At 50.8% G+C, this 60,948-nt stretch overlaps 1 protein-coding gene across 1 annotated transcript; it reads right to left on the minus strand.

Moving 5' to 3' along the window:
* Window positions 1-9,748: 9,748 nt before the first annotated feature.
* LOC122365894 (kynurenine formamidase-like) lies at window positions 9,749-60,213 on the minus strand. The gene is made up of 4 exons (XM_043337508.1): window positions 59,998-60,213; window positions 20,907-21,168; window positions 11,769-11,888; window positions 9,749-10,899 (listed from the first exon to the last, which is right to left on the minus strand). Exons 2-4 carry the CDS (start codon window positions 21,156-21,158, stop codon window positions 10,393-10,395), a joined length of 879 nt encoding a protein of 292 aa, XP_043193443.1. The 5' UTR covers window positions 21,159-21,168; window positions 59,998-60,213; the 3' UTR covers window positions 9,749-10,392.
* Window positions 60,214-60,948: the final 735 nt, after the last annotated feature.

A 60,948-nucleotide genomic window follows, 5' to 3' on the forward strand; every position in this document is an offset into this window, starting at 1 on the left:
AGAGCAATAACGTCTATTACCTGACGCTGGGTCGTGGAAGCAATTCAACTACATAGCGATAAGCCAGCGCAGGCGAGTGTGGCGTATAAACCTACCTAATTAAGAGTCGAGTCACCGCATATCCATCAGGCTTGTAACTTTTCGTGTGTAAACAAGCGGTGTGCATCTATTCCAAGCGTAATTTAAAAATGAACACTAATCTGTGTACTGTGTAGCAAACCATGTCACAGCAATGCTTCTATTGACCCACTGGGTTATTACGGAGCGAGCGAAGCGAGCGGAGTCTTACGTAGAATAACGGAAATTTCTGAGTATGAGCGGCCGGCCGGCCGGCCGTGGTCACGATTCTGCGACGCTTATATCTCAGCAACCACTTGACCGATTTACATGCGGTAATTTTTGTAGGGTAGCTTCATTCCTTCTACCAAGTATTGGACTATTCCCGATGCATGTGGGTGACCCCTTATGCACGTGCCACGTGCAAAACGAAGAGGTGCCACTTTTGTAATTGTTGCAATATCTCGGTAACTCAATATCTCGGTAACTACTGGGCCGATTGCGCTGAAAGTTGGCATGTAGGTAGGCACCCACTAGGCAATGCATATCCATGTGCCAGAGTTGGGGTGCTGCTGCACGTGCGCACGTGCAGGAGTCGATTCCAGATCTCGAGAACGGCTGGACCGATTGCGTTCAAATTTGGTACACGGTTACGGAGCAGTTAGTAGGGTGCCGTGCACAAGTCAGTTGGGACCCATTTTGCACGTGCGCACGTGCAGGGTGCCGCTTCCAGATCTCGAGAACGGCTGAGCCGATTGTGCTCAAATTTGGCATATCGCTAGAGACCGGTTAGTAGGGTGCCGCGCACAAGTCAGTTGGAGGTACCTCCTCGCAATTTCGCACGTACAAGGCCCACCCTCTCGCTCGCTCCGTTAATCGCCCCATAAGGCGTTATACTGGTTCAATATTCATCGTCCAATGTCGAGCACTTTGACGTACTCGGTGCTTTCTGTGCAGAATAAAACGACTTCGGTGTTGTGTCGATGAATAATTGAACGGACTGGAACGGTGTACACAATTTTGTTCCGAAAGGTTTAGAATTTAGATACTAAAACGCGTTGCTCAACCGGGAAGGAATAATAGCGTCTAGGGTATGTGGCTCCGGCACCGCATCCGCTCGCGCACCGCCTAGTTCCTCAGTCAAACTAGCCATGCTGCGTGAGGTTGTACGGGGGGGGGGGCGTTTTTGGCAACAGTCGATTATCTAAAAAAAAACTTATTAAGATAAAAATGCCAAAAAATCGATTATAGCTCTCAACCAGCACTTCTAAAGAAATCCAGGTCATTGTTCGATCTTCTATCCTACCGAGATACAATTAAGGGAGGTCAATATATATGGAGGCCACTGAAGGTAATCAACGGTCGCATTTTTCTCTGCTTCGACATTTCGAGCATAGGTATCTGTGCACAACTCAAAGGTCTGTACGAAGAGCGTATCCGACAGTCATTTTAAAGTTGTTTGTGCTTCATCATTTCAACATGTAGGGGAGAGTGGGGAAAGACGCCCAGGGTTTTACTATGTCATATATTATTCGAAAATGACGATCGGAAAGCAAAAACTTGAAGTTTCAACGGAAGCCGACATCATTTTTCTCCAAAAATATCACACTTTCGTGCCTGAAAAATGATAACTTTTTTTGCTATTAAGTATTTTCCTGAAGAAGTGAAAGGGGGCATCTTACCCCACAGGGTGGGAAAGACGCCCCCTGGCGTTGGGGAAGATGCCCCCTGCACTAAAAGTGACATAAATGGGCACGTGAATCGCCTGAACGAATCAGTAGTCCCTTCGAGCCTGCAGTAGACACCAAACGTCATAGTAAGGGCCCTCAAAAGTAGTCGTAAGGGGCTTCAGAGGTCATCGTTAGGGTCATCATAGTCCAGCGCGGCCAAACAAGCCTCCGTGGTGGCGTTCGGAGACCACTGTGGGGCCCTTATAGGTCTTCATGATGCTTGAGGGCCCTCGAGCCCATCGTGGGGACCTCAGATGCCAGCGCGCCCCCTGGAGCCAACGTGGGGGCCCTCAAAGGATGTCGTGAGGGGCCCTGGAGCCAATAATGGGGCCCACAGAGGCCGTCGTGAGGGCTCTCAGAGTCAGATGCCGCCCAAAAAGTCGTTGTGTGGGCCGAGAGACCGGCATGGGGAGCACTCGATCGTACTGGACTCTCGAAATAGTCCCAGATCGGCTTTTGTCTCTCATCACAAGTATGTAATAAATGATTTGACGGGCTGCTTGAAGGAAAGCCTACGGATTTAGGGGGGCGTCTTACCCCATCAGGACAGGGGGCATCTTACATCTTATTACATGACTGTCGTGCGGACATAGAGGTCAGACTGCGAGACCAGGGGAGCAGTTCTCTGTACCGTGTTGTCCGCCCAGTCATCGCCGGAAAGCGGAGTGCCTCTCCCCGTCTCCCCTCTGCCACACCGGATGAAATGAACTCGTTTTTTGTTAACGTTGGACCTCGTGTGGCGGCCGGCCTGACGGACCTCGGGCCGCCGCCCGTTGTCCCGTGCCGGCTGCCGCGAGTGGGTGCGTGTGGGTACCGTGTGTCTGGCGTGACTCTGGCCGAGCTGCGGGAGGTGATGTTCTCCATGAAGCGTTCCGGTGCGTGCGGGTCTGATGGTATATGTGTCCGTATCCTTATCCTATCTTTTGACGTCATCGGTCCCATCCTTCTCCACATTATCAACACTTGCCTTACCTCCTGCGATATCCCCGCGGCCTGGAAACACTCCCTGGTGCATCCTATTTTCAAGTCTGGCGATCCTGCCCTTATTCCCAATTACCGTCCTATTTCCATCGTTCCTGTCATGGCCAAGATTGTCGAGCGTGTGGTGCAGCGGCAGCTGTTTGCCTACATGTCCGACAATCACCTCCTCTCCACTTCCCAACACGGCTTCCGTCCCAATCATTCCACCGAGACCGCCCTTCTCACTGTCACTAACCGCATCCTTCACAACATGGACCGCAGTCAGCTGTCACTCCTATGCCTTTTGGACCTCAGTAAGTGTTTTGACGTTATACCCCATCCTCTGCTCCTTACCAAACTTCAGCAGTACAACATTGATCCTACCTGGTTTTCCGCCTATCTCTCCGGCCATACCCAATCCGTCTCCATCGCTACCTCCTCCGGTGACAGGGTGGTCTCATCTCCCCTTCCTAACACCATGGGAGTCTTCCAAGGCTCATCCTTAGGTCCTCTCCTGTTCACCATCCTCTCCAACGACCTCAGCCTTCACGCGCCGGACGCTCATGTGACCCAGTACGCTGACGATACCCAAATCCTGATATCCGACTCCAAACGCAACCTTCCTTCCCTTATCCATCGCATGGAAACCACTCTCCAAGCCCTGTCATCATGGTTCCATGCCCATGGACTCAAGCTAAATGCATCCAAAACCGAAATCCTACTCCTTGGCACTCGTCAGAACACCCGCGGCCTATCCCCTGTCAGCGTACGGGTCGGTGGGGAGACCGTTCAGGAGAGCCCGTCCGTTAAAAACCTTGGCGTGCTTTTCGACCGTCACCTGACTTGGGACGACCACGTCAGTGCTGTTGTCCGTCAGTGTGTTGGCCTCCTGATCGGTCTCCGCCACCTGAGGCATCTCCTCCCGCGGCATGTGATGCGCACGGTGGTTGACGGCCTGGTCCTCTCGCGCGTGAGGTACTGTATTGCGATTTATGGCTGTGGCACTTCCAAGAATGACGCTAGACTGATGAGCGTGGTTAACTTCGCCACCAGAGTCGTCACTGGCCTGCGGAAGTATGACCATGTGTCTCGCGCGCGGGAGGAGCTCGGTTTTATCTCCCCTCGACTGATGTGTGACGTGTCCACCATGACTGTGGCTCAGAAGGCGATTGTGTGCGGGGAGCCCACGGACATCTCATCCCAGTTTGTGACATTTGTGGACTCACGTCAGCGCTGTGATCGTGGTACCCGGCAGGACCGGCGGCTGCGGCCTCCACTCATGCGTACAGCCGCCGGCCAGCGGTCTTTTACCTACCGTGCCGCATCACTCCTGAACGAACTGCCTGCGAGCACATTGGAGCTGAACCCGGCACGCTTTAAGCGAGCAGTCAAGTCGGTGGTGTGCAATAGGGGTGGGGAGGGTGGACGGGGTTAGCATTTTCTGACGTATGAGTGTTGTTTGACTGTGTGCCTGTTTTTACCCCTCAACCATATTTCCCGTTGATCGTTTTATCTTTTGACTTGTGACACAGAATAGCCACAATGAGTGATGTGGAGTTGTCAGCAATTGTCAATATATACAATATATATACCCCAAGGTATCGAAGAAACATTAAACCAGTACAATTTGTTAGCCATAAAACTACACCCTGAAATAAACTGTTCGGGACACAGTCCACGCATGTTAATGTATCACGACTATAGCAAGGGACGCAAAAATTATCTACCTTCTTTGATATTTACAATGTTTTGACATTAAAATATTTTTTGAAAGCAGCAAATAAAAAACATGCAATCACCAGCCAGCCGTTGCCCAACTGAGTTTCGCAAATTTTTGTGCAGTTAACAAGGCAGGCTTCCGCTTTACGCTAAGAACATTGATTTCCAGGTTCGATTCTTTGTTTCGCCGCTAGAGGGGGTGGGGCGTCTTTCCCACCCTGGGCATCTTACCCCACTCTCCCCTACATATACAAACTAGCTTCTACTTTCTAGTGACCATTCATGACCTAGTATTAAAGGTAGTGTGCCACCTTTGAAAGATTTCCCATTTTATTTTTCCTAGGATAAGAAGCTTCTGTTTTTACCTAATATCGCAAAAAAATCAAAAATGGGCCTGGAATAGTGCCTTTTTCGCCTAAAAGTTTTTCGGTTTTTAGATATGTATAACAACTGTAGTGGGCTCACTGGCGGATCCAGACTTGCGTTTTGGGGGGGGGCCAACTCGTGCAAGGAGCCAAACCTAGGGTACCCCCAAATCCTGTTTTCTCATCGGATTTAGGCCACTTATTTTTCGTCACAGCCCTGAAACGATAATTTTTTTAAACTAAAAAAAAAATAGAGAGAGAAATGGTAGCCCACTCAACCCGTGCCTTAATATTACTTTGAAAACACTTCAAATTGCTTTTGTCGACCGCCGCTCCGGGTCGGTGCTTGGCGCAGCCTTCGCGGGCTGGGAGGTGTCGGTTGAACCTCTCTGCCGTTCGGCCCCTGATCAAGCTAGAGCTCGCGGAAAAAACGAGTGTGTTGCCTGTCACTTGTCAGTGACGAGAGGAAGCCGATGATACCCGATTTTAAGGTCCTTGGTCATTGGTTGACCTTCCAGGGCGGTGTTTCACGGCGGTCGCGCTGCCAGCCGCTGCCAGCGCATTCCGCGAGCTAAGGTCAACCTTCGGTAGTGTTGTAGGTATAGGCTAGTTGATGTCTTCATGGAAACCAAAAGTGCCAACAGCGCTGGCAGCGTGCCGTGAAACACCGCCCAGGTCAGATCACAGACCCAAAAGACGGGAAAATCAGGGCCTGTCAGAACCTCCTAAAGTAAGGCTGTAATAGATTTTTGTGCTGATCACGAATTTCATGTTAGTTTGGATCATAGATGATGTCTTCATGCCTTTAGGCCATGTCGGGGCAGGCCAGGTCAGGTCAACCAGGTCAACCAGTACTTATGGGCGTCCGTGTAGCAGGTGTCCGACTACCACTGGCAGCTACGTAACATGATACGAAGGCATCAAAACTACTTCGTAAATGTTCAAATGGTTGCTAAATGCTAAATTCAAAATCAGCTAAACGAAACTATCCTAGAAACATGTTAAACTCGGAAAAGTGCACCGAGGTCATCAAAGGTCAATGACCTGACTTGACCCTAAGGTGACATTGGCACCTACCACAATGGTTGGGACCAACATCATTTCACATGTTTGAGCGTTTTAAACCACGAAAAGACCGCAAACGAGCGGATAATGTGAGCCGACATACGCGGAATCGCGATTCCGGCCAAACATGGCCTCAAACATGGCCAAACATATGGTGCGTTCGGAGAGGCACATTCCACGTGGAATCCGTGGAATACTCCATGCGCGCGGAACATTCCCGGAAATTGGCCGTTCAGAGAGATACGCCTCCGAACGCGGCACGGGGAATATTCCAGGGGACGGTGAATATTCCATGCTCTCCGAACGCACGGATAGTCTCGAGAAATAGGCCACAGGTCAAAGGTCACTTGGGTCAGGGTCATGAAATTTTCAGACTTTGTCAACATGAGGGTGCTAAAGTTTCGTCGCGATCGTATTCATGATAACTTACACGATAACTTCACGCGTCGATCGAGAGGTAAAGTATGCAATAAGAACTTCTTGGGTGAAGACGAGACCAACACTCAAGCTCACATATTTTTAATGATACGGTAGTTTCTACCTACTACGCTACTTTCTCACATTCATATTTCTTAAGTGTTTTTGGGGGCCAAAATACATGTTGCCCCCTTTCAGGCTTGGGGGCATGACCCCGTGGCCCCCCTGGATCCGCTAGGCCGAAACTAACTAGGCCGTTTTCAAACGGTCTGATATTTCAGGTCATGGTTTGCAAACGGCCGGTGTTTTCAGGCTGTTTCATATGCCCTGACTGGGCCAGGCCGTTTGCAAACGGACAATTTTCATACGGCCTGTAACATATATTCATATTTCACCATCTGTCGCAGCATCAAATGCTGATGTGGTGCACTCAAAAGCCGGAATTGGTCCTTGGATGCCGTAAGGACCCTTTTAAGAAATAAGTGACCCGACTGACCCCTTAGAGATTGGCCTGAGCTCTGACCGAAATAAGTCTTTTACCGTTTCACGGGAAGGGACAAAAAGGTCCCTGATATGCTTCTTGTACAATTACCAAACAAAACAAGCTTTTCAACGCCAACTCAGTGAGTGTTCCTAAAAAAAAAATTATTGCGCATATTCCGTGAATGAAAAATTGCCGGGTCATGTCAGGTCAGGCTGCCAGAGCAAGTTTGTTAACTTGACAGTTCAATCGATATGTATGCAATAAGACCTTCTCGGGTGACGACAAGACATGACGACACTTTATGAAGGAAGCTAGTAAACCCGGTGGTTTCTCCATAGGCACGGGAACCGGGGCAGTGGGGACAGCTTGCCCACCCCCCAACTATGGGGCCGTGGGGGCGGTGCCCCCACAACTTTCAGACGGAATACCCCATTTTTTGCAAATGTTTTCTTTTTTTGTTGAAAAAAGCCAAGGGATGAAAAATAAGTGGCCTAAAACCACCGGTGAGAAAACTATATTTGGGGAGACCCTAGGTTGATCTCTATTATGGTGTGCCCCCCCCCCGCCCCAGTCTGAAAGTAGTTCCCGCACCCCTGAGTTTCTCTACGCTATTGAATCACGCCGGTGATTCTAACTTTTAGGTATCTACTACGCAACCTTCTCACATTAATTTTTCTTCAAGCGTTTTGGGAGGGGGGCCAAAAGATATGTTGGCCCCCCTTTCAGGCTTTTGGGGGGCCATGGCCCCGGTGGCCCCCTCCCTGAATCCACCAGTGGGGCGCGGTGCCACCACAACTTTCAGACGGAATACCGCCCTTTTTGCAAATGTTTTCTTTTTTTGTTGAAAAAGCCAAGAGATGAAAAATAAGTGGCCTAAAACCGGTGAGAAACTAGATTTGGGGGGACCCTAGGTTGATCTCTATTATGGTGTGCCCCCCCCCCCCCCCAGTCTGAAAGTAGTTCCCGCACCCCTGACTTTCTCTACGCTATTGAATCACGCTGCTGATTCTAGTAGGTATCTACTACGCAACCATCTCACATTAATTTTTCTTCAAGCGTTTTGGGGGGGGGGCCAAAAGATATGTTGGCCCCCCCTTTCAGGCTTTTGGGGGGGGCCATGGCCCCGGTGGCCCCCCCCCCCTGGATCCGCCAGTGAGTGGGCTCACCTGCAAACAGGCGTCGGGCAACAATCGCGAATGCGGCGCACTTGTGACAATAAGCAAAGGTCATTATAGTGTTACGACCATACGACGTACGGGAATGAGTTATCAGCTGTCTAATCGTAGACAACACAATGTCGAGCCTTAACCCTATTAGTGGCAGGGGGGGGGGTTTATCCACCCCTCAGGTTTTTCGGGAATATCTCCGTAACCGCTGAAGCTACGATGCTGAAATTTTCTGACTTTTCCTAAAACTAAATTGGGCACATTCCCTGAAAATTTCAAGTTCATAACTTTACCAGGGGCGGCTCCAGAGCACTGGAAATTGGGGGGTCCTATTCGTGAAGCGAGTCATTTGGCGAAGATCACGATGCTGCACCAGTTTTACGAACAGTGAATGAAAGGTATCATGTGATAACATATACAAAGTTATTGTGCATCCTCTTTTGACACGTTTTTGCTATAATAGGCGGATCCAGGCGTCCAAAAAGGGGGGTTATTTTTTACCTCCCAACATAGGTGCCCTGACACCGCCTATGCATGACCAATACAATTTTAGTCGTTCTCTCATAAGAAAATTGTAACATAACAAGACCATTGCCACCCTTTTTAGAAACAGTACCAACAAAAACCTTAATTACTATACTTTTTGTGTACCCCCAATCTCAATGATCTGTATCCGCCTATGATTTTTGAAAATGCATATTTTCAGGATCCATGTGAATTCCTGGTTCATTCTCTATCGATCGGCAAAAGTTGCGTTAAGATTGGTTCAGAAACCTGGCCGTGATAAACAGTCTAAAATGTATCTGCAATTTGCCCGTTTTTACCCCCCTCTACCCCCCTATTGACATTTCTTAATTTTATTTTTTTTTAGAAATGTAGATCTCGTTGAGCCAAATCGAATGCCGTTTAAATTTTGAAAATCGGCCGGTTAGATCTCGAGATATCAAGGGGGGGTCGTAAACAGCCCCCCCCCCCTGCCACTAATATGGGGTAGCCAGGAGCCTGCCACTAATAGGGTTAAACTGTAAGCCCGTATTGGTATTGTTTCTTTTATTTGGCTGTCGAACATTATTTATGGTTTGAAATATGATTTTATGTAAAATAATTGATATGAAAAAGTCGTCTTATAAGTTATGACCCCATTTCACCACACGCAAGTGGCAGAAATGACAATGATCAGCTGACGCATTTTTCTTGGCCGAAGTCAGAGCGCGCGGCCCGACGCACCACGCGTATTTGGAAATTCCGACCTCGACGAGCATCAGAAGCCACCTAACAGGCGTGTTCGAAACCGCAGGAGATGATGATGAACGGGTTTATCGAAACTTGATTGGATGAGCATATCGGTAATAGCGATTTCAGTGTGTGCATTTATTGTTCATAGTGGTGTGAAATGTGGTTGGGGTACGACCGACAACCCGTCGGGGCGAATTTCGCACTGGGGTACTCAAAATTTGAAGAATTTAAGTCGTTTCCATGAGTTTTGAAGGTATGGATAAGTTCTAAAAATCCGGTTCTCCTTATCTGGGCCATTAACTCCATACGGTCCAAGAAAGCTGGCACACTACCTTTAACTTTCAGGTGGTTGCTGGCCATAAACTGCATCCTGCGCATTGCGTATGGACTATGGGTATCTGGATAGACTGTCATGATACCGAAAATACATGATACCGAAATGTAGCTTGCAGTTTCTTTGCTAACAGCAGGAGGTCTTTGTACTTGCCCCCTCCCTCCTTGCTGCACTAAATGAGTGTCAAAATTTTGAGCTGACTTAATATGACAAACAAAGCCGGCATTGTGTATTGTCGAACGTCTTCTGACTTCTCAGTTACATAACCACTAGAATGCGACATGCATTTGAGCGCTACAGGAGATATGCTAAGTACAGGTCTCGCGGGTTTTAGCGGTAGGTTTTGCACCTAGAAAATTTAGTGTACTTCAGGTTATATCTTCGTCGTCTTTAGCTTTCAAGTGTTGAAGATGCGATCGACTTATTGGTTCACAAGCCGGCCATGATTGTGTAAAATGGCTTCATCGTAGATCGATTAGTTTCTGAGATATAACCGGAAATGTAAAAGTGCAAAACCTATCGCTTAATCTCGCGAGAGCCGTATATCTTCGCAATGCGAATAGTGTATCTATAAAAAATAAGCCCCCTGGATATGTGTGGTTCAAAGTCTTTTAAGCTACGACACTACCACGACTATTCTACGGAGATACAATCAAGGGAGGGCTGGCTGACGAGTGCTCTGGAGGATTCCACCAGGTTACATGGACGTATTCATACATACCAACACCAACCGATGGTAAAAATGCTTCGATTATAATGGCAATGAGTGTAAAAAGGTGAGCATGTAAATTGTAAGAAATGAATAGAGCACCCGCTTATGGCAAGAACATGACCCACCAGGTATAGCCGGCCGTGGTCTTTAGTTTATCAGATCCTTCAGATTTTCCTTTACCAGCTTCATGACATCAGAGTCAGCATCTGCCAACGCTTCGCACATGTCAAAATGATCCCTTGTAGGTAGAATATGACAAGTCGCATCACACTTGGCATCTTTAAGCGCGGACGCATACTCTCTTGCCTGTCTGCGAAACTCTGGCGAGTCGTGCTCCCCGACCAGTACCAGATGCCGCGCCCGGGAAATCCGGGTCACGGCACCAACATGTCGCATCGGACTGTTGCGTTGTGCGCATGCGCCGTCCATTCCAACCTTCTCGTTGACGCTCGTGTGCAGAAGCGGCTCCAAGTCGAACACGCCCGAGATGTGTACGGCAGCTACGATTGGCGGGCGTTCGCTGTCGCTCAGGGTCGACCAATCGGCGAGCAGCATGGCGACTAGCTGCGCGCCAGCTGAGTGGCCGAACAGGAGCACGGCGCGACTGCGCAGATCCAGCGCCATCTGCAGGATGCGGCGGCCGACGGTACGCACCTGGCGATGCACCCGATCGGTCAGATGGGCGTCCTGATGTAGGATCCCGGTGAACTCAGTGGTGTACGATATGATGGTGATCCAGAGAAATGCAGGAACTGAAGACACGAGGGAAGACAGCAGCCGGGCCAATTTTGCAAGAGGTGCAGGATTTTTGTCGGATATACTGAACGAGAGTTCTTTGGAATGCGGAATCCACAGCGATGCCTCCTCCATAGGCGGTAATGCTTCGGTTGAAGATAATGACGAGGAGTTGGAATCTCGTGTGACTTGCAAAGTGGATTGGTAACGGGGAGCATCTAACCTACTATGCCGAAGGAGCCAGACAAGCTATTACCAAAACATAGAACAATTAAATCATGTAATATTTATACTCATCCAATCAGGTTCTTTTACAAGACTCGAGAACAGCCAGGAGAAATGATTGGCGTTGATGCGGGGGCGATGACACTTAGTTTTGACATATTTGTGAACACACCCAATTTACTGAGAAGAGATCCATGAAGGCCACAGAGTTCTCGCCAGCCTGTGCTGATTGTGCGATGCTTATTCAGGAAATGTGTTGAAACTTGCAACTCCACTCGTATTGCATATTATAGGCTATAGCGACTGGTATAACAATTGGATAATAGATTATGTGGCCACAATTGACGCTCCAGAACACAACACTTCCGAATCAATTGATCTCAAAATAAATTAATCGATTCCATTTCCAACCTACGGCGAAATTGAGCAAAACAGTAAAGCCTTATAATACAGCTACCTATAAGAACTGCCGGCTTACGTTGCTCCAGTGACACTGACCAGCCAGTGTCCTTTCTTTACCGAGGAGAATCCCAATAACCTCTGAGTGTACGGGGTCGACTCACCTGTGCCACAATCTCATCTAAGGTGACGGCCGGCGCCAGGTCGTAACCCACGGTGACCGTGCGCCATCCCAGTCGGTGAAAGCCGAGTGCCACGCCGTCAGACGAGGCCAGATCCATTTCCTGCCAACAGAACAACCGATACTGTTGGACACATTTTCTAGTTATTGGTCGGCGCAGAAAAGCTCAGGATATGTGTCGACAGCCGACAGGCTGGTGTTTTCGTTTAGGTTTCCACGTGATAATATAACGCGGCGTATGAACGTAAGCTGTAAACGCTGCCGACATGATAATTGAAAATGCGACATGGAAATGTTATTTGAATAATATCCATCAAACTTTGCCATTAGTGCACAGCATACTTCGGCTAGCACGTCACCATTTCACCCTTAATGAATGCGACACGGCTTCCTGCAGGCCTTCATTAAAAAAGGTGATATTATATACGAGTATATAGTGTAATGCATGTATAGTGCGGCCCGCTGCATTTTTTTTTTCACCGGGGAAGCAAGAACAGCAGTTCTCAAATGGCACACTGTAGTGATAACTGAGGTCAGTCAGTTTCCAATAACGCAATACATAGAAGCCATGCCAGTCACAACATACATTTAATACCGTCTGTCATATTGCTAGTATTTTACTTTATCGATAGATTTGCCATTTGCGCTGAGCAGGCGGTACCTAAGTGCATTAGTATCATTCGACACGCTACAAAGTGTGCGACCATTCAGGGTATAGCGCACCTGCATGGCTTGATAGATATTATCACGAGAAGAGTAACGTGACATTTTCTGCGCGCTTCATCTGCCCAGCTAATTCCCTTACTTGGCCACCCACAAGAGCCATCACCATTTCGACGTAAAACTGCAACGCTTCAGTCTGAGTTTATAAAAAAAAACCTTTGACTCGCATCATTCACGGCTAATACATGTGTAGTGTTCACCGCCGTCTCCGGATTCCGATGTATTCTCACAAACTCGCGGTGCAGAACACTACGGCACTGCCGTGCTGTGCGGCCGGGCGGAGCCTCTCGACTGCTGGCTCTGACTGGAGCCGAGCAGGGTGCGGCCGCCTCACACTCGTATTACCGGGGGCCCGATGCCGAGCCTCGGACACCCGATGCACTAGGTACTCGATACACTACACATTCCCCCCTCTCGCAAAAAAAAGGAACAGCATCACTGCGACACGTAGTAGTCCGGTCGTCTACAGGCACGGTCGCTTCGCCTGGGACGCTGCACGCTCACATCGGCGGCGTCCGGCGACGGCTCGCAAGCTGTCTCGGTCGACGGGCGAGAAGCAGCGGCGAGCGATGTCAGCGGGCCAGCGGCGTCGGCCTCGGAAGTCGTGGCGGTCGACGTGGTGTCGCCGGGCCCAGCGGGGGGAGATGCTGAGGGAGACGCCGGCGCGTATGGGAGACGGGCCAGATGGGCGGCGTTCCAGGTCCGGCCGTCAGCCAGACGGTACGTTGCGGGACCGACGCGCCCAGTGACTCGCACCGGAGACGTGAACCGACAGGACGTCTTCGAGCGGTGTCCCTGCCGTCTCACGCAGACGTAGTCGCCCTCAGTGATGCGCGGCGTCGTCACGCCACGGCGGCGGTCGTAGGACCTCTTGTTGGACTGCTGTCGGCGTCGAACTCGAGACGCCACACTGTCGGCTCCTGGTGTTGACGGCTGAATGACAGGCAGGTTCAGCCTCATCTGTCGTCCATGCAGGAGCTCTGACGGTGACTTCCCAGTTGTGGTGTGTGGGGTGGCTCGATACACCGCCAGGCTCTTGCGTACCTCGTCAATGAACGCTGCTGGTGGACAGTCTGTGATCCACGACTTGAACGTTTTGTTGAAGCGCTCTACGGCGGAGTTGCCTCTAGGCCAGTAGACGGACGATTTGGTGTGCTTCACCCCTCGGGCGGCCAGATACGCAGTGAACTCCCTGCTCGTGAACTGGGGCCCATTGTCCGTCACGATCTCGTCAGGATAGCCCTCTTTGGCCCACACAGTTGACAAGAACTTGATGACGTCTTCAGTCTCAGTCGATGACGTCAGGCAGACTTCCGCCCATTTGCTTCTGTAGTCAATCAGAGTGATGGCGTAACGGGCAGTCGCTGGTGCTCCGTTGATTGGACCAACGATATCCATGCCCAGTTTCGACCAGGCGCGGTCCGGCAGGTCGACTGGCTGCATGGGCGCAGGGCGTGCGCGCTGGGAGAGGACTGCGTCGCTGTGCTGGCAGCGCTCGCAACTTCGGCACAGCTCCTCCACCTCACGGTTGATGCCGGGCCACCACGCCAGATTCCGCAGCGCCTGTTTCATGCGGACGATTCCGTCGTGCGCGCTGTGCGCCAGCTCCAGGTATCTGCGGCGGAGCTGAACGGGCACAACAACTTGTTGGGCTCCTCTCAGGATGACGTCGTCGTTGCGCACCCACAACTCGTGTCTCATCTTGAAGTACGGCTGGACTTCAGCCGGGCAGGCCTTGGCGCTGCTCGGCCAGCCGCGCTTGATCTGATGACGCAGCTGCTGCAGCTCAGGATCAGCAGCTGACGCGGTGCGGACGTCTTGCTCGGTCAGCACGCTCTCTTCATCTGTCAGAAGAGCGATCACCTCTTCTTCAGCGGAGCTGTCTTCATGCAGGTCCGCTTCTTCGGGGTGGCCACGGACCATTGTCAGTGAGCATATCTCGCCAGGGTCGGGCTGAGACGGTGGCGGTTCCGGGACTTCTGCGCTCCCAGTGACCGCCAGCGGATCGATTGCCCCACTCGCGGGGTGCAGGTTTACGTCCAACTGCTTCAGCAGGTCCAGTCCCATGACGGCTTCTTCACCGTCGGAATCTATGATGAAGAACTCTGTGTTGGCTCGCCGTCCACGGTAGGTCACCAGCGCTGGCAGCGTGCCAAGCACTTGAAGCTGGTGTCGACCAAAACCGAACAGACGAGCAGACGTTCTATTGAGACGACTGCCTTTGAAGAGACGTCTGGCGATGCCGAGTCCTAAAGCGGACACCGTGGCACCCGTGTCAACTTGCAGATTCACGGTCTGCGTGATACCTGGTACCTCCATCTGTACTTCGCACATCATCTTATCGGTATTTGGTACGGCGCAGCAGAGAACAGTCAGCTCGTGACACCTTCTGTCGTCGTTCTGTTCACCAGACCAGCAGACCACGGCAAAGTGACCCGTCCGCCCACACTGCCTGCACGTGGCCCCGGTAGCGGGACACCGACCGCGCTCATTGTGCTGGCGCCGACCGCAGCTGGGGCACGTGTCCGGTTGCAGCTGGGCAGGTCCGGGGCGACGGTCGGCTTGCAACTGGGCAGGGGCGGGGCGGCGGTCGTCTTGCCGCCGGGCGGGTCGCCAGGGCCGGTGCCCGCGGCGCTGACGAGCGTCAGATATCTGATGCAGTGACTGCGCTCCGTCGGCGGCGGGCCGCGCCGGCCCGGCCATGGCGGTCGCCTCGCGTCGGGATCGCTCGAATGCCTCGGCGATCTCCAGAACGCGGTCCAGGGTCAGACCCTTATCCTGCAGAAAACGCTCGCGGAGAATCGGATGCACTGTTGCTTCCACGACTTGGTCACGTATCATTGCGTCTGTCATTTGTCCAAACGAGCAGTTTACTGCCAGGCGGCGCAGCGCCGCCACGTAGTCGGCCGTCGGCTCGTGCGACTCTTGCCGTCGCTGCCGGAAGAAGAACCGCTCCGCGATCACGTTGACCTGAGGTTCATAAAACTCGGCGAGCTGCCGCTCAGCCGCATGGAACTCGTCTTCGTCTTCTCTCCTCGGCTGGACCGGTAGGGTACGGTACACCCGTTGCGCCTCGGCGCCGACACAGTGCAGAAGGAGAGCCGTCTTCCTCTCCGTGCTGTAGGCCTCACCTCCCAGGGCAGTCAGGTAGTTGTGGAAACTGAAAATCCAGTCACTCCAGGGCAGTGCTGGTTTTCCTGGTCTCGCCAGGAACGGAGTTGGCGGCGACACCCCCTCGACGTTCATCGTCGGTAGTATTCAGGATCTCATCCTTGTCGCCAGATGTAGTGTTCACCGCCGTCTCCGGATTCCGATGTATTCTCACAAACTCGCGGTGCAGAACACTACGGCACTGCCGTGCTGTGCGGCCGGGCGGAGCCTCTCGACTGCTGGCTCTGACTGGAGCCGAGCAGGGTGCGGCCGCCTCACACTCGTATTACCGGGGGCCCGATGCCGAGCCTCGGACACCCGATGCACTAGGTACTCGATACACTACAACATGCTCGCGGCAGTTCACAGTAGTTCAGCTTCACTGAAATGTGGAAGTTGATACGATCATCAATTCTAAGCCGGCCGAGAGTCCAACATGGAAAAGCTGCTAGATAACCAGCATACTTTTTGTTCGACCCTTCCGGGCCCGACAAGGGAAGTTCAGGGCCAAAGAATGATGGATTCATGGAAATATATCAACATTAGAGTTCGATTCGATTCGTTGGCAGTTATCGGCCATGCCGACGTGTGAACACGACCTCCAACACATTGTACCACTGGGTAATATTCCCTATCTTTACAACTGCCAGCCTCGGATTAAATTAAATCGGATCCGCCGGATTACAGTAAGTCCAATTGGGCACTGACGAATGCAGGGGGATATTTGGGGCATTTGGCCTCACCCATATCAGAGTGCTGATCTTCAGCTATCCAGCGCTATGAAGAGATAACTACTTAGTTTGCACGCAGAAACAGCCTACCAGATTCCAAGAAATATAAGACGATTCTGGTTATTTATGACGTGATATCAAAATCTATCTATGTTAGTCAAGAGTAGGCGATTATGCATCAACCGCCGTATTCGTCATATTAGTACAGGGTGACACAAAAAAAGCGGTCATCACCAAAATTCGAATAACTTCGGAAGTTTTATTCAGATCATCACCAAATTTCGGCCACTTTAGGTCACACCTATGTAGCAGACATCCACCAAGTTTCAAGTCTTCACTACGAATACTTATAGTACAGTGTGTGTTTTACTGACGCTCCACAATGTGCTCCAGGTGAGCGCCACGGCGCTGCAGGGCGTAGGCACACCTGCATCCGGCGGGCAAAGTTGTCGATAACCCGATGGCTGTGCACTTTACAGAGTGCAATGGCCTCTGGAGACAGTGCTCAGGGGGTGTGCTACCCCTGAAACGTTATTCTTATCGGGTTATCGGCAACTTTGCCCGCCGGATGCAGGTGTGCCTACGCCCTGCAGTGCCGGGGCGCTCACCTGGAGCACATTGTGGAGCGTCCGTAAAACACACACTGTACTAAAAGCATTCGTAGTGAAGACTTGAAACTTGGTGGATGTCTGCTACATAGGTGTGACCTAAAGTGGCCGAAATTTGGTGATGATCTGAATAAAACTTCCGAAGTTATTCGAATTTTGGTGATGACCGCTTTTTTTGTGTCACCCTGTATGTCATATGGCAATGACATATTCCTCGGGTATCTACCAGCAGTATGAAAAAGCCCCAAACACTTCATCTTATCTCGGGGACTTAGAAATTGTTTGCATCAAACAATACGTTGAACCACAATATAAAGGAGGCCCCGATAAGTCAAATCGCTCATCAAGCAGCGCTGAGTAGTGAGTACTTATGCCACTTGTTGAGCTTGACAACCAACACTCGAGGGCGCGCAGTCTGGGGACTCCCGAAGAAGGAAAATAACACCGTCTCGTTGAACTTCTGTTCATTACGGTTAGGTGAGTTGTGCTGATTCAAACTGCTCAGCTGACAGCTCCTGTTATAAGGACCTCACTAGCTGTGAAAAGCCTAACTGAAAGACAAAAGCGATGATGTCTGATGGTGATTCAATCGTGCAAGTTCCTGTTACAAGGGTATTGTCAGCTCTGTAAAGAAGCTAGTCAAAGGTGGTACTTGATTGCGTGGACAAGTTCAGACGCTCAGACAGACCAGAGACCGGAGCAGTCGGGGGTTCGGCCCGCCTAGCGCGTTAATGAAAGGCATGGTGCTCGTTAGTTGATCGAATGGCGACTTTTTAGGCTTGTTCTCGTTTCGTTATCTTCTCCAAGCAACGCGGTGATAATTGAAATAAAAACTGATGTTGGTGCACATTGTTTTTGCTAAGCCAACGAGCCACCACGCACAGGGGCGGTCGCAGACTTGGAGTTTGGGGGGGGGCCAACTTGGCAAAGGGGCCCCTGCGCTGACCCAGGGGGCCCGGTGCTAGCTTAAAGGGGCCCATGGGCGTAGTGCACGGGTGCAGAAATCCAGGCCATAGCCGGTGAAGCGGGGGGGGGGGGGGGGGGTAGGGAGCGGCACCCGAGCGGAGGCTCATTGTGAGCTTTGAGGGTGTACCATGTCGAAAAAATACCGATGAGTGCATTTTGAAGTATTGATATTGTCAATAATTCACACAACTGTGAATGGATTACCGCAAAAGTAAAGGCGGCTTAGGCGGCTAACTTTGCCATTTTCTAAGATCATCGTGCTAAAACCTTTGACAGTGGGTCATCGGTATCTGTTCACCGTTCAATCACATGTGTTCCGTTTCATCTTTTTTTTTTACTTGGGCACAAATGTAAGTTTTGAAGATCATTACAGTAGCAAATGCTTCGAAAGATGGATAGTGGGCAAATATCCTAAATTTTCGTGCTGCATGGAAAGCAGTGTTGCTGAGAAAAGGGGGGTTTGTTCCAGATTGTTGTGGATGCAGAATACATTGTCTGCACCCACTGCAGAATTATTGTTGGTGCAACTGCGCCCACTGCACCCATGGTTCCTACACTTATGAGCCCATCGATAGCGCTCCGGCGATACCTATCGCCTAGAGGCTGCAATGGGGCCCTTAGAGTACGGTGTCAGACCCCCCAGAGGCCGGCGTTGGACCCAAGGGTCAGCGAAGGGCCTCAAAGGCCCAGGTAGTGCCCTAGAGGCTGATGTGGGCCTTCAGAGGCAAGTGCATGACCCCCGAAGGTAAGGCATGAGCCCCCCAGAGAACAAATTAGGGCCATCAGTGGCCGGTGTAGAGACCTCATAGGCCAGTTTGGGGCCCCTCAGAGGCTAGTGTGGGGCCTCAGGTGTCGGTATGAGGCACTTAAAGACCGTAATGGGTCCTCAGAAGCTGGCATCGATCCTTCAGAAGCCAGTACGGGGCCCTCAGAGGCACATAAGGGTCAGTTTGGGTCCCAGAGACAGAAATGGGACCATCAGAGGCCGATGTGGGACCTTTAAAGGCTGGTTTGGGCCCTTAGGGGCCAGTTTAGGGCCCTCAGAGACCAGTACAGGGCCTGCAAAGAGCAGTTTGAGACCATCAGAGACCTAATTGGGCACTCAGAGGCTAATGTGGGTCCTTACAGGCCAGCATGGAGCCCTCAGAGGTTAGCGTGGGGGCCCTATAAGACCGACATGAGCCGGCGTTGGACCCCATAGACCAGTAGAGGGCCCTCAAAGGCCAAGATGGGCTCTCAGAGGCCGATGCGGGCCCTTAGAAGCCGGCATCGGGTCTTCAGAAGCTCGTGCGGGGCCCTCAAAGGCTAAGGTGGGTCCTTACAGGCCAGCACGGGCCCTCAGAGGTCAGTGTGGGGCCCTAAAAGACCGGCATGGGCCGGCGTTGGACCTCAGAGGCCAACAGAAGGCCCTCAAAGGCCAAGATGGGCCCTCAGAAGCCGATGCTGACCCTTAGAGGCCGGCATCGGGTCTTCAGAATTCAGTGCGGGGGAGGGCCCTCAGAGGCTAATGTGGGCCCTTACAGGCCAGCATGGGGCCCTCAAAGGTCAGAATGGGACCCTAAAAGACTGGCATTGGCCGGCGTTGGACCCCAGAGGCCAGTAGAGGGCCCTCAAAGGTCAAGATGGGCCCTCAGAGGCCGATGCGGGCCCCTTGAGGCCGGCATCGGGTCTTCAGAATTCAGTGCGGGGCCATAGAAGCTAATGTGTGTCCTTACAGGCCAGCATGGGGCCCTCAGAGGTCAGTGTGGGGCCCTAAAAGACCGGCATGGGCCGGCGTTGGACCCCAGAGGCCGGCGGAGGGCCCTCAAAGGCCAAAATGGGCCCTCAGACGCCGATGCGGGCCCTGAGCGACCGGCATTGGGTCTTCAGAATCCAGTGCGGGGGGCCCTCAGAGGCTAATGTGTGTCCTTACAGGCCAGCATAGGGTCCTTAGAGGTCAGTTTGGGGCACTAAAAGGCCGGCATGGGCCGGCGTTGGAACCCAGAAACCAGCGGAGGGCCCTCAAAGGCCAAGATGGGCCCCCAGAGGCCGATACGGGCTCTCAGAGGCCGACATCGGGTCTTCAGAATCCAGCGCTTAAGGCTGGTCTTGGGACTCGAGAGACAGAAATGAGGCCACCAGAGGCCGGTGTGAGGCTCTCAGACGCCGGTTGGGCCCCTAAGGCCGGTTTAGGGGCCCTCAAAGGCCAGTGGAGGGCCCTCAGAGGTCAATGTGGGTCCTCAGCGGTCAATGTGGACGCATGACCGCCACTGAAGGGCCCTCAGAGATCAGTGTAGGACCCTCAAAGACTGGTATGGGAGCTGTTAATAGCTGGCGTGGGTTTCTCGAGCCTCGTAACAATCGAATACGGGCCGGGGCCCCATACGGCCATGGGGGCCCATCGGTTGTTTGGGGGGGGGCCAAATGATATGATGGCCCCCCCTGATTTGCCTTTGGGGGGCCATGGCCCTGATGGCCCCCCCCTGCGACCGCCACTGACCACGCATAAGGTCTATCTAAGACAGCTCAGTATACCAAATATAAAAACTACCAGGTGAGTAGTATCATAATGTACAGTTATAGTTCGTCACTAACCATGATACATTGAGCTAGGAACTAACGCAGGACAATCCATAAAGTTCGACACTACGGGGCTCTTTTTTCGAGTCTAACAGTCTGAGACTCGAAAAAGACTACTGCCTGCCAATGACTACTGAGCGCCTGGCTGCCTCTTATCGAGCTTATCAAGTTAATTGCGGCCAGCGGATACTCTACGAAGGATTAATAGGTACATACAATAACACAGTGAGCTATCATAACCGTAATGACAAGCATCTCAGAAGCCCGCCTGAGCCCACAACACAACTATAGATGGGCCAACACAACTATAGAGGTGCCTCCCCCTGCGCTTCTTTTATCCATCAAACGCGATCCCGTTAATTATTGTACAACAGTATACCTCACCTGCCAGTACCCTCCGTGTATGAACACCGCCAGCGGAGCATCCTCGGGTACATTCGTACCCAGCACACTGTACCGCTGTTCCGGCCCGTCTCCGTACCGAATGTCGAGCTCACACGGCAGCGACGCGCGCGCCCTCTGTGCAGCCGCAGTTACAGCTTCGGCGAACAGCCGCACAACCTCGGAGGGCGCCACCCGTTGCACCCAGGCCGATGGCGAGTATTGCTGCTCCAGATCGGCGGCAGATGACGTCATTGTGATGTCACTGTGGGACAAAATGGCGGAATTTCAGGGACACTGATCACAGGGAACATCGAGAAGACAGTGGCGCAGGAACTACTTTCAGGCGGGGGAGGCACACATGATACTTCCCGGAACCTAAGGTACCGTACCCGCAAATCTAGCTTTCTCAGCGGTTTTAGGCCACTTATTTTTCACCCCCTGACCTTCTAAAAAAAAAACGACATATGCAAAATAGGTAAGTGAGACATTCTGCCTTAGCTGTCAAGTCAGGGAAAGTCAGGGAAAATTCTTTTTAGTGTAATTTTTTTCCATTCAGTTTTCCATTGTGATCCACAATCCCTAATTTGGGGAGGACAAGCTGCCCCAACGGTTGTCGGTTTTTGGCCCTATGAAAAGTTGTGGGGGCAGCGCCCACACAACTTAGAGCTGTAGGAGCTGTAGGAGTAGGCTGCCCCGATTCCCCCGTGATTCCCGCGCCTATGGATGAAGATATAGGCGTGAGAGGTCAGAGGAAAATGCTAATTTCGGTTATATGTTAGGTAATGCGTTGGCATTATCGGCAGACAAGCCACAGGGACGTAGTGTAGGGATCATCTATACGATTTATCATCTATGCGATTTGTCATCTATGCGATTTGTCATTTCATGTTGTCATTTTCATTTATATTGTCACCGCTTTATTAATCAATCTGTTACCTGTTGCCAATTGCACGTCAAGTTTGTTTGTTATTTGTAAACCGGCCTGCCGCTGGCCTCAACCTTCCTAGTAACCGCTGTGCCATACGCTATAGAACGTGTCGTGCAAAGGTCACGGCGGCACCCCTGAGGCGGCCGCTGCCCGTACGTTTAGGAGCCCATTGTCGTGACGTCATGACTGTGAGCAAAGGTCGCGGTAGGGGCTCTCCCGGCAGCCGGACGGTGACTCATACGTTAAGCTTGTCTCTCGCCGCGCCTGCGGGCATATTGGTAGTACTAGGAACGGCCAGCATGTGACCGCGGTTTTCGGCGACATTGTCAATTCGTTTTTCGACTCTGCTGTTCGCTGCAAGACCAATACACATAGAAAACGGCTCGGGCATTTGGAGAAGAGCGGCTACTCTGAGGCGAGGGAAGAACACGGAGATTCACACAAACGACCTGACTAGGTTGCACCGGCCACAGTCGACCGAGGTGGGCTTCTGCGCCCTTAAAGACGCCTCTGACTGGCCATTGCGCTGACACCCTGGTCGGACCACGGTCATTGATCGGACCCTGCCACTGGTTCGTGCTCAGGCTGCCTTAGCGGGTAGACCTGCTCGACCAGACGCCCCACTGGTGGGCGAGTGCTCGGTTCCGACTTTCACCGCCGGTCCAACAGCGTTCTGCTGGTTCCCGCCGATCCGGTTACGACACCGCAAGTGCCGTACCGACTCGGGCGTCCCAGGTGGGCGTAACGGTTACCACACCAGTTCGCGACCCCCAGGCTCTGTCAGCCGTCGTACGGCTCTCGGACGGACACTCTAATAGATCAGCCACAGATCAATAGGTTGTCACGGACCGTCCGTCCAGCCACGCGCTACCCACAGCGCAGTACGACAATTGGTGACCCCGACGTGATCTCCGTTGTTCGACCTTAGCCTCTCGTCATGCCCGCGGACAGCGCACAGTCCGGCGCCGCAGCTCAAGACCCAGCCAGCGTTCCAGCTTCAGCCTCCGAGTCAACTCATCGGCCCATGGCTAGCTTCCGGCTACCACCATACTCTCCGGAAGAGCCCGACCTGTGGCTACTGCAGGTGCAGTGCGCTTTCGACGTCAGCGGGGTCGACTCCGACGAGCTGAGGTTTAAGCTCCTCGTCGCAAACCTGCCCGCCAACATCGCCGTCCAGGTCAAGGACGTCATCCGGTCATCTCGGTCTTTTGACGTGCTGTGTGCGGCGCTCCAAGCCCGCCTGGCACAGTCACGCGCCGACCGACTACAAGCCCTGCTCGGCCGCCAGCAGCTCGGCGATCAGAAGCCGACGGCGCTGTTGCGCTCAATGCGCAACGAGCTAGCCGCAGCCGGGGACGCCCCGGTTGATACGGAGCTCTTCCGTACCCTATTTCAACAACGGCTACCGCAGCCCGTCCGTGCTGCCCTCGCCCTCCTGCCAGCCGACAGCACGCTTGACGCACTGGCAGAAGCGGCCGACCGGTATCTGGAAGCTAGCGGACCGGACCCACGGCTATCAGCGATCGCGGCACAGCCGTACACACAGCCGGCACCGCCCATCGCTGCTGCAGTGACAGCCCCAGCGCCAGCTGCAACCCCTGCGCTGGACACCGTCATCGCCTCCCTGGTCGCTAAGATGGAGCGCCTGGAGGCCAGCAACCGACGACTCGAGGACGCCGTGCGGCGCGACCGCAGCCGTTCCCGGCCGCGCCAAGCGTCTCGCCAGTCACGCCGCCCGTCACCGGCTCGTCCTTCAACGCCGCCGCACGACGACACGCTGTGTTGGTACCACCAGCGATTCGGCGCCCAAGCGCGCCGATGCAAGTTGCCGTGCTCCTGGATCGCCTCGGAAAACTGAGGCGCCCCGTGCTGATGGCGCAAAGCACGGGCGCCCCTCCTGCCGCGCCACTCCTCTTCGTGAGGGACACGGAGACGGACCGGCAATTTCTAGTCGACACCGGGGCGCAGGTCAGCGTGCTGCCTCGCCGCTGCCTGCCCAACGGGTCTACGCTGACCCCTGCTCCTGTCGGCCAGCAGCTCGTCGCGGCAAACGGCTCACCGATCGCGGTGCACGGCACCTGCCTGCTGGACGTCACCTTGAGTCAGCAGCACCGCCTAAAACATCGATTCTTCGTCACTGACGTCACCACACCCATCTTGGGCACCGACTTCCTGGCCGCACATCACCTCGTCGTGGACGTTGCCAACCAGCGTCTCCTGCGGGACGGCACCGTCTGCGCCAGCGCCGAGCGGTCAAGGCTGTGCTCCATCGGAGTGCGTCTCGTCCGGGAGCAGGCTGCTGCTCGCTTCGCAGCTGTCCTCGCCCGGTACCCGGATGTGACCTCACCAAAACCTGGACCAACACCGGTGAAGCACAACGTGACGCACCACATCGTCACCAAGGGTCCACCGGTGTACCAGCGGCCACGACGCCTCCCGCCGGAGCGCCTTCAAATCGCACGTGCTGAGTTCAACAAGATGCTCCAGCAAGGCATCATTCGACCGTCGAGCAGCAGCTGGACAACTCCATTCCACATGGTGCCAAAGAAGAGACCCGGCGAGTGGCGTCCTTGCGGCGACTACAGAGCGCTGAACGCCCGCACCGTACCAGACCGCTACCCGCTGCCGTACCTGCGGGACTTTTCAGCCGACCTGCATGGGTGCACCGTCTTCAGCACCATTGACTTGGTGAAGGCTTACCACCAGATCCCGGTGGAACCTGCCGACGTCCCCAAGACAGCCATCACGACACCGTTCGGCCTCTACGAATGCGTTCGGATGCCGTTCGGCCTCAGAAACGCCGGACAGACCTTCCAGCGTTTCATGGATGAGGTCCTCCGCGGCATACCGGGCTGCTTCGTCTACCTGGACGACATTCTGCTGGCCAGCCCGACTGCCGAACACCACCTGCAGCTCCTGGACCAAGTGCTTCAGCGCCTCAACACCTACGGCGTCGTCGTCAACAGGCACAAGTGCGTCCTGGGACAGGAGCAGGTGGTGTTCCTCGGCCACTCGGTAGACGCCGACGGCGTCCGCCCGCTGCCTGGACGAGTCGAGGCCATCAAAGACTTCCCGGAACCGACCACTCAGTCCCAGCTACGGAGGTTCCTGGGGATGGTAGCCTACTACCACCGCTTCATCCCCCAGGCAGCCGAGCTCCTGCAGCCTCTGCACGCCTTAATCACCCACAAGGCAAAACGCTCGAGAGCGCCTGTCACGTGGACAGACTCGGCGCGGCAGCGTTTCAAGAACGTCAAGGACGCCCTGGCCACGGCGACACATCTCGCACACCAAGTCCCGGACGCGCCGCTCGCCCTCTTCGTCGACGCCTCGGACTGCGGAGTGGGCGCCGTCCTCCAGCAGCACGTCGCCGGCGAGTGGCAGCCCCTCGCTTTCTTCTCGAAAACGCTCCAGCCTGCGGAGAAGAAATACAGCACGTTCGGGCGCGAGCTACTCGCCATCTACCTGGCCGTCCGGCACTTCAAGCACGCCATCGAAGGACGGTCAGCAATCATTTTCACAGACCACCGACCACTGGTAACGGCCATCGGCTCCTCGTCCGACCGCTACTCGCCACGAGAGGTCCGCCACCTGGACTACATCGGCCAGTTCGTGTCGGACATCCGCCATGTGCCTGGCAAGGACAACGTGGTCGCCGACACGCTGTCACGCACGGTCTCGATGGTGGCCCAGCCGCGACCCCCGCTCGCCGACTTCACTGCCATCGCCAAGGCCCAGTCCGAAGACGGCTCGCTGGAAGACCTCGAGGCCTCAGACACCTCACTGCGCCTGCGCCACATCCCGGTCGGCGATGGACTCCGTCTGCTCTGCGACGAGTCCACCGGATCGCCTCGGCCGGTCCTCCCAGAGGCGCTGCGCCGGCCCTTCGCCAAGGCTCTGCACGACCTGTCGCACCCTGGCGTCGAGGCCACCGTCAAGCTCGTCTCTAAGCGGTTCGTCTGGCCCGGTATGGATCGCGACGTGCGCCGCTGGACCCGAACCTGCCTCGCCTGTCAGCGCTGCAAAATCGGCCGGCACACCAAGTCTGACGTCGGCACCTTCCAGCCACCTCAGCAACGCTTCGACCACGTCCACGTGGACCTCGTCGGCCCGATGCCTCCGTCAAGAGGGCACTCGTACCTCCTGACGTGCGTCGACCGGTTCACTCGGTGGCCAGAAGTCATCCCTCTGCCGGACATCCGCACCACCACGGTCGCCCGCGCCTTCCTCGAGCACTGGGTCGCCCGATTCGGCGTTCCGTCCATCATCACGACGGACCGAGGCGCCCAGTTCGAGTCGGCCCTCTGGTCGGAGCTACAGCGATTCCTGGGCTGCCAGCGAACTCGGACGACGTCCTACCACCCGGCCTGCAACGGTATGGTGGAACGCCTGCATCGCCAGCTGAAGGCCAGCCTCCGTGCACACCAGGCTACGTCATGGACGGACGTGCTGCCGCTGGTGCTCCTGGGCCTCCGCTCCACCATCAAGGCGGACCTGCAGGCGACGTCAGCCGAGCTGGTGTACGGCTCCTCACTGCGGCTTCCCGGCGAGTTCTTCATCAGCAGCCAAGCCTCAGCAGCATCACCGGCCGGTTTCGTACAGGACCTGAAGCGCGCCATGTCTCAGGTGCGGCCGACACTCCCACGTCCGGTCCAGCGCGCCACGTACGTCCCGACGGCACTCCAGACGGCGACACACGTCTTCGTGCGCAGGGACTGTCACCGCTACCCGCTGGACGCTCCATACGACGGACCGTTCCCGGTTACCGAAAGGACCACCAAAACCATCACCATCGACCGTCGACAGAAAAAGGAGGTCATCAGCATCGACCGGTGTAAGGCCGCCTTCCTGGAGACGCCAGACGAATCCGGTCATCGACAGTCTGACCTGCCGACTGTGCAGCCGCACGGTACTCAGTCCAGCGGCCCGCCGGCCGCGCCACCGCTCAGCAATGAGCCCAGCGGTCCGGAGCTTCTGATCTACGGTGACGCACCAAATCGCCCTGCAGCCGTCGCTCGGGCTGACGCTGCACCATTGCAGCCTCGGCCGATACTACGGACGACCCGCTCCGGCCGCGTCATACGACCTCCGGTAAGATATCGCCATGTCACTTTTGTCCGCGACATGTCTGGCGAGGGGGTACTGTAGGGATCATCTATACGATTTATCATCTATGCGATTTGTCATCTATGCGATTTGTCATTTCATGTTGTCATTTTCATTTATATTGTCACCGCTTTATTAATCAATCTGTTACCTGTTGCCAATTGCACGTCAAGTTTGTTTGTTATTTGTAAACCGGCCTGCCGCTGGCCTCAACCTTCCTAGTAACCGCTGTGCCATACGCTATAGAACGTGTCGTGCAAAGGTCACGGCGGCACCCCTGAGGCGGCCGCTGCCCGTACGTTTAGGAGCCCATTGTCGTGACGTCATGACTGTGAGCTTTTTTTTTTTTTTTTTTTTTTTTGTCCTCCCGGCAAGCCAAGTGGCTATAGCCGGGGGAAGGGGAAAGTTACTAGCTGGCAATTGGCCAGGTCTTTCGTTTACGTTACGTTAATGCCGGCTATTTGATTCCGGCCCAAGAACTAAGAGAAAGGCAAAAGACTACGTTAAACCGGCTCATGTGGCGTCCGGTGGGTTGCAAGGCAAAGGGAAGGCCGAAAGGTGCCTGATGGGCGAGACAATAAATTTGGTTACTTACATAGAACTTGCTGCTGTGACTTGCTGCTGATTTGTGTGCTGTTGTTTGGTGTGTGTTGTTGTGGGGTGAACTTTACCAGGAAAAGTCCTAACTAGAAAAAACCTGGTGCCTAACCAAGAGGGCAAAAACCTGTGCTTTCAGCCAAAGTACACAGTAAAAAAGCCCTTTCTTTAATTACGTTATATTACGTTACGTTATATCGCTAATGTGTATGTGTGTTTGTGGCTGTGTCTCGAGTGGGCCTCAACCTTTAAGAGGGATCCCTGTCGAGAACAGCGAGCTTACACACATATATGTATACACTTGGAAAAGGCGGCGAGAACGAAAGCGAATGGAAGCAAAACGAAGCGGATGGAGACGACGATGGAAGATCATAAGGACATCTATATACTGTGTGCTGGGTTGCGATCATATGCTATTGATGAGATTCGAATCACTGAGGAAGGTAAAGAGAAGTTCAATTAGATCTGGATGATCATCACCCAGGAGTGTTGGGAGGTCCAGGCTGAGGTTGTGTGTGTTTGTGTAGTGAATGATGGGTTGACGGTATTGGTCGTAGTGTGGGCAGTTGAGAAGGAGGTGGGCAATGTTGAGTCGTGTTAGTGGTGTGCAATGTGGGCATGTGGGTGGGGGTTCGTGCTGGTAGATGTATCGGTGAGTGGTACTGGTGTGTCCAATTCTCAGCCTGGCCAATACCGTTTCTCTAAGACGATTACTTTGATTGGAAGAAGCAAATGATTTGATTTTTGGGTGAATCGGGTGTAGATGTTGATTTGGAAAACTATTCCAGTCGAATTGGCGAAGGTCGAGAAGAGCATTTTGGATATGATTAGCAATATCTTTGTGCGGACAACGAAGTGTGTTTCTTTCCGGTTTGTCTAGGCTATTTTTCGCTAGGAGATCCGCCCTTGTGTTACCGGGAATCCCCGCGTGTTCTGGTATCCACAACAGGCGGAATTCAAATCCTTTTTTCTGAATTGTAATTATATGTTTCTTGATAATGTATATTATATGATTGTCATCTTTTTTCCTGCTTGAGATGGCACTGACTGCCGAAGCTGAGTCAGTGCAAATTACGCTTTTTTGGATGTGTTGTTTCTTGATATAGATAATAGCTAGCAGAATCGCTGATAGTTCAGCTGAAAAGACCGTGAAAAGATTATGTAGGCGAATGGAGTTTTCGTAGACTTTTGATGTAACACCAGCGCCTGTTCTGCCATTTGATAGTGATCCGTCAGCATAAAAGAAGGTATGATCGTTGTATTGATTTACATATTGTATGAAGAGTTGAGAGATTTCTTGTGAGGAGATATGCTTCTTATTTTCTGAGAAAAGATGATCTACGTTCTGGATGGGTGCCAACCAGAAAGAGGTTATAGGGGGGATAGGCAAAATGGACGGGAAAGAAATGTTGAAATGATTAAGAGCCTTCTCTACGCGATAACTGATCACTGGGAATCTCCTTTCAGGGTCACTTGGAGGAGACGAAGAATATCGATTTGTAAGTATTTGATTAGAGGGATTCGAGGGGTTCGCGCAGCAACGAAGATAAAAGCGGAGAAGAAGATATTTGCGGCGTCGATCAAGTGTAGGAATATTGACATCAATGTGAAGATTGTCAATATTGGAAGTTTTCATTGCACCGGTGATTATACGAAGAGCGGTGTTCTGAATCACTTGGAGAGAATCAATTTTTTTAGTGGCTATATCATCGTATAAGAAACCGTTGTAATCCAGGATAGGACGAATTAGGGAGGTGTATAGGCGGAGGAGGGTTCTCCGATCGGCTCCCCACTCCCTGCCGGCTATACATCTCATAATCGAAAGTCGTCTGGCGCATCTTTGTTGAATGTCTTCGAAGTGTTTACTAAAATTAAGCAAGGAATCAAGTGTGATACCTAGATATTTAAAGTGTGAAACGAATTGAAGGTTACGATTGTTGATTCTAAGGTTACGATGATTGGTTTTGGGGAGTCGTCTTGAAAAAATGACCGATTTTGATTTGTCTGATGAGAGGACGAGTCCCCATTGATTACACCATGTTTCTATTTTTTCAAGAACGAGTTGCATGATTGCTATGCCTTGATCAAGATCACGATGAGAAACCCAAAAGGCTACATCATCGGCGTAAAGAGAGTGTTGTATATTGCTAGGTGTGTTGTTGAAAAGGTCATTGATCATGATCAAAAAGAGAGTAGGAGAAATTACACTGCCCTGTGGGAGGCCATGATCTAGTGTAAAGAGTGGAGAGTAGGTGTGGCCACAACGGACTCTGAATGTTCGATTAGCAAGGAAGTTCTGTATAAAGTTCGCCATGTGACCGCGAATACCGGTTCGATGAAGTTTAATCAGAAGAGCGGATTTATTGACTTTGTCGAAGGCGTTTTTAAAATCAAGGAAGACGGCGATCGTGTATTCCCTTCTTTGAAATCCTCTTTGAATTGTGTCAATTATGTGAATAACACTATCAGCAGTTGACCGACCAGGTCGGAATCCGTTTTGGTAAGTAGTAAGAAGATTGTTTGATTCAAGATACGCCCTAATTCGTCCGTTAACCATTCTTTCTGTTAGTTTAGAGGCACAACTGGTGAGAGATATAGGTCGATAGTTAGAAGGGTTTGAGGGAAGTTTAGAAGGTTTAAGGATAGGGATAATGGTGCTTTCGCTCCAGGAAGCAGGATACGAATTGTTTTCCCAAAGGCGATTTAGAGTTTCCAGGAGGGTTTGCTGTCCAGATTCAGGGAGATTTTTGAGAAAAGCGTAGGCAACCTGGTCTGGACCAACTGATGTGTTGCCACATCTGTTGAGTGCTGATTGTAGTTCATGTGCTGTGAAAGGTGCATTGTACATTTCTGTGTTGTTGGAGTGAAATGAAAGGGAAGCAAGTTGGGAATCGAGTGTTGTGGTTAGTTGTGGAGTATACTGTTGTACTGATGAAATGTTAGCATAATGTATGGCGAATTGTGTGGCTACTTCTAGTGGTGTGAGATAGTGGGTGTTGTTAATGTGTAGGTGTGGGATTTTATAATTTCGGGGTTGTTTGTTGGAGAAACATTTTATGAGAGACCATATTTGCGATAGGGGGGTAAAACGATTAAAGTTGTTCGAGAAAAGTTGCCAGCTCGATTGTTTTGCACTAAGAATAATTTTGCGGGAATGAGAACGAGCCTTACGCGCTTCCTCCTCATGTGCTGGGCATAGGCAGCGCCTAAAGGCGCGTAGTGCCCGCCTCCGGAGGGCGACCGCTCTCTGGCATTCACTGTTCCACCATGGAGCATTGTTATTGGGGCGGGGAGGGCCTGAAAGTGGGACTGATTTACGAGCGGCGTTAAGTATTATATCTAGAAAAGTGTTAATATCTCTAGGGGGAGTTTGGATGTTTACGTTAATATGGTTTTGATATTCAGCCCAATCGGCTTTGCGAAAGTTCCATCTGGGAAGAAAATTAAAGTTGGATTGTCCTGAAGGGACGTCAAGGGAATAATGAAGTGGGTAGTGATCGCTAAAGAGTGGGTCGTCCGCAGTATACTGTGTGAAGAGCAGTGCGGTGTTAGTGTCAGTGATGGCGAAGTCAATGACGGTGTGTGATGCGACGCCATTGTTGATGCGTGTACACGTGGGGACGCGATTTGTCAGTGGAATCAAATCAAGTGAGTCAATTACGTTAAACAGTTGTGTTCCGCGCGTGTCATTACATGCACAACCCCACGACTGGTGGTAGGCGTTGAAATCTCCCATCACAATGAATGGAGGGGAGATTTGGGAAAGCAATTCTGACATTTGAGAAGGATTGAAAGGAAAGGAACGGGAAAGGTAAATAGAGAGGATAGTCAGGTCACGTTGTGCAATTTGACTTTGACTCCGACAACGTTAAGCGCTGTGCGGAGTGAGATTTGGTGATGCAAAAGATTATTGGAAATATAAAGCGCCGAGCCGCCTTGGCGCGGGTGAGCGTTTACGTTATTGGTATATAGAGAGTAGTTCCGGATATTGTAATTATAGTTTATAGAGTCTGAATCCAAAAATCTGGTTTCCTGGATTGCGGCTACCAACGGTTTGTTATGCAAGATATAGTTTTTGAATTCAGCCCAGTGGTGTATTAGCGAGCAAGTGTTCCATTGAAGGAAGAATTCAGGACGGTTGTGACTCATGTTTAAAGATTAAGGCTGCGCACCGCCGAGCGAGTCAGACGGCGGTCTGTCGAAGACGATCGCGACTGGGAGCGATTGTGAGACGCAGGACTCGTTTTCCACCATTCCGGCGCAGACTCTGGCCACTCGTCAGTGTCGCTTGTACCTGAAGCCGCTGACGGGTGCGGCGCGCCTGACTGGGGCCTGGGGAGCGGCGGTCCCACTGGGTGCCTAATGTTAGGGCTGGCCGGGCTTGAGGTCGCGGTCGAGAGGTCTGACTCGCTGTAGTGCTCAGTCTCTGGGGTGGAGGGAACGATAGTCCGGTCAAGCACCGGGGAGGCTTCCGTTGAGGCCTCGGAAAGGGAGTCGTTCTCCTCGCGATCCGGGGTCTCACCCGCTTTAGCAACCCGGGGCGCTGGGGTCGGTGGGAGTCCTGTGTGCGCGCTGGGGTCGGCCGCGGGGGACAGGGGCGTCTCGCTGGCTGTGGGCGCGCTGAGGGCCGACGCGGGCGTCTCGCAGTCGCTCGGGACCGCCGCAGGGGACGCAGGCGAGTCGGTAGTCAGTGGCGCGCTGAGGGCCGCCGCGAGGGGCGCTGGCGTCTCGCTGACCCAGCTCGGGAGGGCGAGCTCCATGCCCGGTCGCGCTCCGGTTCCGTTGTCTCGTTCGGGTGTGCGTGGATCGCGCTTCGCTGTCGAGCGGGACTCTGCTGCCCTGGGAAGGGCTTCAGAGGGGAGTGGCCACTCGGCGGGGTTCAACGGCCATTGAACGGGAGGGGCTTGGCGACTCGCGGCGCGGTGGGCATCACGACGCTCTTTTTGAACGGCCCGGTGCCAGTCCCTAGCATCGACACGTACTGGACAGTTAGAGTCCCACGCCGGATGGGCCTGTCGGCAGGAGGGGCAGGAGGGGGTCTCTGCCTGACAGTCGCCCGCCACATGGTTCGACCGGCCACAGCGGCCACACTTAGGTGAGCGGCGACGACATGAGCGCGCGGTGTGAGAGCCGACCTCCCAGCAATGGCTGCAAAGGGTCGGCGCTGGGATCCACGGGTTGACTGGGACCCTCAGGTAGCCGCAGGTGATGTGGTAAGGGAGAGCATCCCCGTAAAACCCCAGCTTTACGGTAGGGTTGGGGCCCCACTCCGCCGCGTTCCGGGAGCGCAGGCGTTCGACACGGCAGACCCCTTGGGACTGCAGCTCATGGAGGAGTTCCTCGTTGGTCAGTGATGTAAGTGCGTCGCTGCGGACACAGCCCATGGTGATCCGCATGCGGCTGGCGAGAGATACTGTGATCGGGAGGCCACCCAGAGTTTTGGAGCGGAGGATGTTCATTGATTGGGTTTTGTCGGTGGTTTCGACGAGTAGAGTGCCTGTGTTGGTGGTTTTGGCTGAGTTGAGAGGGCCGCAGAGTGCATCGAGAGCCCGTTTTAGAGCGAATGGATTTGACTTTGAAAAATCGCCGTTGTCCTTTTTTATAAGGAGAAAGCAGGGGCCGTCGGGCGGCTCCTTGGGGGTGGGGAGCACAGCTGGTGGCTCCCGCTCGCCGGGGTCGGTGGTCGGAGCCATGAGAACGTGAACGTGAGAAAAAGCGAAACTTGGTGCGGAGATGTGATAAGTAACAATTAAAGACCAGTAGCGGGCAGAACCGCAGAAAGCAAAATTAGTCCGATCCGGATAAAAAAATTGGGCAGGAGGGCCGGCGCTGCCGGTGACCTCGGAGGCCCCCAAACAACAACGAAAGATCAGAGAAAGAGGTGGGGGGTGTGGGACAGGATGTCCCTAGAAGAGAGGGAATGAAAGAAAATGAAAAAGATCCTAAATTACCTGCCTATTACGAGCACTTCTAGGCGGGGCTTTAGCGCCGCCGGTGTGTCACCCGTCTTAATAAAGACGGGTGCACACAGCCGGGGACCTAAAAGCTGAAAGCAACCGCTGAAATGTCGTAACCTATCACCTAATTGCCGCAGTGGCACGCCTGACTGTGAGCAAAGGTCGCGGTAGGGGCTCTCCCGGCAGCCGGACGGTGACTCATACGTTAAGCTTGTCTCTCGCCGCGCCTGCGGGCATATTGGTAGTACTAGGAACGGCCAGCATGTGACCGCGGTTTTCGGCGACATTGTCAATTCGTTTTTCGACTCTGCTGTTCGCTGCAAGACCAATACACATAGAAAACGGCTCGGGCATTTGGAGAAGAGCGGCTACTCTGAGGCGAGGGAAGAACACGGAGATTCACACAAACGACCTGACTAGGTTGCACCGGCCACAGTCGACCGAGGTGGGCTTCTGCGCCCTTAAAGACGCCTCTGACTGGCCATTGCGCTGACACCCTGGTCGGACCACGGTCATTGATCGGACCCTGCCACTGGTTCGTGCTCAGGCTGCCTTAGCGGGTAGACCTGCTCGACCAGACGCCCCACTGGTGGGCGAGTGCTCGGTTCCGACTTTCACCGCCGGTCCAACAGCGTTCTGCTGGTTCCCGCCGATCCGGTTACGACACCGCAAGTGCCGTACCGACTCGGGCGTCCCAGGTGGGCGTAACGGTTACCACACCAGTTCGCGACCCCCAGGCTCTGTCAGCCGTCGTACGGCTCTCGGACGGACACTCTAATAGATCAGCCACAGATCAATAGGTTGTCACGGACCGTCCGTCCAGCCACGCGCTACCCACAGCGCAGTACGACAGTAGCAACAAGAGGCGGGGAGCCTCGGTTTTCATCTCATGTCTATGCATGCAGTATGGTAACTGGGAAGGAATGCGGAATGAAGTGGCTTCGTCACAGTAAACAATAAATTCCGTTTCTCAACATAATAAACTTTTCACGAATATCAGAGCCAGGCGTCAATAGAATCGGACTCTCGAGTCGGCCAGGGGCGTAGGATCCTATACAGTTGGGGGGGGGGGGCTTCAGCCCCCCCAACCTGCTGGTCAGCCCCCCCCCCCCAACTTGCCAGGCAGCCCCCCCAACATTATAAAATATGGACAAATTAAAGAAAGCTCAACTTGGCAAAGTTACAATTTTGGGTAATAGTAAGGCAGGCGTCACACTTCTGTTTGCAACCAAGGAGATGCGCTGTAGGTTTGGCTGTAGGGTGTAGGTTTTAGGTGGTAGATTTTAGGTTGTAGGTTGCAGGTTTTTGGTTGTAGGTTGTAGGTGAGTTTAGGTCAGGTTTGGTTAGGTTTGGTTTGGTTTGGTCCGATTAGAAAGCATCTCTGGAGTCTGGGTAAAGCGCCTCTCTGCTTTACGACTAACTACCCAATTTTGGCCTTAAAACTAACTGGGGCTTTGAAAATGTGCATTGCAATGGAGGGAGTAAATTTAATTTATAAAATGACTTTCGAGTCATTAGAAAGAACATACTAGCAAAACAAAACCAGGAAGGTACACATAAAAATCAACTGTGGTTTTAGCAAGCCTGAAATAATCAATTGGTCAACATGTTAGGACGCCAGTACAGCAGGCGTCACCAAGCAACTTCGGTTGCGGTATTTTACAAGAACGGTTATCTCACCTCCCGAACGTTGTCACACCGTTTTTGTAACAAAACTAGTAAAATTTGAGTAAAATAGAGGTGAAATCAAGGCCGGTGAAATATCGTCAGCTGATTATGTTTATGATTATGTCAAATCTTTAAAATGATAACGTCATAATGAATAAAAATAAACTGGCATTATGATTTGGTGATGATTTGGTGAAAGAAATTTGCACATTCACTAACTTTTAACTGTTTTTCCATTTTTTTCTAAGATATCTCTTATGTCTCGCCTTCAGAAAAAGGCCAAATCCTTTTTACGGAATTTGACGCCATCGCAGGCATGATCAGCTGACGATACAGCACAAAACCTTTGGATGTTACTATGCGTGCGTTCGGCATCCGGATAATCAGGGAAAATTATCCGGGATCAGCGATAATTATCGGGGATTACGTTCGGTATCGCGGTAACGAGACATGTTGAAGATAGGCACCCACCAATAATTTTCCGGCCGAGAATATCCAAACGATACCTATTTTCCGGATGCCGAACGCACGCTAAAGCGGCGCAGAAAGCAGAAAAAACAACAAAACAAAGGCGCGACACTTGACAGCTTTGTTTCGTTTGTTTAGGGGTGGGTGCAAGGCCATGTGGGTGGAACTCGGACGGTAGGACGAACGATGAGGACAATTGTTCAGGGACGTACCCAAGATGGACGGGGTGCCCCCCCCCCCCTCGGGGTTTTGAGGAGGCCCCCGTGGGCCGAAGGCCACGGGGCCAAAATCACGTCGGAGGCGAAAGAAATTCAAAGGAATCCCAAAAATCACGTCAGGATATTCAGGGCCTGTGAACAGCCTGACAGCTAGGGTCCTTCTTACTTCCTGGGGCCTCCTGTGAATAACTGCTAGTGTCTGTGTCTGACCGCTAGGGCCCCTCTGACTCCTCAGTAGAGAGGAGGCCCTCTGTAAGAGGAGGCCCCTCTGTAGAGAGGAGGCCTCTTTAGAGAGGAGGCCCTCTGTAGAAAGGAGGCCCTCTGTAGAGAAGAGACCATCTGTAGAAAGAAGGCCCTGTGTAGAGAGGAGGCCCTCTGTAGAAAGGAGACCGCCTGAAAGCAGAAGGCCCTCTGAAGAGAGGAGGCCCTCTGAAGAGAGGAGGCCCTCTGAAGAGAGGAGGCCCTCTGAAGAGAGGATGCCGTCTGTAGAGAGGACTTTCTCAGTAGAGGGGAGGCCGGAGGCTCTTTGCAGAGATGAGGTCCTCTGTAGAGAGGAGGTCCCCTGTAGAGACTGGAGAGGAGGTCCTCTGAAGAAAAGGTGCCCTCTGAAAGAGACAGACCCTCCGTAGAAAGGAAGTCCTCTGTAGAGAGGAGGTCTTCTGTAGTTGAGAGGCCCTGTGAAAAGAGGAGGCCCACAGTAGAGAGGTGGTCCTCTCTAGAGAGGAGGCCCCTCTGTGTTTTGATTTTTTTTTTTTTTGCAAATTTGTGTACGTACAGGTCAATACGAGATCGTGACTGTAATTACACCAACCAACCGTGTCAAATTGAATCGGAATTCATATGTGTACTGTGGAGTGTGAAGGAACTCCGGCTTGTACTACCATACTAAAAGAGTTGTGAAATTTGTGATTTGGAGCAGTGTTTTGACAAATGCTTTTGCAAATTTTCTCGGCGCTCCGCGCCTCCGACTCGTACACCAAACAATAAAAAAGGTCGTGACTGTAATAACACCAACCCTGTCAAATTGAATCAAAATTCCTTAAGTGTAGGGGAGAGCGGGGCCAGTTGAACCACTTTTTATATATTGACATGCACAGCGAGATCTAGTTGTCATATCGAAAAATGCACAATGCCATGAAAAATATGCTCTTTTGGCTTTATTTTAAGATATGTAAAATTATGTTTCAAACATATTTTGCCGCCAAACGCATGCTTATAAAACAGCTCTACGCTCGTTTCAAATGACCCCGATGCGAGGGTCAATTGAACCAGCCCATGGGGTCAATTGCACCTATCCTTAACAATGGGATGTTTTCCTCTTTAAGGCCACTTTCTTAAGGAGATATTTTGTCCGGTTTACTTTTCCAAATGCTGCATTCAATAGGTCGTTGGAAAGCTAAAAGTGCAAAGTTCCTCATAATAGGTGACATAATGTACATAGACTATGGTCAAATGGGCGGATGAGAAAATAAGAAATATCTCAGGCTATAGTGTGCTTTCAAGCAAAAGGCTGGAGAGAAAGGGGTCAAAAATTGAGCTCTATTAAACTACTATTTCAGTTTAAAAGCTCATTTCAAAGGTGGACTATTTCCTTTAATGTTTACAGCCCCTGAACAATAACCATTGCAAAGGTCACCGGGGTCCATTGAAACGGCCTGTGGCCCTGTTTCAACTGACCCTCAGAGAAGCGTTTCAATTGACCCCATCCGCTCCCGCCATCTCGCACGCGCCGTAAAGCACATGTCAAACGAGCTGGAGGGACGGCATCATGCTGAATGAAGGGCCAAATAAGGTGTTATTCCGGAGCCAGGAGTTCTTCTTTCAGCAAACAAAGGTATATGAGATATCACAAAATATTCATAAGAACGATTTCTCCCAAACGCCCCTCAAAAACACAAAAACAAGTGTCAAATCAAAATTACCGTCCGTTTGCCGCCCAAACGCCGTTGACAAAGGAAGTGGTCGAGCGCGGATGCGCAGTGGTGTCGGCAACGCCATATGTTGCATACTGTTGAAAATAAAGCCATGTTTCATCTGACCCCGTGTTTCAACTGGCCCCGCTCTCCCCTATAGTCGACTACAGAATGATGTTCCACTCCTCAGAAGCTATCAGTTGACTGGAGCGCTAGTTGTGCTGTTTATCACGCAATTAAGCGCCTGTCGATTGTGAGCATTAGGACAAAGTTATAATTTGTGAACTCAGCCCGTGTGATGCGGCACAGCCTACCACTCCAGGCAAATATTTGCCTGTGAAAAGTGGAACATCATTCTGTAGTCGACTACCTATACTGTTAAGGAACTCCGGCTTGTACTAGCATACTAAAAGGGTCGTAAAATTTGTGTTTTGGAGCTGTGTTTTGACAAAGGGTTTTTTGCAAATTTCGGCTTTCGCAGCGCTTCGCGCCGCCGGTTCGTTAACAGGTCAATAGAGAGATCGCTACTGTATATGCTACGAATGCTTTAGGCTAAAAGTGCGGTAACAATATCAACTTCTCGGGGTTTTTAAGTCGGTCGATACGCCCCCCCCCCTCCCAGTAAGAAATCCGTGGCGACGCACTTGTATAGGTGGATTTAACTAAAACTACTGAGCCGAGTGACTTATAACGATAAAGCTTCATCTTAGAAACGACGAAGACGAAATGCCTTTTGATCTCGACATACTCGCTCCCCCTCCCCCGTTCGTCAGAATTCATCCATCAGACCCGGCATGTCGGCCGACCTGTAAAACGACCCCCCCCCCCACAAAACGTTCGCCTAGATCCTCCCTTGCCCTCTGTAGAGAGGAGGCGCCCTGTAGAGAGGAGGCCCCCCGGGATCCTCCGCCCCCCCCCCCTTGGCCAAATCCTAGGTATGTGCGTGCAATTGTTTCGTGCATTTTGGGAGTATTCGTGTGGCTACACGACCTACAACTTTAAAATCAAAATTTTGCTTCCAATGATATGCAGAATGCGGGGGTTTTGCGAAATACTACAGCAGAAATTGTTCTGTGACTGTCCTGTTTTACCGAGCACGATCCGCCTACTTTGTCGATACCGCTATTGTGGCCCTAGAAATAGTCGAGGAGGTCCCTGAAACAGCCAAAAGGGAGCCATTAAACAGTCTACAATCTTTACACAAAAACTTGACCCTTCCGAAATGAAGTGGGTGATTGGTGAAAGCATGAGTATCTAGATTTTAGGAAAGTGCAGGGGTACCTCCAAGGAACCCCTGAAACAGTTTGCCAAACTAGGGGATAGGAATCTAAATACTGAATCAATCAAGAAATTGAATCTCTCATCAGCCTTAAGTATAAGAAGAGCATACATATACCGTTTTAGTGGCATCACTTTGCATTTGAAAAGAGCGGGAACATACACTGCATAAATGTGGTTGCAAAACGTTGAGCCGGAATATAAATACCTACGCCTTATTTTATAAGCCTGAACTTGGATCCAGGGGGAGATTAAGTCATATCCCTCAAGTCATAGACCCGCTTTTCACCACCATGGTCCACGCTCCCTCCCCCCCCCCCCCGGTCAACACCTTTTCCACTGCTGGTTTTTTCTTCCCCCCCCCCGCTCAGCACCTTTCGTCGCCGCCCCACCGGCGTCCGGGGTTCAGCCCCCCCAACCTATTTTGCGATCCTACACCCCTGGAGTCGGCGTTTATGTTTTATCAAGCCATGACTAAACCGGACCTCTGTCGCCTCCATATCTGACCTCTGTGCCACCTATGACCTGTCTGACCTCTGACCTCTGACTGTCGCCTCTGTCTCTGGCATTTAACCCTTGTCAACGCCACCGCTGTATCACCCATGTACCCGACTGCACACTGCAGTCACCAGTATCAAATAAACACCCCGCCCCGTCCCGTTCCCCTGTATTTGTTACTCTCCCCGGGACTGTACTTTGTACACTGTACTCTACCCGGGAAGAACAGAACGGTACGGCGGACCTCCCAGCTGGTGCCTGGGCGGCGGACGAGTGAGCCACACCGCATCAAACGGTGCCATCAGTCATTGTGGTTCAATGAAAAATGATGGGCAGGTGGACTGACAACGATTCATGTTCGTGCGATAGTGAGACCCAACTACTACAGGGTGTCCCATAAGTTCGTTCTCACCTAAATTTTACGTTTTTAGGCTCTCTTGCTTAAAGGCACGCTGAAATTGGTTCGTTACTGGGCTTACGTGGTTGCCATGGCTGGTAGAAATATGTTCCGCAGTAACTAATTTCTGTAGACAAAATAGTTTTTGCTAGAGAGCCCGTTTCCTACACAGACGGCTAACGCCGCAACATAGAGGTCTCCAATACGGGTACGTCTCGGTATTTAGTCAGCACGTGACCATTCGCGACGATTGAGGGTGATTGAGGCCTACCAGTCTGTAGGCAATGTCCATCGCTAACTGGACGCACAGTCAGCAAGTGACACCGATGATTTGTCGGGAGTCAATCATTGCAAATTTATCCTCTTTTGTGTCAGCTCTCAGGAGTGAGCCATGTGGCCAAAACCGTGTGGCGCCAAAGTGGCCATCAAAAGTGGCCATTATTTCGTAGATTAGTTAGTGGGAAAAAAGGTCAAAGGGTTAGAAAGTTGGTAAACAGACTTTTCAGGATGGATTACCAGCTGTCTAAGAGTGTTCTTTCGGGGTACATAACTCAAGGTGACAACCCTATTCCTGGCGGGCTCCGCCGGGACAAAAAACTGGCGGGGGGGGGGGGCCGATTCGGCCCCCCCTTCAGATCTCAAAAACTACACATCGCAGCGACAAACGGTAAACGGCATCGGATACGCACGGTCAAGATCTACAATTTTTACGAAGGTCATTTTCAGGTCAGGTCAAAGATGACGTCACAGGGGTCGAAAAAGTCAAAATGGCGGCGCTAGATATGGAGAGAGTTTTTCTCGAATAACTTTCGAATTAGTCAAGATAGGAACAAACTAAGGGCATCATCGTGATCCTCTCGTCAATCCGCATCGAATGATATATATGTTGACCTCGAAAGGTCAAGGTCAAAGGTTGACCTCAGGTCACGTGACCTCGAGGTCATCATGTATATCATTCGATGCGTCTTGACGAGCTGAACACAATGAGACCATCCACGCGTCTGTATCTTGTTCCTGTACGGAGTTATTGGCCAAAAACCTTTGGTGATCTTTGATGACGTCACATGACCTCACAGCTGCCCAACAGCAAAACAGACCTCAAGGTAGTGAAGGTTGATCGTATATGAAGTCATGTATGGTATATGGGGCCATTCCAAACCCGTTTTAGTGGTAAAAACAGGGAGTGGATTTTCCCCCATTGACTTATAATGGGGAGGTCGCGAAACTGACCTGACCTTAGGTCACCGATATCAAAATTCCGAGATATACAAATTGCACATACTGGTACCCTAACTAAAGCCTGAAGAGAAGAAATTGATCGGTCAAAAACTCTAGCTCTGGCGTGATTGCAAACTTTTCTGAGGTAGGGTCACCAAACCGCCTCTGGTGACCTGACCTGAGGTCAGATCAACTAAAAATTTTCAGACATGTTGCGTAGAAGCCTTTTAGGAAAAGTCAGAAAATTTGAGCTTCCTAGCTCAACGCGTTTGGGAGAAATAACCAAAAAACCTCAGGGGGGGCTCCTGAGGCCCCCCGCCAGGAATAGGGTTAAGCTTTGCTTACCGGAGGGCTCAAAACAGTAAAAACGTCTTAAAATGGCCAAACATGAGTTTCGTTATGCTTGAGGCTAAAAAAACTACCTAAAGGGCTGAGGACATCAACCAGGTCATCTGGACTAACTAGTCCACGTTCGAGATGAAACACCCGTCCAAACCCGAAAACAACCCCATAAGGGCGAAGGAGGAGGCCTCCGTTTCGTCCCGTTATGTTCCTATGCGAAAGGCCAATGTCACGGTATTGTGGGGTTATAGGCGTCCAGACGCTGACCAGGTTGCGAATGGTGTCCCAGAAATAGCTTTGGGAAGCATAATGCTTTTCCAAGAACATCTAGGAGGAGTTTCAACCCTCAAGCTGAACTCGAACCGCGAGTATGAACACATTTATAGAGGAGAAAATGGCATCCGAGAGGTCGTAGGCCCATCTTCAGGCAAGACAGTGCATCAGTGCACAGGTCAAGCAAAGCTTAAAAGCGGTGCAAGGAGACTGTGACAGGCGTTTGTGGCAAGACCACATGCCAGGCACCTCATCGGATCAAAATTTTATAAATATTTGTTGGTTATGCTGAAAATTAGGCTCGTCGAAGCGTAGCGCTGTTCCAGCCTCGAGGAGCTCACGACGCATGTCAAGTCAGTCTGGATTAACTTTAAGCCTGCTATGCAGCCAAACATGCCGGTTGGCATGCCGCAGCATGTGTTCATGTGTTTGCCTATTAAATGGGGAGCACATTGAGGGGTAATAAATATATCAAGACGCAATGTACTCTGTTTCACATGCAAATATAATGTGAGAACGAACTTATGAGACACCCTGTATATGTTCTTCCCCGGACAATGATAAACATAGCTGTTCCGCCGACGACCTAATAAAAAGAGAACATTCACTATATAGCCCCCCACTTGTACTTACCACTCTCCAATGAAGGGAAACCCCATACTCCCCCTCATTCCACTCCCCTACCAGTGTTTATAAAGTGCTGTAAATAGTGGCCGCCGCCCGCCCCTGTGTTTGGATTGATGGCTCGTTATCTAACTAGAGTTCGACTGTTGCAGATATTTCTGCTCGAGACGGCCAATTCTGGGAGTCCGGTAAAAAGAGGGGAGTTTTGTGAATAAAGGATATGTAATATTGCCGGATGAATGTCAGTGAGACGGCAAAAAATGGTTATCTGTTACTAGGCACTTTGTCAAAGAACGCAAGTGGGCTGACGTGGGCTTATACACGAGGGACGTGCAAGCTTTTTGACGTCACTCAGCGGCCCTCAGCGAAAAAGAGGCTTCACCGCCGGGTACGAAAAGAGTGTTTGTCTAACTAAATACTGAAGTTATAGGTACATACATTGTCTGCCTTACTTGTCAATGATATACGATATTGTTTACCTGACTAGACACTGAAATGCGATTGTTTGTGCCATTAAATGCTGTGATTTGAAGACTTGGGGATCAAAACACAAACTAATTGATTTGACGACTAAAAGCCAACTAACTGTACAATGTGCAACTTTTAAAGAACATACTCCTTCATCATAAAAGTATGAAATGATGAACATATTTCGTTTATGCGATCATATGAAAGCTTTACCATTTCATCATAAATAAATGAAGCTATTCGATTCCATAAATCATTGTCATAAAGATCCCCTTTTCTAGTAATATGTGACGTTTGGATTTGTCAAGCGAATTCCTCCGTGGACGGGGCCAGGCCGGTCGTCTGGTGACGGTAACCGCGGAAGTTCCACTTCCGGCGGAGGGCGGAATACCGACGGACCCTCCGCGGCGAACCGGAAGTACCTACATTCGAGTGCAGTGACCGTGCCGTTTGTATCAGAGACAGGAACAACATATTCAATGACGGTCTGTGAAAAACAGGAATTGACCTCCAGAATGGGCACATTTGCTTTGGATGTAATGTAACAGAACGATATGTTATTCATGTTTTTATTTATTATCTGTTTTGTTACAAGGAAAAAGTGGTCGTTGCAAACATACAAAACCATGTATGATGCATGCATCCGGTGTTTTCTTCCACGTCCTACATTGTTTTGTAGGCAGCAAGTCCTGCGTCCACTCGATGTGGTAACTGGTAACGACTACGATACTACAAGTAACACGTGACAAAGCCAGCCCACATCTTTCTTGAACACACGGAACACACAGCGGTACTCATAACAGCCGGGACAGCTCAGCATCGGAACGTAGACCCAGTTCTCGCCAATCTCGGGTGTTTGTTGGAGCCTGACTCCCTATTCCGGCGATCACACCTATTGTCGACCGTCATCGTTACGAGAACGAGTCGGGTGATTCAGCCCGCTTTCCCAACCGCCCGCGCCTTCCGTCTCATGAGAGGCCGAATCATGAAATTACAGACACATCGATACAGCTGTGCTCTCGACTTGTGTATAGAAGTTATGACTTTTGAGAGGGAGAGGGAGAAAGAGAGAGAGAGAGAGAGAGAGAGAGAGAGAGGGAGAGAGAGAGAGAGAGAGAGAGAGAGAGAGAGAGAGAGAGAGAGAGAGAGAGAGAGAGAGAGAGAGAGAGAGAGAGAGAGAGAGAGAGAGAGAGAGAGAGAGAGAGAAAGGTAGAGAAAACGAATGAGAAATAAAGAAAACAGAAAAAGAGAGGGAGGGATGGCAAAAAAGGGAGCACAGGATTCAGGAATGAGACAGAGAAAAACATAAGGGAGAGAGACTGCAGAAATCACGCGCAGAAGAAGATACGGCTAACTACGCAGTATACTGCAGAAATTGGGTCCAAGGTCGCCAGGCGAGCGTGGGTCGATTTGGGGCATTTCCTAGTCGATATCGTCGTTTTACCGCAGCGTTTACAGACTGGCGTGAAGGCACTATCGTCCCAAAACTTACGATAAAACCGATTAGCAGCCGCATGGCACAAGGCACCCGTGACACGAATGTGGTCTGCCACAGAACGGAGGAAAGAGGAGAGAGAGAGAGAGAGAGAGAGGGGAGAGGAGAGAGGGAAAAAAGAAAGAGGAAGTGGTGGAGGGAGAAATATAGAGAGAGGGAAAGAGAAAGAGAAACAGAGAGTGAGAAGTGAAGGAGGGAGACAGGGAAAAAAGAAAGAGGAAGTGATGGAGAGAGAGGGAAAGAGAGAGAGAGGGAGGGAGAAAGAGAGGAGAAAGAGAGGGATGGAAGAGAGGGAAAGAGAAGATAGAGGGAGAGAAAGAAAGAGAGGGAGGGGAAGAGTGAGAGAGTGAGGGGCAGAGGGAGGGAGTTATGGAAGGAGAGGAGGGAGAGACAGAGAGAGAGAGAGAGAGAGAGAGAGAGAGAGAGAGGACAGAAAGAAAGAAAGAGAGGCAGAGAGAGAGAGAGAGAGAGGGGAGGGAAGAGAAGGAGAGAGGGGAAAGAAGAGAACATGGAGGGAGAGAAAGAAAGAGGGAGGAAGATAGGGAGGGACAGAGGGAGGGACTAAAGGAGGGAGGAGAGAGAGAGAGAGAGAGAGAGAGAGAGAGGGAGAGAGAGAGGGAAGGGGAGAGAGACTCAATCCACCTTATCTAGAAACACCCCGTGCACCCCCTGCACGGGGGTGTTAAAACGAAACACCCCCGTGCAGATTTCGCCAGGGTTCGTTCACGTTAACTGCACGCATTAACTAATCTTACGTATTTCTCATGCGTTAATAAAATGAAATCTTCGTAACCGAATCAAGGCTCTCATGCGCAAGTGCATAAGTCACTAGAGAGAAAAAACATTGAGTTGATTGATCATGAAAATCAGCCATAGACACAGATCCAATAAAACATATTATGTATTTCGGTCAAGCAAAGATAGCAAAGCAGGTCTATTATTTTTGTGGCCTTAAACATAACATGCAGATAAAAGGAGACACACATGTCAAAAGCTGAACACACAAATCAAAATAACTTACAAGTAGCCTAGACGTGCTTTTCACGCTTACATTATGCAGACATTAGTGAGACACTGCACATCAGACCCCGAGAAAGACGCTTTGGAACATCACCAACTACATGAGATTTGCACCAGACAGTGATAATCAATTCCTGTTCAACATAGACGCACGCACACACGCTCAGCGACAACATTCAATGCAAACAAAATATAACTTCATGCTTAGCAAACATAGCTTGTGGCCCCACAAAACAACGTTTATGCCATTTCCAAGCGCCAGCGCCCATCTTATAAGCTAACCCATGCATCCCACATCTTACAGCAGTCAACATGCATCAGCTGATGTCACTAAAGGTACAGAACCGGTGTATTCCACTAAGCAGTTCGATTTCAAGGTCAGCTGCTAATTGGGCACTTTGCAGAGATCACAAACAGGCGACTACTATGGACGTCAAACCCCTTGAGACCCCACTTTTTTGCGATAACTTTTAAATGCGTCAACTCTCGTTGACAATATTCTGGCAATGTGTGTTTCAGAACCTGCCGAAACTTTTATTACTAAGGTATTTTGACGCCAAACGATTATGAAAGGTACTTCTCATTCACTCGTAATGCTAAGGTCAATTCAGGCCCGGGCAGAGGCTTGCGCTCGGCCACACTCGAGCCCCGCCACCAGCGCCATCTGTTCTTAATGTCATCTACCAGCGCCCGCTACCGCTACCAGCTACCGCCCACCATCAAGCCTGAACGGAGCGAGAGTCGCGAGTGACCGGTCGCCGGGCAAGGAGCGCCGGAGGGGTAGGGCGGAGCTTAGCGCTGACGTCATTACGTGGCTCCGCCCCATGAGCGCGTAGCCTCTACCCAAACAGCAGATTCGCTACGTGAAATTTAACATAACGAGTGAATGAGAAGTACCTTTCATAATCCTTTGGCGTCAAAATACCTTAGTAATAAAAGTTTCGGCAGGTTCTGAAACACACATTGCCAGAATATTGTCAACGAAAGTTGACGCATTTAAAAATTATCGCAAAAAAGTGGGGTCTCAAGGGGTTTGACGTCCATAGTAGTAATTTATTGAGTGGAAACTACAGCTGCTCTAACATACCCGTTTAGAGTTCAGGTTTCGATGCAGCTGCAGAAAAATAGCCCATGCGACTTTCTGGACCTCAACAAAAACCATCATGCCCGAACTTCAAACACACGTTTCAATCATGAATCCTCCCAGCAGTTACTGTTTTCAGCGCTCCAAACTGAGCCGGCGACGCCTCTTTTAGTCCATCGCACTGGATTGCTGAGGTTCTAGGACGTCACTGGATAGAAAGCACCTCATCCACCGTCACTACTTTCTCCTCCACTTCCAGAACTTCATCAACTCTCAGCAGCACCTCCTCAGACTTCAAAATCTCCTCCACTTCCATAACCTCTTCTACTTTCAACACCTCCTCCACCTTTACTACCTCGTCACTTCTTCCTACCTCCATCCCCTCCACCACTTCCTCCTTCCCCTCCACCACTTCCTCCTCGTATACTACTTCCTCTTCTTCAGTCACTTCCACCACCACCTCCTTCCTCCTCAAGAACTGCCGGGAGAAAACATCCCAAAACCAGCGCCATTTTCCTGTCGACGCGGGCGGTTCCGAAGACGACGACGAAGCTGAAGAGGATGCTGAAGACGGAGCCGGTGAAGTTGACCCAGAAGAAAAAGACGCCGAAGAAGACAGCGCCGGAGAAGCTGACCCGGACGAAGATGTAGAAGACGACTTTTTCGGCTTCGGCTTTTTGTAGCTCCACGCCGGCACCGGCGCGTCATGTTGGTCACAATCGCGCACGAATGCGTCTCCCCGGCGGCGGTGGTTCATGCCATCACTGCGCACCCGAGAAACCTCGCCGGAACGCCGCTCCGGTCCCGGCTCCAGGCCAGCCGGCAGGTCGAGCTCTCTGCCCAGCGCCATCACGCTTGGTTAGGCGGCGTCTTCTGAGTTCTCAGCTCTGTCAGTTGTTAGCACCTCAGCTGCGCACCTCGGTTCGTCAGCGTATTCCGTTGAACTCGGTCGCTCGCACTGGTTAGCGCCTTTGAGTTTATTTCCGGGTCTCTCGGTGGTCAGCCGTTTTCTGTTTACATCAGCGGCTCGTCAGCGGATTTGCGCTAGTCTCGATCACCAGCCAGCGCCTCTGAAATGGGAGGCGCCGGCCGCAGTCAAAAACCACACCTGTGTGATGCAACGGCTCCCAATTCGCCACACGTTTCTCTGTCTGAAACGCCACTCGCTGTCGAGATCCCGCCTTCCTGTCTGGTAGCTTATCAGCACACACGTCCAACTCCGATCAGGTCTGAGCGTACACTGGGCCGGCTGTTCGCACGCTGCTGGTTTCCCAGAGTGATACGTCAGCCAGCGCCGCCGCGCGGCAGCGGCGCGCGGCCCGCAGATCCACCGTGGAGATGTGCTTTGTTTGATCTCCAGACTCCCGGTAAATGACTAGCTAGACTATCAACAATGGATTAAACGATGACCCGATGCAGGATGAAAATCAGCAAGTAATGAAAACGGTATCACTCATCCAGCGTCATTCAGCGGAGATGAAAAATGATGCCCATGGTTGGCTTTTATCGTAGAAAGTCGAGTCATTGTTCATTTCACTCGAGGTGTGCCGTTTCCCCAAAAGCAGCACCTCCAGACGTCAGCTGATTAAACAGCTGTTTCAGCGGGGGAAGGGGCGGCGGGGAGGCTTAATTCGTTTTTCCAACCCAGGAGAGGCGCTACCCCATCCGTCCGTCGTTCCCATCCTCAGGACGTTCAAATCCTTCTCCTCCACGCCGCAACCCTCGGTCCGGGCTGGACAGGCACCTTTATCTCATGCGGGCTGCTCACTTGGAGCTGCTCTCAAGGGAGCGCACCCGTAGCCGGGTGCAGTGGGTACGGGGGGGGGGGGCGGGGGGGCTGGTCGGCCTGTCAGGCAGCCCCGGCGACTCATTAGGGTGCCTACCGGGACCAATGTCTCCCCCTAATTCCCTACATCCTTTCGGCTTTGAAATGGTCTTGTCAGACCAAAGGGGTATAACCCAACAAAACAAACAAAACAAAGCGCTACCCGAAGAATAACCCATTGCGTCATTAAGAACTGGCTTACACATCACTGCAACCATCTGGATGCGTGGTCTAGTGAGTAGGATAGTAGGGAACTCGCCTTGTGACATGTAGGCCTGGGGTTCGCAGCCGGCCATCCGCGGAAATTTTGGCCCGTTGTAGGTTTTAGGTTGTGTTAGGTTGCAAATTGTTGGTTATAGGTGGTGGGTTGTAGGTCAGGTCAGGTAAGCATAAGTTCGGTTAGGTTTGGTTTGGTTTGGTTTGGTTGGAAAGAAGCATCGCCGGGTAGCACCTGTCCTTGGTTGGAAAAACGAAACACGCCGGCCGGTGGGAGGGGAGGGGAGGAGGGGGCTATTTGGCGGTGCGGCCGCTCCGCTCTGTGGCCTGGGAATCCCGCCCGGCAATTGGTCCGCCCGCTGACGTCACACAGCACGTCAGTGACGTAATACCACGCGCCACCCGGCGCAACGCCTTCGAACCTCTCCGACCATTGACCATATTAGGAAAATGAGAATGTGATGAAATCCGTTCCACTCTAGCGTAAGCCGGCGGCGACAGTGCTGCAGTGTGCCACGGCCCGGCCCACAATCAGAGCTTAGCGGCGTCCAAACCGTGCGGAAAACACGCTGGTCTTTCCAGACCGGGGGTGCCCCAGGACCCGAAATTTCCCAGTCTTGGTGCTCGCTGGCAGTGCATACACTTTAGCTACACACTTAAGCCTTATCCTTTATGGATTTTAGGATTATCCCACCTTTAACATGGGATTTGAGTTGAATATGAAATAATATTTTCGGAGTTTCTTGAGTGATATATATTGAAAAATTGATAGCAAATGTGGCCTAGAAAGCCAAAAAGGCTTTCTAGGCCTAGGTGCATTCTACGAGCAGAAGGAGGGCGCTCCGATGGGGCTCAGCCTATCTGTCGTCTTGGCGAATGCCTATATGGAACATTTGGAGCAGTCCATCCTGATATCCGCCACTCTGAAGCCCACACTCTGGAGACGCTATGTTGACGACACTTTCATCCTGTGGCCCCACGGCGATGAAGCTCTGCAAGAGTTCCACCAGCGGTTGAACGATTTCTGCCCAAGTATCCAGTTTACACTGGAGCGGGAGGTGGACCAGAAACTGCCGTTTTTGGACGTTCTTGTCCAGAGGTCAGAAGGTCGGCTGGGCACCTCAGTCTACCGGAAGGCGACCGCATCAAACGTGTACCTGAAGTACAACTCGAGCCACCCCGCGGCCATGAAAGCTGGTCTAATAAGATGCATGGAAGCCAGAGCAAGACGGGTCTGCAGCGACATGTCAAGTGTGAAGGAGGAGAAGAGCAAGATACGGGATGTGTTCGTAGCCAATGGCTATCCGGAGCCGTTTATCAAGAGGGCTATGAGACGCCGTGACGCCAGCCAGACCGTACAGGGGGAAGCCGCCGCCAGAGACCAAGAAGCCTATGCGGCAGTGCCCTACGTCCCAGGTCTCAGCGAAAGGATAGCCAAGGTTCTCAGGCCACACAGAATCAAGGTAGCTCACAAATCCAAGCGATTGAGGGGTCACCTGGTTAACGTCAAAGATCCCGTGGAGCAGAGCAAGAAGAAAGGGGCCGTATATGAGATAAAGTGCTCGTGCGGCTCCAGCTATATCGGAGAGTCAGGGCGACCAAAACAGGACAGATTGAAGGAGCACACCGCCGATATCAAGCACGGACGCTGCGATACGTCAGCGACGGCCAGACACTTTTGTACCTGTGGCGGTGACTTGAACCCGTTCGAGGCGAGAACCCTAGCCATCGAACGCCACTGGAAAAAACGTAAAATCAGGGAGGCCATCGAGATCCGACAGCTGCGCCCGTCAATGAATCTCCACAGCGGTGGCGTCCAGCTGAGCCCAATATGGGACATTGTGCTAAAAAAATAGTGGTTGGCACGCTGAACGAACACGCGAGGGGGGGGGGGGGGTCACCTTGTGTAAGTGTGACTTACCTGTAACTGAAGTGACGCTCTTTTTATTAAATTAGCGCTGATTGTCTAAATATTTAATTAAAATTCCGTGATAGACAGTGATATTGTATAAGTTCTTAGGAAGGCGGTATCGTATAGGTTATTTTATCTGCACTGGAGGACCCAGCTCCACCGATTGCATGGGAATTGTGTTATTTTGTTGTGCTTAACAAAGCTCGCACTGTGCATCACTCGCATTGAAAAAGGTACCACTACGAGTATCGAAATTTTTGCTATCAATTTTTCAATATATATCACTCAAGAAACTCCGAAAATATTATTTCATATTCATTATAACTTGAGGAAAAGGTAACATGACTCTTAAGTCATACATTATGATTTGAGTTGAGATAGCCAAGTTTGCGGCGAGGTTCAGAAACCACTATCTATCTAGGTTGCAACCCCCGCGGCCTCTTGGTGTTGAAGAAATTCGTTCCCTTCATTTGAAAATGGGCCTTGTGCAAGGCCCTATCTTCAACATGGAGCGACCGTTAGTGTGACGTCACTTCGTTTAGTCATTCTGATTTAAATGGGTTTGTTCGTTGAAAAAATCGCTTAAAACTTGATCTGAACTTTGTTGTGGTGCCTATAGAGTAAAAAGAATCAGCTTTATGACAGTAATGTGGCATGGGGAAGGAGGTAATTTTGGGCTGTGACGTCACATATTTGAAACTTTGTGTTTGGAATATGGGAAGCCTAAGATGTTTAATGAAAAATAAATGCCAGAACCGTGTTCCTGGTCATCAAATCTATAAAGTCGGGCACAATTTAACTGGTTTTAAAGGAAGACTGCCACCTTCAAAAAGTTTTCTCAGATCGGCCTATGATTTATTCCCTGGACAAAACAAAATTTTAGAATTCACCTGACAAAGTATCATCACGTGAATCGCGAAAAAAATGTCGATTACCTATCATACAATTATCAATCGGTTAATGTCTAGCGACAATGTTTACACATCACTAGACTTCAAGGTCATAAGATTATTACATTTTATTTGAAAAAGTAAGGTATTTTATGATTTACTAATATATGATTTCATAAGAAATTGGCCATGTTTAATTTATTTTGCATTTAAGTTCGTAAAACATTTAAAAATCATGGCTCATTTGGAATGGGTCTGGCCCATGTTAAACCCCATTTCCCACACTTTTTTGGAAAAAATGAACTACTGAATATATAAGTTTAACTTTTATTTTGACACTCCAAAATTCTTCTCTGATCTCGAAACAATCAAAGTTTTGACATATATTTACCAAAAGATAAGAAAATTCATGTTTCAAAATTATCGATAAACAGTAGAGATGTCGGTTTTCTTGGACTAAAAAAATTGCATCAAACTGAACTTTGGTCTCCGATTTCTCGCAAACGGGTTCGAATTTCGGAAAACCGACTTCAGTCTGGGACATAGGTGGCTCAGCTCCAGTGAAAACCGTTTTGTGGAAAAAAAAGGTGGCAGTCTACCTTTAACAACATTTTAGAAGGTGGGATAGTCCCTTTAAGCCTTACAACGCCCCTCCATATGTGTACACCGTACCATACGTACGGCGTACTATATGGCAGGGTACCATGCGACTTGGGAACACATCGAAGCTCCTGTTACGTATCACTAAGGCTTAGCAAGGGCAGTTTCGTGACTTGCATAACAAACACCTTACTTTGATTCCAGCAAATCCAGTTTCAATTACTTTGATCCAGTTAAATTTCTTTTTTTATTCACAACTGATATAAAACACCGCGCAGAACCATTGATTCCGCTCGCACAAAGGCCAAAGCCCATCTTTCTACCTCCAACGCGAGGGGAACCACCAGGCTCAAAGCACGCGCTGAGAACCTAGTGGCATTACAGCACAGCACATTGTCTTTCCTGAAAACCGGTAAAAGCACTCGATCGGAAGCAAGAAAAGCATGACATCACGGTGAAATTACCTGGAAGTCATGCGTCAGCGTTCCCTGCGGCCAGCGAGTACCGCTCGCTGTGTGACTCGCCACCACGCGCGGGATCGCGCCGGTGGGATTTGCATTGATTGGCGGCGAGTTCAGAGTTGGGCTCAGCCAGTACACACGGCGGGCCAGCGCGGGTCCCGGGGAGTTCCTGCAGAGTCCGGACCGCTCACAGATACCGTGTTACGTCTGGCCGATGACTAGACAATGTCCAGGTGTTCCAGAATGTTCCAGGCAACTAGACTGTTCCAGGATGATGTGCCAATTCGCGCCGTTTTGAGATACAGACCTGCGCCTCAGGCGTTTGGCAACAGTACATCGTATGGGGCCCACATGACACACGTGAACCCCAGCCTAATCTAGATATGCTCTATGCTAATACCAGCTACTGTGCAGGTAACCCCCGACAGAACGCACTGTATAATGCATGTTGCATACTCTACCGTTATCGGAGAGGGCTCAGAGAATATCACAATGAAGGAAATTCACGGTGCATTTATTTGCATTCATTCATTTTATCGACTCATTTCATTTCACTTTCAACCGGTCGCAACCATTCATTCATTGTCATTCATCTATTTATGTCCATTTACTTGCATTGAAAGTGTATCATGCACTATGTGATTTATTTATTCATTCATTCATTTATTCAGCAACTGTGGTGGATAAGGCCATCTACAAACTACTACATAGACGAGACGAAAGATGTTTTGAACACGTTTGAACACCATTTAAGTCGAAGTCAACGAGCATAAGCAGCAGGGAACAAACAAGCAGTGGGCAATTTGTGAAGTGTTTTAGCTCTATGATGCCTATTTGTAACTCCGTATTTATTTATTCATCTTGACGTATACCCACTGGCGAAGGCACCCTGTGACCACTGAAGGCACCAAAGGCATCCTACTGCTGACAGATATCGAAACGCCGGGTATTTCAGGATGACAGGGTGAACTGCTCATTTTGCAATACGATTGATGGCCAGTGCACGAGTCGAATGCCGCAGCATTGACGGTCACCGTTTAATCATAAACATCCACCACAGGGGAGCACCATGGGGTGCGACCCGTGACTAAAGAGCCTCGCACTGTGCGCGAACTGGCACATCATCCTGGAACAGTCTAGATGCCTGGAACGCTCTGGAACACCTGGACATTGTCTTTGTCTAGTCACCCCGGCCGGACGAATCACCTTATCTGTGAGCGGTACGGACTCTGTGGGACTCCCCGGGACCGCTGGCCGGCCGTGTGTACTGGCTGAGCCCAACTCTGAACTCGCCGCCAATCAATGCAAATCCCACCGGCACAACCCCTCGACATATTGATGATGTCGGTAAAGAAAACAAATGATATCCGATCACAAGGAGAGGCGAAGCCGGCATTTTCCAAACAAGAAGTCCAGAGAACTGGCAGCTTGGACTTCTAAAAAGTGGAGCTTTTCAGACGACTCCAAAGTCACTGGATAAAACATAAACGATAACATGCTTCATATGGCTCGCCTGGCGGCACCTCTAATTCATTTGGCTCGCGGGCCTATCCGTCCAGTTACCTCGTACTAAAGTTTGAACTTTAACCCTATTCCGGGCGGGGGGGGGGGGGGTAATGAAGGGGGGCCTTTAAGGCCCCCCTTCAGGGTTTTCTTGTGCCATTGCCAAACGCCGCAAGACTGAAAGCTCATACTCGGTGACTTCTTCTTAACATTCATTGCGCACATTTTGACAAAAAAGTTGCCGGGTCAGGTCAGGTCAGGTCACCAGAGGTGGTTTGGTGACCCCACCTCAGAAAAGTTTGCAATCACGCCAGAGCTAGAGTTTTTGACTTATCAATTTCTTCTCTTCAGGTTTTAGTTAGGGTACCAGTATGTGCAATTTGTATATCTCATAATTTTTATATCTGTGACCTGACGTCAGGCCAGACTGGTGACCTTTACATTGCAGGCCTATGGGAAAATATTGAAACGCCTCCTGCTTCGTGTAAACGAGTCAAAACCACCTAATGCTTTCAGTATTATGGTATATTATCTCATCGGTGATGATCCTGGTGCCGCTAATTGACAGGGGGACCGGGAAAGGTCATCTGAGGTCATGTGACGTCATAAATCGCGTTTCTGTCAATAAATCACGACGTGATGGTGCTAAAGACTTGTAAGTGGTACCAAACTGCTCGTCTGGTCAAGGCGCGTCGTTTGGTATGCGGCATGACCATACCCCACAACCTCATTGATGAATGACCTGACCTTGACCTCGGGTCAAATTTCAAATTGACCTGTGAAGGTCATCGCATACTTATTTCGCATCGCCTCGACGACAGCAACAAAAAATGTATTAATTTTATGTCTCTATGTGTCTTAGTTTAAAAGTTGTATAGGTAACTAATTCCAAAACATTTTATCGTTGATGACCTCTGGTGACCTCAATATTGACCTGACCTGAAAATGTTTTACGTAAAAGTTGTAGATCTTTAAACGACCTATCAAACGCCGTTTGCCGTTTGTCGCAACGATGTGTAGCTTTTGAGATCTGAAGGGGGGCCGAAAAGGCCCCCGCCCAGAATCGAACCTTTCAGAGCCCGCCCGGAATAGGGCCAGCCCACCTTAACATTAGTTTTGAGTTGAGATAGCCAAATTGAGGTCCCTGGCTTGCACTTATCGGTTTGGGCACTCACAACATCGAGGATTGTTTTAATTCGGAGATATTTAATTTCAAAGTGTGCAGTTTTCAGATTCTAAGGGGCTAATGCATTTTGAATGCCCCCTTAGACTTTGTGACGTCAGCGCAGACCTAGCGATTTATACTAAAACCTTGCTCATAGACCTCTGTACACCTGTACAGAGGTCTATGGTGTACAGAGGTCTATGCCTTGCTAAAAGACAATTGTGGTGATATACGGCCTTGCGCGCAACATCGGTCACACTTTTTAAATGAATGCTTCCAAAGGGCGTCAGAGGAACAGCGGAGCCTCCCCCCCAAAAAAAAACAAAGAAACAAAAATAAAAGTCAAATGTCTCAAAAACCTGTGAATATTTTTGGCTTGTCCGGGGTCACGCCGGTAATGTATTTATTGAATCATATTGGTATTTGGTACCAGGTTTGGTACAGCATTTCAGAACAATCACATCCCGTACTGCTCGATGGCACTGTTCAACAGGAAAGGTTGGAAAATGATTCACATCACACATGTTAGAATACGGACAATTAATGTTAGAGGTTTATAAAATACCTAATGTTGGGCAGTGCCAGTCGATCAAGATGGCATTTTTTTCTTCTTTTCAGGCCACCGCATACCATCCAGACCGCGGCCAGTGGCCGCTAACTTTGCCGCCACAGTCCCCGCCACAGTTCCCGCCATTGGCCGCCACAGTCCCCAGCGGGCGGAGGCCGGTCGCCGCCGACAGTCAAGAGGCCCCCATGAGTCAGACGACGCCACGCCGCGCCGACTGGGACGCCTAGCGCGACCGGAAGCAGCCACAGCATCGGCCCGCGGCCAAAGCCAGGGGAGCCGCAGTGCAGTTGTACGCCCCAGCTCCCGAGCGTCGGCAGCCGCACACTGTCCAGAGTCCAGACCGCGTCCTGCGGCCCACGTCCAAGTGCAGCCGTATACGGCCCCGCCACAGGGTCGCCGCAGTCCTTACCGGGCATATTTCCGGTGAAATTTGGTAAATAAATATATTTATTTAGTTTGCTTTTTCTAAACCACGGTATATACATCACTTTTATGCCAATCCATAAACTTTTTTAAGGTGGGAGTCCCTTGAGCAAATTCAATGTAAACATAATGCTTCATATATGGTCCAGCGGACGCTCGGAGGCCTTAACCCTCGCCCGCACATGGGGGGGGGGGGTGGTTGCCACCCCCCCCCCCCCCAGGTAGTCTTTCTGCTCTGCACTCCACATTTTTTTGAGCTAGAAGGCTAATTTTTCGTATAGCTGCTCTTCTATCCTTTCTCGACGTCCACTGAAAATTTCAAGTTTCTGTGGTTTTTGGTTTCGGAGATATGACCTTATTTTTCAGGTCATGTCATGACCCAAATGGCCAATTTTCAACATCTTTCGTTGGCTATGGGCCTTATGAGCTTTTGACACTCTGATTTCGGCCTTTTTTGCCAGTCTTACTTCCCACCTATCATGGAACATGTTCGACGATGTAAAGATGTCAAGGTCAGGGTCAAGGTCAACCTAGGTCATCTAAGATAATTGCGTTTTAGGCAAGCTGAATTTACTTTTTGTGAAGTTTTTTGACTGCATTTTTGGTAAAAGCTTCTCAGATCATGATTTCATGTAATATGGACACATAAACAATCGGTGCACACATCAATATACACACAGACACACACAGACATACAAACACATATTATTGACCTTGACCTAACTTGACCTGAAATGACCTCAGCAGCAAAAACCTGGTCGGGTAGTGTGACAAAGAGGTTCTAGCTGGCTTGGCACCACAAAACGGCATCGTCATCGGTATATGATAAGCAGCGCACTTGATATCCAACGATGACCCAAAACAGCAACATTTTTTAGTTTGACCTGATCTGGAAGGTCAACGACTGACCTGAGAAGGTAAAACTGGGTATCATTGGATTCGTCTCTTCCCAAAGAATCTTTTTGGTCTTTACCGCTAAGCTCTATCTCCAACAGGAACGAAATGGCGCGGGTGGTGGTGGCAACCACCCCCCCCCCCCCATGTGCGTTCTAGGATGGGAAAATGGCATGTGCGGGCGAGGGTTAAAATCAGCGCACTGTCATGAATTAAGTAAATCATACATTATTAGCAGTGACGTCACGGGCCGGTAGGTAGCTACCAGGGACTCAAAAACATGTGTCACTTTTCAACAGCAATTTTTCGAAGTGGTAAAAGATACGAAGAAGAAACTTCCACAACTTCAAAAAATCGTTTGACAAATTATACTATACCTATTTCATGGAAAAGTTTCAATGGAACTGTCACTGACGTTACGATCATTATTTCAAAAATGGGATCTGTACGTCTCTCTTTCATTTGCGCATGTGCTCGAAGTGGGCACCTCCACTCCACGCTCAAGGAACATCTGAAGGCGCTCCAGGAAGCTGATAGCACTGAAGGACAAAGTACTCTCCAACGGTGGTGCGCTGGCCACGTCTCTGACTCAAGGGACTCACGGGACTGTCGAAACAATGCCCCTCGTCGCTGTTTCCCTGCCACTTTGCATGGGGGACAGGACCGTGGGGGGGGGGACGCTTTGTCCGTGGGAGGGGAAGGCTCCCACTCAGCCTTCGGCACTCCAGAATCCCCGTATCGGAAATTATTCACCTTTGACACAGGGCACAGGGCACTGGGTCATAAAGAGCAGAGGCCGTCGGCACATTTTCCTCGTTCATGTTCCAAGGAGCAGATTATTAACGTGGTGACATATCCTCATTCATACAACACTTACTATCACTCCAACAGGAGCTCTTTGATAAAAGATACGATTATCTATTGAATTCATTCTTGCATGTCAATATGACATATCTTCACTGCATTACCAAGCAATCAAATGCCGCGCCCGCAACGATAACGGATAAGATAGTCATAATATGACGTCATATCTAGCAACATCAGGCAATACAGCGCGACGTCACTGATAAAATTAGTACTCAACGGCCAGACACTGTGCTCACACACCACTTGAGTCTTTCATCAATGAAAATGTGTGATTGTGCATTAGCGCAATAAAATTGGTACCAATGTCAGCCGTCGGTAACCAGGTTATTAGTGTCGCAAGTCACTTTTGCAACTAACTCATCAAAAATGTTTGATCAAGGTCTACGGATTTTGTATAAACTCTTTAACAGAAATTGCAAAAATGATTGAATAAAATGATCCACGTTGTCCAGAAACAAGAAATAATATCATCGGCTTGAAGGATATATCCTTTGAACAACGCGTCAAGACTCATTTGTCTTCACTCCCATGCAATACCATCCAGCTTAATGGCATTCCGAAGAATCTCTCAAGAAGCATACCTACACTAAAATATCCTATACAGTATACAATGTCACGAAACTGTCCAAATAGCTAAGTTTTCATTATACCAAAAGATATAACACATACAGCCTGCAGGAGCGATTGTGGTTCTGAAGGTGCGTAAGCGTGTCGCTAATTTCCAGAACGCGATGGGGAACTCCTGATGATGAAATCGATCTGATCAGCAGACAGTGGCGTGACATTTGCCTGTGCGGCGGTCCAGTCCTCTGTACCGCACACACTGACTGACGAAGATGAGGGAAACCCCCGCGTCCGCACGCAGACCGGGCCAGGCTCTGGGCCGAGCTAGACAAACCGGTGTGACGGGACGATGACTCATCTCGGCCGGTAGGTGAGTTTGGCACCACCTCAACGATTGGCGTTAGTGTTACAATATCGGTACAGTGTACCAGACCAGTCCTACACCTCTGTACCTGGAAACCGGAAGTTTATGCACAAAGATTTTCTAGCACGTATCAAGTACCTAATTTGGATATGAATATGGGCCACAGATTAGCTGTCAGCTGAGGCATAGACCACTATATACCTATATAGTGGTCTATGGCTGAGGCTATGGTCGCATATAACTGAATTGGACTGACAGGCCAGCTCCACGGTGGCAAAGGGCGAGCGACTGACATATTTTCCGCGACGCAGAGGCGGAACCCAACTAGGTATACAAATACTCGTACATGGGTGGCTCGCGTGAGTGTGACATGTCATTTTCGGTCCTAGTCCCCGACAGTAAAATTAGACAGGGAAAGCGGTCGGCCTTTGGAATAACCACCCACAAAACCATATGTTTTGGCTACTGAAATCTGATTTCTGTTAAAATGTGGCAACCTTAAAGTTTAGATCCCATCAAGTCTGCAGTTGCATGAGTGTGGCTTCCTTCGGCCCTTTACCCTACATGAACTCCTCACATGCAGTTTTATCACAGTCCCAGGTGCCGGAGCATAAATTTGCGAATGAAAACGAAATCTTTTGGGCCCACATGGCACTAAGATCTTATAATTTCCGACACAGGTTTCAGTAGCTTCCTTTTCACTTTTGGTGAGTGGTGACGAATATCATGGGCTTCAGGAAGCGACCGGCAAGGCGGCAAGTGAGACCGGAAGAGGCGAAAGGGACTGCAAACGAGACAGGCATTCAACACAGTCGGAAACAGAGCGGTGGTACACTGATGTCGTGAATGCAATGCAAACCCAACGGTTTAAACGAAAAAGGAAACCCAAACATATTATGGAAAAAATAAGGAAATTCCGCTTAGCAATGTTTTCCGTTCGGCAAATAAGAGTCAGTTGCATTTCATACTGAGCCATTCATAATGCTGCGTGCGAGGGCACATAAATGAGGCAATGGGTGGACTCATTTTTTATCATTCACCACCGCTCTGTTGCTTCTCTGGGGAATTAATTTTGAAATACCTACATAGTTACAATCTGACGAGGATTGAACTATTACATAATGACTGATATTCTCCGATATAAGGCCAGGGACGATTATTGTTATCTCTACACACCATTAGCTAGAGCTGGATTCGAAACAGCCCCCTCCCCCCTCCCCAACCGATGCAGCACCCGGCACCCCCAAGATGACACCGCCCGCTCCGTCCCTGGGCCCTGGCACTCACCTAATTTTATTCACCGATGACGCGAGACCTCACTGCCCCAACGAAGCCGGCCAGCTGACAATGATGACGTCACCGGCAGGTGGCTTAGCCGTGACTCAATAGATGACACTTCTTAGATCAGATCACACACACAACAGAGAGACACAGCAAGAATGGACCACGATCACAGTCACTCGTTGGTCGTTGGCCGGCCCACAATAAACAGGCCCGTACCGCGACCTTGAGGCTGTGCTGGCAAGCAGCCAAACAAGTGAACCATCTGGCGACAGGGGCGCGTCCAGAACACGTGGAGAGGGGGGTTGGAAGGTGGCGAGTCATACTGATACGGCTCATGAAAAGTGAATTATATTTAAATTGATGGTTTTTTAATTCAGCCCACTGGTTCCAGTTTGTGCACCGAAAGAGGTGGGACTGCCGACTGGAAGGGGTCGCTCTCTCTCTCTCTCTCTCTCTCTCTCTCTCTCTCTCTCTCTCTCTCTCTCTCTCTCTCTCTCTCTCTCTCTCTCTCTCTCTCTCTCTCTCTCTCTCTCTCTCTCTCTCTCTCTCTCTCTCTCTCTCTCTCTCTCTCTCTCTCTCTCTCTCTCTCTCTCTCTCTCTCTCTCCTCTCTCTCTCTCTCTCTCTCACTTTTTTTCTCTCTCTCTCTTTCTCTCTCCCTCCCCACTCTCTCTCTCTCTTCTCTCTCTCTCTCTCTTTCTCTCTCTCTCTCTCTCTCTCTCTCTCTCTCTCTCTCTCTCTCTCTCTCTCTCTCTCTCTCTCTCAAACCACAAGTCCCAGTCTCTCACTGCACACCGCCACCACAAATCCCACACCTTTCTCAGCACCAGTGTCGTCGGTTTCGACTCTCCCCTCCCCCTCCCACCCCCATCCCGTCGACATCGACGCTGCGGGGAACCCACGGGGAACCCCGCGACGGCTGGCACTGATGGCACATTGGTGCCAGATGCAGCTTC

The sequence above is a fragment of the Amphibalanus amphitrite genome, unplaced genomic scaffold (genome assembly GCF_019059575.1).
Source record: "Amphibalanus amphitrite isolate SeventyFive unplaced genomic scaffold, NRLGWU_Aamphi_draft 000771F_arrow, whole genome shotgun sequence".
Classification (NCBI taxonomy): domain Eukaryota; kingdom Metazoa; phylum Arthropoda; class Thecostraca; order Balanomorpha; family Balanidae; genus Amphibalanus; species Amphibalanus amphitrite.

What these genes read in the sequence shown, in the direction of transcription:
- LOC122365894 (XM_043337508.1), bottom strand. Translation starts at nt 21,158, where the DNA reads ATGACGTCATCTGCCGCCGATCTGGAGCAGCAATACTCGCCATCGGCC. An exon ending in TACACGGAGGGTACTGGCAG is followed by an intron (nt 11,889 to 20,906) that starts GTGAGGTATACT and finishes TTCTGTTGGCAG; the next exon opens with GAAATGGATCTGGCCTCGTC. An exon ending in TAGATGAGATTGTGGCACAG is followed by an intron (nt 10,900 to 11,768) that starts GTGAGTCGACCC and finishes GTGCATCGCCAG; the next exon opens with GTGCGTACCGTCGGCCGCCG.